The following is a 72,089-nucleotide window of genomic DNA, read 5'->3' as shown; positions in this document are numbered from 1 at the left end:
TCTTAACGAGTCGAATTGAGCTGAGGCGAGTTCGACTCAACTCGACTCATTTCCAGCCCTAGTAGGGGGTCTTTAAAGAAATTCTCATTTAATACACATTTATGTCTTCTTTAGAGATTTTTGGCAAAAATACTAAAATACTCTCAGATGTGCACATCCGAATGTATATTTTATTGAAAAAAATTGTGATTTCGAATGTGCACTTTTGAAGAGACTTTTTTTTAAGAAAAGGTAACTTCACATGTGCACTTCTAAATACATTTTTTTTTCAATTAAATGTGTTTTCGCATGTGCGCTTCCGGAGACACTTTTTTTCAAGAAAATGTGACTTCGGATGTGGATATCTGAAAACATGTCTGGGATAGTAAAAACAAAATCCTTAAAACCAAAGCAACAAAGCATAGATTCATCATAAATTATCAAAATTACGTAGTTAGTTCAACAGAGATTTAACATTACATATTGTTATAAACAGGTAGTTGAGGACGTCGTAACATTTTGATGAAGCTTCACATCCAACTCGATCAGACCCTTTGAAGAATATTGTTGAAAATTTGTCCACATAACCTCTAAATCGTCGTCGTTCTTGAGCTCAAATAGGGTGAACTTTACGCTCAAATGTGGTGAACTTTACTTTTCCTTTAGTATCAAGTGAAGGTGAATGATACTCAAACTTGACCACCTTTCAATTTTCTAGATATTGCAAGAGAGTTCACTATCAAAATCAGCTCGACAAACGGGGTGTCTTGCGAGAACCTAAATTGAAGTGGTACCGTGTAACCACTGAAGTAGATAAAAGCAAGATGATGATAGGTTTGAATCATTTCTGATTGTGGTTTGTGATGTTGATGAAATACTTTAGAGACCATATTTATAGACTTTTTGGAACAATATAGACCCAAGAAATCTTATCTTGTTATCAGGGCATATTTTGGAAATGCAAATGTGAAATAAGCAGTGATGCTTTTTTTTGAAAAAAATTGAAGGTTCCTTCGGAAGTGCATATCCGAAGTGAGAATGTTTTCTTCTTCCACAAACCACCACCAATGCAAGGCAATGAGAGATGAAATGAGGTGATTTTACCTCAAATTGCAGTTTTCTATGCTCTCTTTGCTATGATCAACCACTTAAAACTTTGTTTGGAGACAAAAAATAGATTGGAAATGGTTGAAGTTTTTGAGAGGGTTTTGGTTATGGAGTGAAAGAAAATGAATGAAATAGTGGTAGTGGTAACAATGCAACAATTTTATATAGCAAGGGTATTTTCAGATGTGCATATCCGAAAATACCTCTGACATTTTAAATCCGACGTTTAAATAATAAAACGTTTGAAAAAGAAGATTTCGATGTGTATATCCGAAACATCTTAAAAATGTAAAGAAAACGTGCATTCGCATATGCACTTTTGAAGGATATTTTGGAGTTTTCAGAGGTGTTTTTCACCATATATGGGTGGCTTAAGAAATTCCCTTTTCAAATTAGACGGGCCTCAACTTCACTTTTTTGATATAAAATGGATTTTCCTCTATCCAACCTGAATGTTAAATATTTTGGCAATTTCTCATTGCACTCTTGTACAATGGAAGATACCTTTGAAAATTTCAAAATGTCCTTAGGTGAATTCGAAGATACATCTCCAAACGCAACAAATATAATTTCTTGTCTAAATTTAGTTTGGAAATGCAGCTTTGAATTTGCACTAGGGTAAATTCGTAGATACATTTCCGAACTATGTGTGGAGTTAATTCGAAGATGCATCTCCGAATTATTGCGTATATGTTTTTTCCATAATCAGTTTGCTAAGATTGTGGTGTTTTCAATCCAACTAATTTTAATTAGATTAAAATTATTGTTATTTGTTTCAATGATTAATAAAAAAGAATATTATAGAACTGAATAATGTAGTAATAAAACTGAATATTATAGAAACCAAATATAATAGCACAACAATTGTTCTCCAAGTCAATGAAAAATAAACAAAATACAATCAAAAGCATAATCTACTGAGTATGTTTAATCCTAAAACCTCGATTCCTCCTCTACCTATGGTAACCCAAAGCATTGCATGCCTCGGTAACAATAGAACATGTTAGGGGAACCGCTTCATCGCCACCTCTCTCAAATAGCCCAGACTATATGCCCTAACGTGTAATCCGCATAATGTTCTGACAAATCGCCGACATCAATGGCATGATTATCTCTGGCATGCTCATTCTCTAGGATCTCCTCATGAGCAGGCCTAGGCTGACGTCCAGGATCGTGATTGCGATACTCCACCGGTACCAAACAACTTTCAAAATACTTTTTAATGTCATCTAGCTCTCTGCGGACAATACTAATAGGAGCATCCTAAAGGGGGGCCTAGGAATGATCTGCGTGTACCTAAACTGCTGCATGCACCGCTCAGGCATATACCTGCATATGATATTAGTCTCACATGTCAACCATCCAAAGTATAAGGAAATATGGTCGTATGGAATTCTTTCCCGGCGAGTGCCATATGGCATCCTGACGATGTCATCATGCTGAGTTCGGTCAATACATAAACGGAACGAAAAGATAGCATTATTTCCTCTGTTAGGGATAAAATGGCAAGCAAATGGATAATCATCATATAGAACGGGTCACATATAAACCCATGAATGCGGTGATAGTGGGTAGGGATTCATCCCTAAAAAAGAATAAGAAAAAAAAAATACTAGTAACAAGTGTCAAAAAAAAGTTGATTCTAACTTAATAATGGGACTTGGAAATGATCGTAAGTAGGGTGCATGAGCCTGTCATTTGCTTTGTCGTCCATTTTAATCTTCGCTCAGATTGGAGTACATGTAAACCAAGCATCTGGCACCCTAATTCCATTCTTGAATGGACTCCAAGTCGATGAAATATTTGAAGAAACACCTCAGGCCACACTTCTCGTGGTAGTAAACCCAAAAATCATCGACGTCTGGGTGTTCGGCTATCTCCAAGTTTTGCCATACAAATCCGTTAACCAAACAAAGTTGGGATGTGCACCCCTAGTGCTTCTACACAGCTCAAATGCTTCCGCAGGGTCAGCTCCCAAATAAGCCATCATCATATCCACTGTATCGGACCTGTTGATCGTAGAATGATCAAGCAACTTCCGCTGATGGGAAGGTGTTGGAGGCAAGTCACATCATCTAATGTAATAGTCATCTCACAGAAAATGCAGCCTGTATGCCATGGTTGATAAGCACAAAAACTTGTAAGCCCGGAGTTTTGAAGTGAATTTTAGAACCACTCTTCCTCGGGGTGATAAAGATTGTGAGTCTTGTTAGAACAAGATTTGTTCTGATCAATTATCTTAGTTTTGATGATAACAATAATATGAATTTTGCTTAAGATAATATGGTACTCTAATCCAATGCAATTTCCTTTTCAGGAAATATATAAAGAGTACGCATAATTCAGCGCTCAGAAGCTTTGTCTCAAAGGGTTCAGCATGCAACATCAGAACATGGTCTGGCAAGACATCAGAAGATGGTCGAAGCAGAATCAGAACATGGGTCTATGGAAGCATCAGAAGAACAAGAGAACAGAAGCACTGAAGTTCTGATGGTATCACGCTCAGAAGCACTTCAAGGTCAGAAGATCAGAAGATGCTATGCACCAAGCTGTTTGACTCTGATGATATTCAAACGTTGTATTCACAAACATCAGATCAGAAGGAAGTACAAGTGGCAAGCTACGCTGACTGACAAAAGGAACGTTAAAAGCTATTCTAGGCTACGTCAGTAGACACAGCGTGAACAAGGCTCGAGGTAGTTGACAAAAGCGTATAACATTAAATGCGATGCTGTACGGAACACGCAAAGCATTAAATGCACTCAACGGTCATCTTCTCCAAATGCCTATAAATATGAAGTTCTGAAGTGAAGCAAGGTTAACGATTCCGCACCAAAAACAACTCAAATCAACTTGCTTAAACTCTGTTCAAATCTAAACTCAGAATCTTCATCTTCATCAAAGCTCACTACATTGCTGTTGTAATATATTAGTGAGATTAAGCTTAAACGATTAAGAGAAATATCACAGTTGTGATTATCGCTTGTAAGAAGCATTTTTAAACTCTTAGAATTGATTACATTAAGTTGTAAGGAACTAGAGTGATCGTGTTGATCAGAATACTCTAGGAAAGTCTTAGGAGTGAACTAAGCAGTTGTAACTAGAGTGATCGTGTTGATCAGTAGACTCTAGAAAAGTCTTAGAGGGTATCTAAGCAGTGTTCCTGGAGTGATCAGTGTGTGATCAGAAGACTCTGGAAGACTTAGTTGCTGACTAAGTGGAAAACCATTGTAATCCGTGCGATTAGTGGATTAAATCCTCAGTTGAGGTAAATCATCTCTGCGAGGGGTGGACTGGAGTAGTTTAGTTAACAACGAACCAGGATAAAAATAACTGTGCAATTTATTTTTATCTGTCTAGTTTTTAAAGCTACACTTATTCAAACCCCCCCTTTCTAAGTGTTTTTCTATCCTTCAATTGGCATCAGAGCGCCGGTTCTAAGGTGCAAGCACTTAACCGTGTTTAGAAAAGATTCAGGAAGAGAAAAACGCTTCAGTAAAAGATGGTTGATGAAAGTGAAAAGTCTACACCTGTATCTACATCTGGCTCTGCTGAGCAATACAACGGTAACAATGGTTATACTAGACCGCCGGTATTTGATGGTGAAAACTTTGAATACTGGAAAGATAAACTGGAAAGTTACTTTCTTGGTCTAGATGGTGATCTATGGGATCTTCTGATGGATGGTTACAAACATCCAGTAAATGCCAGAGGCGTAAAGCTGACAAGGCAAGAAATGAATGATGATCAGAAAAAGCTTTTCAGGAATCATCATAAATGCAGAACTGTTTTGCTGAATGCTATCTCTCATGCTGAGTATGAGAAGATATCTAACAGGGAAACGGCCTATGACATATATGAGTCCTTGAAAATGACTCATGAAGGAAATGCTCAAGTCAAGGAGACTAAAGCTCTAGCTTTAATCCAGAAGTATGAAGCCTTCAAGATGGAGGATGATGAAGACATTGAAAAGATGTTTTCAAGATTTCAAACTCTTACTGCTGGATTGAGAGTTCTTGACAAGGGATACACCAAGGCTGATCACGTAAAGAAGATCATCAGAAGCTTACCCAGAAGATGGGGTCCTATGGTGACTGCATTCAAGATTGCAAAGAATCTGAATGAAGTTTCTCCAATAATGTTGGATCTCCTTCTGATTCAGAAAAATCCACTCCTAGTCTAAACCATATTCTGAAAGAATATGATTTAAGTTTCAGGAAGTTCTTATCTAGAAGTATTGGCAGAAGTCAGCTAGCTTCTATGATATATGCTGTGTCTGGAAACAAAAGAGTTGGCATTGGTTTTGAGGGTGAAACCCCATACAAACTTGAATCTGTTGATGAAATGAAACTCACATACAAGCCATTGTATGATCAGTTCAAGTATGGCCACTCCCATGATATTAGGCACACTTCACATGCTCAAAGTTTTCACATAACACACACCAAAAAGCATGTGACACAACCTAGGAAATATCATGGAACTCACATTAAGAATTATCATGCTGTTCCTCCTATTGCTTACAATGTTAAACCCAAGTTCAATCAGAACTTGAGAAAATCTAACAAGAAAGGACCCAAAAAGATGTGGGTACCTAAGGATAAGATTATTCCTATTGCAGATATCCTTGACTGCAAAAAGGACAAAGCACAACATGTCATGGTACCTGGACTCTGGATGCTCACGACACATGACAGGAAGAAGGTCTATGTTCCAAGACCTGGTGCTTAAGTCTGGTGGAGAAGTCAAGTTTGGAGGAGATCAGAAGGGCAAGATAATTGGCTCTGGAACTATAAAGTCTGGTAACTCTCCTTCCATTTCTAATGTACTTCTTGTAGAAGGATTAACACATAACCTCTTATCTATCAGTCAATTGAGTGACAATGGTTATGATATAATCTTTAATCAAGAGTCTTGCAAGGCTGTAAATCAGAAGGATGGCTCAATCCTATTTACAGGCAAGAGGAAGAACAACATTTATAAGACAGATCTGCAAGATCTTATGAGTCAGAAGGTGACTTGTCTTATGTCTGTTTCTGAAGAGCAGTGGGTCTGGCACAGAAGATTAGGTCATGCTAGTTTGAGAAAGATTTCTCAGATTAACAAACTGAATCTGGTCAGAGGACTCCCTAATCTGAAATTCAAATCAGATGCTCTTTGTGAAGCATGTCAGAAGGGCAAGTTCTCCAAACCTGCATTCAAGTCCAAGAATATTGTTTCTACCTCAAGGCCATTAGAACTCTTGCACATTGATCTGTTTGGCCCAGTCAAAACAGCATCTGTCAGAGGGAAGAAATATGGATTAGTCATCGTAGATGATTATAGCCGCTGGACATGGGTAAAATTCTTGAAACACAAGGATGAGACTCATTCAGTGTTCTTTGATTTCTGCATTCAGATTCAATCTGAAAAAGAGTGTAAAATCATAAAGGTCAGAAGTGATCATGGTGGTGAATTTGAGAACAGATCCTTTGAAGAATTCTTCAAAGAAAATGGTATTGCCCATGATTTCTCTTGTCCTAGAACTCCACAGCAAAATGGGGTTGTAGAACGAAAGAATAGGACTCTGCAAGAAATGGCCAGAACCATGATCAATGAAACCAATATGGCTAAGCATTTCTGGGCAGAAGCAATAAACACTGCATGCTATATTCAGAATAGAATCTCTATCAGACCTATTCTAAATAAGACTCCTTATGAATTGTGGAAGAATAGAAAGCCCAACATTTCATATTTCCATCCTTTTGGATGTGTATGCTTTATTCTGAACACTAAAGATCATCTTGGTAAGTTTGATTCCAAAGCACAAAAGTGTTTCCTTCTTGGATATTCTGAACGCTCAAAAGGCTACAGGGTATACAATACTGAAACATTGGTTGTAGAAGAATCAATCAATATCAGGTTTGATGATAAGCTTGGTTCTGAAAAACCAAAGCAGTTTGATAATTTTGCAGATTGTGATATTGATATATCAGAAGTTGTTGAGCCAAGAAGCAACGCATCAGAAGCAGAACCTCTCAGAAGCAAAGAATCGGAAGATCAAGTATCAGCTTCTCTGGAGAATCTAAGCATTTCTGAAGAACCATCTGTCAGGAGATCATCCAGACTCATCTCTGGTCATTCAGAAGATGTCATTCTTGGAAAGAAGGATGATCCAATCAGAACAAGAGCATTCCTTAAGAACAATGCAGATTGTCAATTAGGTCTTATATCTTTGATCGAGCCAACTTCTGTTGATCATGCTCTAGAAGATCCAGACTGGATAAATGCTATGCAAGAAGAACTGAATCAGTTTACAAGGAATGATGTTTGGGATCTTGTTCCTAGACCAGATGGATTCAATATAATCGGTACAAAATAAGTCTTCAGAAACAAGCTCAGAATTAGAAGACGAGAAGTTCTTATATAAGGGTATCTTCTGAAATGAAATCTTTTCTTAAGAAGTTCTGATTAAAATCAATTAGAAATTTTGATTCAGTTACTACTAACGTTTCATTGTCTAAGTTGATTCAGAATCTCTTTAGAAGCAAAACAGCTGTAACTGGCTATCCAGATGGTAAACACGTGTTCACTATTCCTGGACAAGCGTGCGTGCAGTTGAGGGGACGTCTACTTAGGTAACTGTGCAAATCACGTCTTTTGTCTTTATTATCTCTCCTCATGTCACGTAACATTAAATGCTTTTCATCATTAACTCCCTTTCAGTTTTCTTTTTATATTCTTCAAACGTTTCTTTTCCCTCTTATATTTCTCTCACTTTGCATACAGTTTCTTTTTCGTTCTCTCTCTTTGCATTCATATCATAAACCCTAGCAGTCTCCAATATCTGCAAATCCATCATGAATCCATCGTCAAGCTCTGGGAATCAAGAAAATGATCGGAAACAAAAGAGAAAGGCAACTGCTGAACCAGAGACCAAACCAAAAAGAGTAAGGATCACCTATGACCCTCTCAAAGTGTATCAACCCCTTGACGGTACCCCTCAATCACCTCCCTCTTCAAAGACCTCCACCACCTCCTCCTCCTCATTCATCCTCTCGGAACCACCTTCTTCACCATCTGATATCTCCTCTCCTTCAACCCTTCCATTAGATATTTCTTCATCTCTCTCACACCCTTTTCCCACCAGAACACCTAATCCCTATAGTGTTGTTCTTCCCGACTCCAGGTTCACCGTCAACCCTCCAACCCCTACCACTCAATCATATCTGGAGCTTTTACATTCTGATGTAAATGGCTGGCTGGAGATTCTAGGTGCTGCTCACCTTAACCATCTGGATGAGTATGCTACAAACAACCTTTGGAATACCTTTCGTCAGGATTTTCTGGATAAGGCTACAGACACTCAGAGAAGGATCATGTCTGAAGCTCCTGGTATTCGTGGTCTTCGGCTGGAAGCTGGTGAAAGCAGCCGTCACCATCTCATCGGGAACAGAAGTGTTCTTGAGAAGAAGATACCTGCAGATGAGTTGGAAGAAGAAAATCTCTGCAGAGACATCGTGGTGTGGAAACCATGGTTTCCTGTGCTGACTGGAGATTTTCAGTGGCTGTTCAACTGGTTCAGAATGAACCCTTCTGAAAAAGCACCTCACATGGTCTTTCCAGTAGTGGTTTATCGTGCTGAAGTTGCTGGTTCTACTCCTCCAACAAACCTAGCAGCTATTCTTCAAGCGTTGGAAGCTGGAACTTCTGAGCTGCCTGAACCAGAATATGCTAAGGCTACTTCTGAGTCAGACTCAGATGAGGAAATGGTAGATGCACAAGCTGTAGATCTCCCAGAAGATCACCCTGCTGAGATTGCTGTCCCTCTTGGCAGAAATACTGGTGCCTCTTCTTCTGGTGAAACCTCAGCTCTGATGGAGACCTTGGAAACTCTTCATCAGAATCAAGCTTTGCTGGCTTCTCTCTTGGACGCGCAAGAAGCAGCCAATGCTGAGTTTCGCTCCTTCATGACAAGGCAAGCTACAAGCACTGACGGGATTCATGATGTTCTGGCACGGATTTTGCGTAGGCTAGGATCTTAGTCTTTTGGTCTTTGTAGTTTTCTTTCCTTGTTGCATCTGTTTTCCTGCATTCCTCTCCTGTAATCCTTCGTTTGATTATCAATAAAATGTTTCTTTGCATTTACATTCCAGTGATTTTATTTGTCGTTTTATTTCATCTGAATCTTTTGGAATATTCTTTTTGATGTTATGACAAAAAGGGGGAGAAGATAAATGATAAATGATTTGATTAATCTATCAGTTGATGGGTAAAGCTCCCACACATTTACTAACAAGAACTGCAAGTTCTATATGGTTTAAGTGTTTTGCAGGTATAAAGAAGTGAAGAGAATCTTCAAAGCAAACACAAGAAGCAAAACCATGGAAACTGAAGCAAGCTGAGTGCTGTCAAGCTTCAGAAATCAGAAGCAAGAAAGAAGATAGAATTTGATCCATATTTGTCTATTTGATCTGACAAAATTCTATTTGCTCTGATACATTATTTTAGCCTATATGGCTCTGATACATATCATGTGTTCCAATATACATTTTATGTTCTGACTCGTTCATGCTGACTTTTGTCGTTTAGTTTTTGTTCTGTAACATTTCAGGATGTAGAGATGCTCAGATGATGCTCTGGTACATTCAACAATGTTCTGATACAAATCTAGCATGAAGTGATGTTGGTAGAAATTCAAAGCTCTGAAGCTATCCGAGGGAAGCAGAAATCAGAAGCTGCGAATGTTCTAAAGATCCAGAAATCAGAAGCTGCGAATGTTCTGAAGCTGTCCTAAATGGAAGCAGAAATCAGAAGCTGTGAATGTTCAGAAGATCAAAGAAATTCAAGTTCTGAAGCTGTCCTAGATGGAAGCAGAAGTCAGAAGCTGTGAATGTTCAGAAGATCAAAGAAATTCAAGTTCTGAAGCTGTCCTAGATGGAAGTAGGAATCAGAAGCTGTGAGTGTTCTAGGGATCTAAGGAAATTCTAGTTCTGAAGCTGTCCAATGGAAGCAGAAGTCAGAAGCTAGGAATTCTCTGAAGACAAAAGCTTATATGATCGTCTCTACCGAAATAATCAGGGAAGTCTTTTATTAAAGTTCTTCGAGTATTTATTTCAGGGGGAGATTATTTATCTCAGGGGGAGATTGTTAATCTCAGGGGGAGACATATTCATATGCTTATGCTATAGCTGTGTAATTTGTCTTTTGCCGTCTGTTCTTTCTGATCGCAAATTCATATCATTTATATATGTTTTTGTCATCATCAAAAAGGGGGAGATTGCTAGAACAAGATTTGTTCTGATCAATTATCTTAGTTTTGATGATAACAATAATATGAATTTTGCTTAAGATAATATGGTACTCTAATCCAATGCAATTTCCTTTTCAGGAAATATATAAAGAGTACGCATAATTCAGCGCTCAGAAGCTTTGTCTCAAAGGGTTCAGCATGCAACATCAGAACATGGTCTGGCAAGACATCAGAAGATGGTCGAAGCAGAATCAGAACATGGGTCTATGGAAGCATCAGAAGAACAAGAGAACAGAAGCACTGAAGTTCTGATGGTATCACGCTCAGAAGCACTTCAAGGTCAGAAGATCAGAAGATGCTATGCACCAAGCTGTTTGACTCTGATGATATTCAAACGTTGTATTCACAAACATCAGATCAGAAGGAAGTACAAGTGGCAAGCTACGCTGACTGACAAAAGGAACGTTAAAAGCTATTCTAGGCTACGTCAGTAGACACAGCGTGAACAAGGCTCGAGGTAGTTGACAAAAGCGTATAACATTAAATGCGATGCTGTACGGAACACGCAAAGCATTAAATGCACTCAACGGTCATCTTCTCCAAATGCCTATAAATATGAAGTTCTGAAGTGAAGCTAGGTTAACGATTCCGCACCAAAAACAACTCAAATCAACTTGCTTAAACTCTGTTCAAATCAAAGCTCAGAATCTTCATCTTCATCAAAGCTCACTACATTGCTGTTGTAATATATTAGTGAGATTAAGCTTAAACGTTAAGAGAAATATCACAGTTGTGATTATCGCTTTTAAGAAGCATTTGTAATACTCTTAGAATTGATTACATTAAGTTGTAAGGAACTAGAGTGATCGTGTGGATCAGAATACTCTAGGAAAGTCTTAGAAGTGAACTAAGCAGTTGTAACTAGAGTGATCGTATGGATCAGTAGACTCTAGAAAAGTCTTAGAGGGTATCTAAGCAGTTGTTCCTGGAGTGATCAGTGTGTGATCAGAAGACTCTGGAAGACTTAGTTGCTGACTAAGTGGAGAACCATTGTAATCCGTGCGATTAGTGGATTAAATCCTCAGTTGAGGTAAATCATCTCTGCGGGGGTGGACTGGAGTAGTTTAGTTAACAACGAACTAGGATAAAAATAACTGTGCAATTTATTTTTATCTGTCTAGTTTTTAAAGCTACACTTATTCAAACCCCCCCTTTCTAAGTGTTTTTCTATCCTTCAAGTCTTTCTTGCATTGTTCACAGGTATTAGACATTCACGTTCCTATTGAAAAATATATATAATCTTCTCAATCGAGTTGAATTTGATTACAAAATTAAAAAATAACACCATTCAGAAATATACCTCTTCGTCCTAGGCATGTGGAGCCACATTTAGGATCTTGTCCCTTGTGATATTTGACTCTTAGAGGTCGACGCCTCCCTATCATGAGGTAGAAGGGGGGACGGCTCTAGTCTAATCATGCTAACGATCCCTATCGTGATGAGCAGACGTGATTAGGGTGGGTTGCCTGAGTCTCAACCTTTCGTTGTTTTTAGCAACAACCCTTGAAAAAACATATGAAACGAGATTACTACATAAGGAAGGAAAAATTTCAAAGATGTAACTATGAAAACCTAAAACAGAACTGATCTTACTTTTGACCAGAAAGTGGCCAGCAACATGCTCGAAGGCTAAGGTCAATGAAGGAGGGGGTGTACCTGCAGATACTCTGATGCCTAAGTCAGTTTGGGTGAAAAGGTAAGTGAGAAAGGGTAAAGAATTGAATACCTGACCCTCCTGCAGAGGAGGGTATTTATAATGAGTCCCCAACGCTTGGCCAATGGTCTCCGTTATGGGTCGAGTGTCCAGGCCCATAATGGATGACGTCAAGATTCCTACGTGAAAGTAGGGATGAGTAGCACATGCTCATCGTCCTGGGTCAACAAACCCGTAATTCCTGAATCATGGATGGACTTTCTTGTCACGAAGGGTAAGACAAATTCACCAATCACACGAAGCGTGGGGGTGCAGTTGGTGACGTGTCCTCGGGTGAAGAGCACGTGGGAAATGCGTTCTCCACCGATCCCAATGGATTAAGCCAGCACTTTGGTCCGTCCTCGACGTATAAGTGGGTTGGGTTGTGCTCGATGGTGGGTCAGCCACAAGCCCAGTCCAAAATAAAAACAGTTTGGAGATACATCTCTAAAAAAAAGCTTCGTTCAGCTTCAATGACAAAAAAAAATTGCAACTGCCCTAGTCATCCAAGTATCATCCAAATCATATAAACAGAGTCTACACATAATCTATTTCAAATGCTAATGTTATCTAATATATTAAAACTAACCTATTTGAGCTTGTTGGAACAAAATGTATTCATACTCCTTAGATTTTGATGATAACGAAGTACTTTAAGAATAATTGGGTATACTAACATTTTTTTTTAAGTGTGAAGGATCATTAAGCTAGTAATTAACTATGTTCTAACCCAATTAAATGGTTTGTAAAGAAGAAGCATATAATTCAATTCTAGTGGATCAAAATTTGATTTTCAATTAGAATAGCACCATATTGACTCAACCTTTGATAAGTTAGAAATATAGTATAATGCCTTTTGGTCTTTACTCTGTGCAAAAACAGCTTCATCTTATCAACTTCCAGAATTATGGAGAAAGTCAACTAGAGGTTCTAACGTAAGGCTCAAGGCTGTGTGACACAATTTCTTCAGTCTACTATAGCATTCCTATGTACTCCTTACTTGAGAAATACACAATGGATAAAAAGATTATTCAGAAGATGAAAATCCTAATCGTACCTACTCCAACGTCTCTCTCTTGGAAACCGCTTCTTCAATAAAGATACTTGTGCAAGAAAGCTTCCAACATCTCTTTTATTCCCTCTGTATAAGGAGCTGAAGATTCAAAAGTAACAGGAAGAATACGTACAACAAGATATAACAAGAGCTATTTTGCTCTCTAAGCTTTCGTACATAGTTGTTGTATTGCACATAGACTTGAGAGTTTCTTACATTTGTATATCCTAAAAATCTCAAGTAACAAGAACTTTTCTTGAGTTGTATTATTTGTACCTCTGATTGCTTATCAGGTACATCTTGTTGTAATCCTAAACAATTTTTTAAAATTTGTAAAACTCTCAAACAACATGTTTGTGCAAGAAATTTTCAGACCGAGTGTTTAAGCAAGGAAGTTTATTTCTAGTTTGATTGAGCAAGGAATTCCTGAACTGTGAGTTTCGGCAAGAAAGTCTCTTTCTGGGTTGATTGAGCAAGGAAGTCTTTAACGGGTGTGTTTACGCAAGGAAGTCTCTTTCAGGTGTGATTGAGTAGCAAATCTTGGACTGGTGTGTCTAAGCAAGTTGTAACCAGATTTTGATTATAGTGAAAAACTCTAGTGTGACAAGGGGACTGGACTACTCTCGTTATAGAGGAACCAAAATAATTTTTGTGTGTGATTTACTTATTGCTTTTTCACTTTAAATTATTCCGCTACTGCTTACTCTAGCTTAGTATCTGAATTTGTCCAGATTCAGAACCTGTTGATTCTAGAAAAGCAAAAGTTATCCGATACACAAATCAACTCCCCTTCTTGTGTATTTTTCTCACCTTCAGAGCTAATACATTAATCAAAAAATCAAAATAAGCTAAATTAGAAACTTACTAAAAAATGTGTTGATGAGGGTGTAAAGTGATGTGGTGTTGAATGTAGTTGTTAGATGGAGTTGGGAGTGGCAAGATACAAGTAAATGTTTCTTTAAAACTTGACCTTGAGCAAGAACTGGAAATGGGTAGAGTGGGGTATAGAGAAGAGATAGTTTTGAGTTTCTGAAAAATGAAGAAGGAGAAGAGGGAAAGTCTGGTGCGAGCTTTAAATATGTTCACCTAGTTCGGAGATGCATCTCCAAAATAGTTTTTTGAACTTAAAAAAAGGTTTATTCAGAGATGTATCTCTGAGCACATCCTACAAATCCCTTCGAAGATACATCTCTGAATTAACCCGTGGTTAAAATGTTGATTTGGTGCGTCCGGAGATACATCTCCAAAAACAGGAGCACTTTAGAAATTTCGCACATGGCTTGGGAGAATGTACAAGGGTGCAATGACAAATTGCCAATATTTTTGCTTATTTTGCTAGAATGTGAGCTACTACGTTTGACATTCTTGGTGTAAAAGAAACCCTGGTCTTCTTAAACTTCAATATCTTCTTTTTCAAGTTACTAATGATACAACAGTAGCCGTTCTTTGATCTTCCCCTTCCTTAAACATGTTTGTACTCCCTAGATTGTCGATTTTGAAAATCACTTATCTGAAATAACAATCTAAAGCTACAACCTACCATGGTTTCTCCTTGGTAGTTTTATAAGACAACTCCTAGACCCCATTTGCCTCACACATCTAAACATCCATCCATGTTGCCCTTAATCGAACCTTGTGCAAGGATTCCCATTGTTGATTCTTCAGAAGCTTGGTATGAAAATGATGACAATTGTTGTTATCCTAGGGTAAGTTAATACTCTTAGGGTTTTTATTTTTATGTTTTCTTCTATCCTCCATATTTTTGTTTAATTATAGTTACCATTCAATGGTGTTCCTGCAAGTTAATATATGAAGAAGAATAGTGAAATTAAATTGTATTTGAAACTTGTTACCTGATTTTGGCACCTTCTCTATGTATAGTAGAGATGGAATAACTAACTTACTATTAGTTAGGAGCGAATTACAGAGAGCCGTTGGATGTTTTACGTTTTAGATCTTAGATGATCGCTTGAAGGATAATCTTCGTGAATTAGGAAGATTCTTGAATGTAAACAAGTTTTGTTTAAGATTCTTCAAGAAAGCTTCATCTTTTAACCTTTAGCCAAAAACGATTATTGTGGTTGCTCAACTCTTAGTGTGAGTGGTACTTGTAAGGTACATTAGGGGATTATGATGTGTCTGTGAAGTTTGGTTGTGCTTTCAGATTGCAAAATTGGATTGTATTTTTGAATTATGGTGATAGACATCCAGTGAAGAAAAATAAAGTTTCTTTTCCAAGAATTTTTTGGTAGGGTCAAGTGAAGACCGTTACTAGCAAAATTTTAGAGTTTCTAGCTCCTTCATTAGATCAAAGTCCCAAACAAAGGAATTTCGATATGATCGATTGAAGATCATTGTGGAGGAAAATTTGGAGTCTTTTGGTTCTCAGAAGGTGGCTGGCTGGCTCAAGATTGAGTGGAGATTTTGAAGGATTTGCAGTTTACTACGTTGTGTACAATAAAAGGAAAATTAAGATTCAGATATGTGTTGCTAATTAGTTGACATTACATTTTTAGTTTGTCTATGATTATCTTTTTGTATCAAGAAACACTTGTAATAATTTCAAATTAGTGGAAGATCGATGAATTTCTAATGAGTCACAATTGGAGACTGAATTAGGTGCAAGCGAAGACGAATTCGAATAAAAATAATTTTTTAAGAATCTAAATTTATATACAGAAAAGGTAAAAAATCGTCTATGTTCTACCTCGTTACCCTGCAAACAAGACCCCTACATGTCATTTGCCATTAACATGATTTTATACTACTTTCACATTATTTGTTATCCTATCATATCTATCTTTTCTCCTAATTTATGCTGGAGAAAAATCATTTCACTTTGAGATTTTTCGAGTTTATGATGGAGAAGAAAATTTAGAATCTCGATAAATGTTGAATTTTTTTATTTTTTTTTGGATTTGTTGAAGAAAATCACATTAAATAACAAAAATCAAATTTGATTAATTTTATTCTCAAAGCTGGTTAATTATGATGATAGATTTGTTGTTTTTTTAATAAACAATTTGTGTCTAGTAGGAGTTCAATATGAGACGTTGAAGGGAGCACCCTCAAGATCCAAACTTTTACCACTAGGCCATATACACGCACGCCAGATTTGACTTTATTGACGAATTTAAAAAAAGACAATAGCTCAATCCACCCTATAATACTCTTATGCACCTCGCGAAATTCATTTTTGCCTCAGCTTTCGGAGGTGTATCTCCGAAAGTAATTTTTTATATCTACAGAACCGTTTACACAACATTAAAAAAGGTTTTGTAGATACATCTATAGAACAATTCAACTTTAAATAAAAAAAATATTTCTATAGATACGTTTCTGAAAACTAAAGTTATTTTTGAAAAAGCACTCGTGACTAACCCATTGGATGGGGGCGAGAGATTCACTAGAAAAAAAAAGTAGTTTTTGAATTTTAAAATACTGAAAACTATTATTTAAAAATACATTAAATAAAATAAATAATAATTGATGATAGGTTTTGATGTTTTTTTTAAGTGAAGTTTTTACTTTTTTTGTATAGGATTTGATTCAAAAGAATAAGGAGTGAACGATTGATTTTTAAATCCTTTTAATTATTTTATTATTAAAAAATAAATGCTGATTTCACTAATTTAAATTGCAATTTTTTATAGTATAGTAACAAATTATAATTTAAAAAATAATTATCTTCTTAGTAACAATTGTAATTAAAAAAAAAAGAAAAAAAAGAGAGTTATTGAATAGTGGATGATGGTGTATAAAGTATATAATACAACTCCATTGAGTGCAGAAGCAAGACCTTAACAACACAGACACTCACACAGATATACCAGACGATAAAACTCAAAGGTATACTCTTTCAATTTTATCGTCCTTTTCGTGCTTTCACCATTATAATATTTATGCTTTCTGAAGAAAAGATTAGGAACGGTTTCAGCGACATAAACAAATAATTGCTTAACCCTGTGTTCCTTTTTTTGCAGCTTGCTTTGTATAAACTTGAATCATGTCTTGGTGTACCATTGAATCCGATCCCGGTAAACCTACTGATTGAATTTTATTTATTTTTTTGGTTTTTGGAATTGAGTTTATGTTTAAAAGTGTGCCTAGGGTTTTTACTTTTTAGGGTTTTTGATTCATCTTGATTTTGATTGGTACATTGCTTTAAACTTTGTGTTTTTTGTTTTCACTAGGTGTATTTACAGAACTTATTCAGCAAATGCAAGTGAAAGGAGTACAGGTAATTTTGCTCTATTTTTGACTTTTTTATTTTTATTTTTCATAATAGTTCTTAGCTTGTGTGTGGTGGAGTGTTTTATTTTGTTTCCTCTTTAGGATATTGAATTTGCTTGTTATGCCCTAAACCCATTAAGCTACCATTTATATTTAACATTAGAGGGATATTAAGCTATGTAGCACGGACATCTCTGAAAAAGGTGTGTCTGTGTCAGACACCAGCACTTACAGTTGTGATTATGTTCAATTTATTTATTTTTTCAAGTTATCGCCACTGTTGTTGATAGGATACTGGTTTTGGGCCTTAGCCCAATAGAAAGGAGAATCAATTATAACTGCCTATGTCAGAAGGGGGAAGGGTAGTTATATAAGGACGCCAATAGCAAGGGAGAATTCATTATGTGTATTTTCGTATTGAAACCTTTTGGGTTGGGCAGAGTGAGAATATCTCTCTGATGAGCACTTTGCTCTGGGATTATAGGGAATTCCTCTTTGTAATAGTTTTCATTTCAATCAGTAATACATTTTCCATTTATCTAAATTTTGAGTTTCTATCGGTTGCCGTGTCAGTATCGATGTCGTGTTTGGGGTGTTTGTTCTTCATAGATATTAAGCCTCCATGATGCAACCATGATTGATATTTAAGAACACTGGACATAACACAGTACACATACACACAAAGTCCTATAAGATTGTGTTGTTGTATTGAATTTAAATAAGAGTAAATCTTCAATTTGGTAATAAATTATCATTCTCCCTCATTTTCATGGACTTAATTGATAGATTGAAAATAGTTTAGGACTATTTATTAAATTTCTATATCCCAGGGACCAAGTGAGAGAGTAATAGTTTATGGACCAAATTTAAGGTTTACTCTTAACGAAAAAAGGATGCATGCCGGTGTATTATTGTAATAGATTCAAAAAGTGATTGAGTGAAGGAACCTGTTACACCTTACTTAAATTTTTAACTAAAGGGATGGAGGAAGTGAAATTATATAGAATGAGATTTCTCATAGCAATGCTATACACCGGTGGTTTCCTCTTCAGATAAGTAAGCGTGGACCAGGGATAAAAACAGGGCAACTTTGTGCTATAAAACTTAGTCCAGAGGAAGGGTTGGATCCGTTATGGATATATTGTATGTAGACAGCTTTACCTGCAATTGCAAAAGGTTCCCATGGCCTTTTTCTCACATAGTTGCAACTATTAATGTTGTGCCAAAGCTCCCCTTCAAGCATGAACCATAGATAGAGAATGAAAATTAAGAACCTGTTTGATTTATTTTAGACAATGTTTTCAGTTTATTTTTTGTTTTGAAAGAATCGTCAATAGCACGCCATAGCAGTGCTATAGCGGAATAGTGTAGCAGTGGCACTGTTCGGCGTGACACTATTGGTCTGTAGAGAATAACAGTTGTAGCATCTACTAATTGCGGCCCCAAACCGCTATCGCGGCCTCTTCCTCACATGGTTGCAACTATTATTCTTGTACCATAGCTCTCCTTCAAGCATGAACCATAGATAGAAAGTGAAAATCAAGGACGTGTTTGATTTATTTCAGGAAATGTTTTTCGGTTTATTTTTTGTTTTGAAAGAAGAACTGCATAAGAAATAGTTAAAACAATAGGAAATTGTTTTCATTGTTGTTATAAATGTATGGAAATAGGAATGAAAGGTGACACTTTCGTAAATAAGAGAGACCATTTGAGACAAAAATGTACACATATTTTCTTTCTGTAAACGAGTCCTAAAATATTGACATGGCATTCCTTCCGTCTACATTCCTTCTAGCTTCCAGAAAATCTTGTGCTATCCTGCTCTGTCTTAGATAATTGGAATTGAATTGGTAAGGTTCGCTAGCTCTTTCTTTTGAGACGAATGGCAGTTCTTGGGCACGAGTTACGCACATTGTTGATTGCTCTTTCTTGCTGTTTCAGAATACAGCTCATTGGATCCAATCTGGGACTGTCTCAACCAAATCTAAAAAATATCAGAAAATTATTGATTTGAACTGTTCAACTGACATTTATTTTTACTTTTCAATTTAATTAATGACCTACGAAATATTTCAATTTGTCATCCAGAATGCCTCTGTAAAAACCAGGGTTCTGTGAATTTAGTTTTCCCTTATCTAATTCCAGTTAGAATTTCTTTTATATGCTATCCTCATGCTAAATATGTCTTGGCAGGTTGAGGAACTGTATTCACTCGACCACGACTCTCTCAATAGCCTTAGGTAAGTGTACTTCTCAATCTGTCTTGAACTTTAATGATGGTTATTAATTGTGATATTTAATTAGTGAACATTTGTCTGATCTCTCTATCTATGGGGATTCCATACTCGATTACAGGCCTGTATACGGGTTGGTTTTTCTTTTCAAATGGCGTCCAGGAGAAAAGGATGAACGTGCTGTAATCAAAGATCCCAACCCCAACTTATTTTTTGCTAGCCAGGTTATTTTTCTTTTAAAAGTTAAAACCAAGATCACTTTTGCCGTGTACTTTTACGGTCTAACTAATCTTATCGATTCATTTGTAGGTAATTAATAATGCTTGTGCAACCCAGGCAATCTTGTCTATTCTTATTAATTCACCAGATATTGATATCGGTCCAGAGTTGACAAAACTGAAAGAATTTACCAAGAACTTTCCTCCTGAACTCAAAGGTTTGGCCATCAATAATAGCGAGGCCATACGTACAGCCCATAATAGCTTTGCAAGGCCAGAACCTTTTGTCCCAGACGAGCAAAAGTCTGCTGGTAAAGATGATGATGTTTACCACTTTATAAGCTATCTACCTGTTGATGGAGTACTTTATGAGCTTGATGGATTGAAGGAGGGTCCTATCAGCCTTGGTCAGTGTGCTGGCGGGCAAGGTGACATGGAATGGCTTAAGTTGGTGCAACCTGTGATCCAGGAACGCATTGAAAGGTATTCTCAAAATGAGATAAGGTTTAACCTCCTAGCAATCGTCAAGAACAGGAAAGAAGTGTATACTTCCGAGCTGAAGGAACTTCAGAAGAGAAGGGAGCGGATTTTGCAGCAGCTGGCTGCATCAAAGTCAGAGCGACTGGTGGACAATAGCAGTTTCGATGTATTGAACAATTCTCTCTCTGAAGTGAATGCTGGGATTGAAGCTGCTACTGAGAAGATCTTAATGGAGGAAGAAAAATTCAAGAAATGGAGGACAGAAAACATCCGTAGGAAACACAATTACATACCCTTTTTGTTTAACTTTCTAAAGATTCTTGCTGAGAAGAAGCAGTTGAAGCCCCTCATTGAGAAGGCCAAGCAGAAAACAAGCAGTTCTCGGTGAAACATTGGTGTCAATTTTAAGAAGAGGGTCACCATAGATATCATGTTGAACTTATTTATATATTTAGCACTCTGTTGTGTTGAGCACTGATTCTCAAGCTTTTTTCTATCAAAGGTTACTCTCCCATGTTTAATATAGATTCATGTGTTAACCTTGCTAGTGAATCATATGTCTGGATTTAATAATATACTTTGTCAGGATATTAATTTAATCTCTCCTTGTTAGTGGTATCCTAGGGACATATGATGAACCTCGATTTTTAATTGCATCACACCAAATATTGAGATAGGAAGCCTCTCCTGGTAAGTTTGGCACACTACTAATTTCTCTCTCTGTTGGTTAATACGTAAAGCAATGCACAATACTGATCCTACCTTATGGATTCAAGTTATATAAAAACAAAGATTGTAGCAAATGTAGTGTATGAGATTTATGGTAATCTGTTGCTCCCTATGAACCTTGTCAGGAGCTTCATGTGTTTCAATAACACAATCAGGGAGAAGAGTACAGGTTGTGTTTATTTAAATGCTATGCAAAACATGCAGTACTAGCTTCATGGCTTTCCTATCCTTTCAAGGACTTTGCTATTTGTATATATGCATAAATTTGTTAGAAATTAGAGTATATATCAATGAGCTATTGATTTATTGAATGCTTACTATATTTATTATTTATATATGAGCTTGATCAACTAACTAACCAACATGATAGTTAAATCCTAACCAACTAACTAATGATCAAACTACACATAACACTCCCATTCAATTCAAGGATTTCAACTGTGCACAAGACCTAACATTCTCCTTATCTCCTCGTCTTTAATGGCTTAGTAAAGATGTCTGCAACTTATTGATGTCTTGTAATACTTCAATTCTAACTTCTCTTTACTTACTTGATCCTTAAGAAGATGAAATTTGGTTTCCCATTTGCAACGAGGTTTCTTGTCAAGCTTATGATTATCAACATTCAATTGCATTTTGTCTTGTTTGTTTGATCATCAACTCTTCCAATAGCGGTTCCAACCAAACTATTTGACAAGCGGCTTGTGCAACTAGACATAGCAACTATGTTTTGCTTCTTAAATGACTATGAAATTGGTAAGTTTTTTAACCTGGACGCCTGATGTACTCCTTAAGTCAATTCTGTCATCACACTAAATCTGAATAAGAGAATCCTTCTGATTCCATGTACTCATTATTCTTGCTTGCTGTGGAACTATAGGCCACACTGCTTAATACCCTCTAGATATTTTAGAATTCTGTTTGCTGCTATTCGGTGAGATGTCTTTGAATTTGCTCATGAATCTACGCATTGCACTAACTGATGTCCAGTCTTGTAATGCACACAAATATCAAACTTCCCACAACCTGCTTAAACAAGGTAGCGTCAACTGGTTTCTCTTTTCATTGGAGTCTCAACTACATTACAATTCTTCATGCGAAACATTTAAAACTCATCATCAATGTACTTCTTTTGATGCTTGATAAGGGTTACTCCATTTTAACTAGTTAAATGGATAAACTATAACCTTATTTGAATTTGGTTATAAAAAATTCAGATAAATACAAAGGAATTATTCACTACACCCCATATCTCAGTCAGAGATTCTAGAATTTCTAAAATACGTTTAAAATCTAGAATTGCACCAAAAATCACATCAACTACAGGTAAAAAATTTACGGATTTTGAAATCCGGAGGCACCTTAACATACAACAACTCAGTCAGTCTCAGAATCACGTCCAAATCAAAGTAAAATAAAGTTATATTAAAGTAAAATCAAAGTAAAAACACATGTTAATTAAAGCAAAATTAAAATGTATCGATCATACATAACTTGTTTCATAAACATTAAAAATAATACAACCAAATATAACCTACTAAGTATGTCTAACCCCGACTTTTCTGCATGTACAGTAAGGCATTTTGTGCCTCAGTAATAATGTCTTCTACGAGGGCGAACTGGGGACTTCCTTCTTCAAACATTTTTGCCTCAATGCCCAATCTCACCATATCCGCAATACGCCGACAAATGCTACTTACCTCCTGGGTGTGGTCATCACTAACCTCAAGTACCTCCTGATTAGATGTCCTTAGTGATCTTCCAAGAACATATGATGTCATGATAGGGTGTGACACCTTATAGAATCATGTCACATAGCCTTCTACACAAGCCCAACGTACAGGAGCTGGCACCCTACGGTACTTGTGTGGTACCTAATGACTCTCGAAATCCTCAAGTATTGCATCAAGATCTCTTCTGACGATGGTGGAATGAACGAAATCTAAGGGGTGTCTCAGAATATCCTGCAAATACCCAAACCATCACATCACTCGCTCGGGCAGATACAAATACATCAGACCTGACCCACATGTCAGCCATCCAGAGTATAACAAAATGAGGTTCAGCTGACGCATCTGGTGGTGGCCGCCATATGAGCATAAGACAATGTCATCTGCTACATGACGATCAAGATCAAGATACACCCGAAATGAATCAATCGCCTAATTCCCTCTGAGCGGGGCAAATGTAACAACATGTAACCTATCCCTGAAAAAGGTTCAGATGAAATATTATTAACAAGTTAACAAAAGAGTTATTAATATATTAGTAACAGTAAATTTCCATAAGTAGCGTGAAGCTTCCTATCATCTTCTTTGTCTTCCAAAGACAACCTTCACCCAACTTTGAGTATACATAGACCAAACAGGCGGGCCCCAGTTGTACTTGTGAATCATTGTCAAGTCGATGAAGTATTTAAGGTAGTTCACATCGACGTAGGATGAACTTCTATCCACAAACATGGATGTGTCAACCATGAATAAGAGGTAACACCTCAATGCACTCTAACGGTGGTACTCAACCTGCATATCTTCACCTTTGGCATCCAGAGCCACATGTAGGTGGTCTTTATAAAGTTATTCCAAAAATTTAAATCTAGCATAAGCACCTTTGGTGTCATTAACCACATTTGAGGCCTCAGTTGGGTCAGCCCCAAATATGTAACCAATCACTTACTGACTTTCTCTTGATCGAGCCTTCCGCAGTCTAGTAATTTCCCCTAATTGGAAGATGCAAGAGGCATGAGACGTCATCCAGGGTGATTGTCATATCACCAATAGAAATTTGGAAAGATGATGTATCTGAATGCCACCTCTCTGCAAATGTCTTATGCATACCATGGTTTATGGTAATGTACGTAACATCACATAAACCGGCAAGACCAAAGTAGCAGATAACATTCTTGAACCAATTTGCGCCGAGCTGTTCTAAATCCAAAATCTTCTTTCTGTGGTTTACGAATTTTAAACATTGACGCTCATGTAAAAAACACCATCAGTCGTGATTAAATTAGTTTAAACCTGAAGTAATACAAAGTTAAATAAATATACCTCTCCTTCCCATACATGCCTAGCAACATGGTCTCCATAGAGATGAAGTAAGGAGGTGTTAAATGGGCTTCCTGGATAACTATTTACACGGGCATCCACATCAGCAGTGGGTTCCACTTGATTGGCCTCATAGACTTCAAAGGCTTCTTAAGCAGGGGACATATGGCCCGTGAAATAGATGCCTAAGACAAACCACTATGGAAAGTAGAACCTGATGGTTATGAATGTCGACCTTGTGAACCATCAAACGAGGTATCATCGCCTAGTGGCCTCGTGGCTCTGCCTCTAGCCCTCTCACGTCGTAAAGACGCGTGTAGGGACACACGACTGAGCCTAATTTTGTATGAGTTGTTTTCAGCCATTGCACATGTAATAAAACTATAAACACACATCAAAGATTCAACCAAAATGCAACAGGTCACAAATTCGGGGATACGTCTCCAAAAATAGTCCAAACATATTATGGAGTTACATCTCCAGAAGAACTCGCAATTTTTCAGCAATGACAGATACCCCATTGCTTCCCTAACCTCAAACCAAATTTTAATGCATGTATATATCTGTTACCGATTTGGATTTTACTACTATCTAATGCAGCTTCAACAACATATGTTACATAAAACATCATTTAAAACACAAAAAAGGGAAGGAAATGATAAACTTACAAAAATAGAGTTGTGATTGAGAACCTTGAATTGAGTGAGTAACTTTGCAGCAAATGAAGCAGAATGGAGTGATTGAACTTGATGAAACTTGCTCAAATATGATTTGGAATTGAATTGCAGCAAAAGAGCTCAAATGAAATTTTTTGAGTGAGTATGCAAAAAATGAAGGAGGAAGAGGGAAGGGTCTGACGCAGGTTAATATATAAAATGCGTACGGAGATGCATCTCCGGATCACCCAATGAATTTTGAATTAGCGGTGTTTACGAAGATGTATCTTCTGACTCATTTTTATGGTGTACGGAGATACATCTCTAGATTAAATTTTGGCAAAATAAGGGTGGCTCGTCCATTTACATTGAATGAGTGTGTAAAAAAATGTGTTTAAAGATGCATCTCCGAATGATAGGAGCAATTTTGGCTTTTTATTGTGGTTGTGGAGAACCCCTAAGGGTGAAAAAAGTAACTCCCTTTGCTAAAAGGAAAGAAGCGTAAACAAAAACAAGGGTTGGGCCTGTGTAAAATTTGACTTTAATAATGGATTTAATAGAAGACTAAGTGAGTAACTATAGTCATTGGCTTGGTTCAACTGCTCTTAAAAATTAAAATCGAGAACCAAATTAAACCACCTTGATTTTCATCAATTTGGTTTTTGCACCAAAATTAGAAAAAATGTTTTTTTATTTGATTTGTCAGTTTAATCAATTTTTTCTTATGTGGTTACACCCCTAATTGTAATCTCATGAACAATTCCATACTTGACCAAAAAAAAAAAATTAGCGTATATTTGGTTCAACAGTGAAGAAAATTAATTCAATGAGTTGATTCTATAAAATTAATATGGTTAAAAATGAGTCGAAGGTAAAATAATTTATGTTTTGATGGATTCCTACAAAAGTGAGTTGAACAATAAATTTAAGGGTAAAAATCATGTTTAGATTCATAAACTACAATTCATATTTTCAAATTGAATCAATTCTAAAAAACATAATCAATTATATTCGACTCGACAACGATCAAACATGTCTAAATCAATTCTACACATCTAAACTCATTTCTAAATGCTTCAAACATAAAACCAAATCTCCATAATGACTTTTAAGAATCTTCAACTTGTATCTTAACCAAATTTTGATACCACTATCTTAATCAAAGAGCTATTGATTCTATTGAATGTTTGTTATATTTATACACGAGTTTGATTAACTAACTAATCATTTGATAGTTATATCTTAACCAACTAACAGTTACTATATAGTTAGTTAATATGTGATTAATTGTTAAACTAGTGCAACTAACTAATAATCCCACATCAGACACTATATAACAATCAACTATAAACAATCAACATGTATTTATAAATAAAAACAATCTTTATAAATGGAGATGAGTCAAATAATTAGAGAAAAAAAAAACCTAGAAAATCTATAATGAGATCAATTAATTAATAAGATAAAATTGAAAATGATAACAAAATAAACATACTATAAAATCAAAAAATAATATTAATATACACAAACATTATTTGTATTTTGAAAAGAAATGCCAACCAAAATGGTGATGGGAATTTGGAAGTATAAATTTTACATTTAAATACCCAGGAGCACAAGCATCAACCCCATAACTTAAGAGACTCAGCATCAAATATAACTAGCAACTATTACTTTGCATTCCCAGGTTTGTACTTTATACTACAAGCCCTCTGTTTCATCATATCTAGCAAACCCAGCATCCTGCTAGCCCATGAGCCCTCAGGGACTGTTGCAAAAACAGGTGTGTATTTAAGAATAGTTTAATATAAAAATAAACACCGACTTGCTTGACCGATGTTGTCCATTACATCTCAATGTCCTCAAGATCAGGGAGAGGAAACCGAAGAATTGCAGCAATGCCACTTATCTGTTCTAGTTCTGTTCATCAATGTAAAATCGGTAAATTAAATTTAAAACAAATAAAAATCTCAATCGCAAATTTCTCCAAGTACTAAAACTTACGTTCTCCAGAGACATGCATGGATGAAAAAACATGGACAGAACCTCCAGAATCCTTAACTGAATTGACCAAGTTGACAAACTTTTTCCTCGTTGGTATATCTGCATTCCTATAACCAAAAGCATGCAGATCTATTTATATTTACGGCACCATAACAAAGAAAGAACAACCTCAGATTGCTGATTTGATTCAGAATATTTTACAAACCTGAAAAGAGAATCTGCAATGAGAAGCGTTTGTACAGCTAGTCTTTCATGCGCAACCTCAACATGTTTTGCTCCATAACAAGCACGTGCTGAATCCTGTTCCACCCCAAAAATATTCAATCAAGATTTCCGAGATATATAAAAATGCAACATTTATGTTGACATTTCCATGAGTTTGATGTGACATTTAGTGTAAGGGAAAAACACAGGATAAATAATAAAAACATTTGGATCTGACATCTTTCATGACATTTCAACCATAAATATAGGCAAGGAAAACAAGAGCATTTCAAGTATAGAACCTGACATTTGAAAGCATGTCGTAAAAATCCTTCAGAATTCGAACCTGGAGAAAAGGAAAGAATAACTCTTGTTTTAGACTCAACTAAACAGGATAAGGAAATAACTCAGCAAAAAAGTCTAGTACTTCAGTTTTGATGGTACCTCTTGAGCTGCCTTAGTATCTTTTATCATACTCATGACATTTGGAGCATCCAAAACCTCTTTTAAGCTATGCCTACAGAAAAGAAAAGAAAATGTGAAGAGTCAAGTCAAATACTACTGTATCCACCAGCAAAGTTCATCCTTAAACAACAGTGTGTGAATCTATGATTGCCGACATTTTTTTCTAAATTTTAAGGATGAAGGCGCGAGATTTGGCATTCAATTAAAATCTTATATATGGAGCAGATACAATACAACAACAAAACATAATTCAATCACCAGAAGCCTGAAAACAACTATACAACTTGAGTAGAAGCAAGTGTTAAAATACTGAAAAATATGGGTTACATTAAAATAATTAAAAGTCACAGCTGTCTTCACAAACCTCAAACAATACTTTTTAGCATATCTCATCAGGGAAATTATGTAAATAAACCTACATCTATCTAATGGAGAAAGAAACCATACTTGTATCCTGAGCTTGTGTGTGCAAGAATGATACGTGACTTGTTTTCAATAATAGGTCGCAGTTGTTTTCTTTCTGCCTCCAAAAATAAGTGACGATGAAACTGATCCTGTAACAGAAATAGAGACATAAAATATAAAATATAAGTACAATAAACATGATATACAAAATTATGTCAAAGCCTATGCATGTATAGTGCTATCAATGGCGGATGGCGCGGTCCAGGGGGAGAGCCAAAATCCCGCCATACCGGCTGCTTTGTGACGCCGTCATAGCAGATAATGGTGGAAAACCTGCACTATCGGCCGATATTTACCATTTCGGTCAGCCCAAAAAACGCCATTGATATCCGCCATATCGCTACCATGGCGGATATTCGATAGCACTATCATTATTAATAAATGTGGTATAAATTTGTAAATAGTCGACAAGAATGAAGAAGCCCAAATAGAAAGAACAGGGAAATATTACATACTTTTGTAAATCCAGGACTTGCAATCACAGCACAACGAACCACGCTGAAATCTATAATTCTCAAGAATGCCTAAAACAAATTAGTAGAATCCGTTAAACTTTTGCACGCTCTTTACCAATTTTGTTATAAATATATTATTAGAGAGATTGAATAGAAGAATGCAGAAAAAGATGAGGATAAGGTATCCTCTTAATCAAGGAACAAAGAAACATAGCAAAAACAAAGTCATCAATATAATAGAAAGATGGTTGAGACACGACAACTTCATCCAGACATATCATGCTACTGGATATATTGTAGTCATTTACAAGACACATATGCCTCATACATGGGCATAATATTAGCATAGACATCTTAGGCTACATGGGTATGTGGCTGTACCGCTGGGAGTACATAAAGAATGAGCAGGCAACTTAGGTCTAGAGCCACTCAAATCCGGTGATGAAGATCTGAGGGGTAAATGAATTCGCAGCATATTATTAACACTGGTGAATAAAGAATGAGCAGGCAACTTAGATCTACGGCAACACAAATCAGGTTATACATACTTGAGCTATATATGACTTCACATCATATCATTAGCACCAACTCTATAAATTAAAGAAATCCCTTCGTATTGAAAATAAGTTCTATAAATCATAATAAACCCATTTTCTATAAATCCCTTCGTATCACAAATGAGATAAATGCTAAGCATGAGAAATAAAAGTCCTTAGGAAGAATTTTACCTGCAAAACATTATCAAAGAACTTGTTCAAGGCCTACAAAAAAGGAGGACAGTGCTTTAGAATTAGAACGGTCGTGTTATAGGATTCATTTACAAATGTATGTATCATTGTAATTTGTAATAGAGAGGGAGGAGATAAAGAGACCATACTCTCTCATAACCAGCAATAGCAGGCCCATGCTTGCGAGGAATTGAAGCTTCAATTCGTGAACGAGTAACAGTCATACTGTAATATCAGTCAAAATATGATGAATAAATTCATTGTAATAATATATTTACATGTCAAAATTCAACTCGAACATCAACAAGAAAAAAAGTATTTAATATCCAAGGTTCTTTGTTCCCCATAGAAATCAAACACATCTAAAACCAAAAATCCTACTAGTCTATCGAGTTCTGACCAGAAATAAAGTTTTAAGTATCTTCTTAATATTATAAACGATAAATGAAACTTATTTAATGAATATTTCTAATACCTTCTACCAACAAGGAGGATATGGGCTAATCCTTCTTGCATCAACACTACAGCTAGATCAGCACTTGCACCAGGATCTGCAAAATTAACATGGAATTTTGATCACCATCAGTGCTGTCAATTGAAGATTGCATAAAATAGTAATTTGTTCAAATATCGCTACGCAACAGTGCAGCGCAGTTATAGTAAATATTTGACATTTTGTACTTAACAGAATAACGTGTAACAATAGCGATTTGTTCAAATTCCGCCATAACGTCACATCACTATAGCTGCTATTTAACACTAATAACCATATTAACATTATTTACACTAACAACTATATTACAAGCTGAACAGATGAGGATTATGATTTTCAGTTCATACTAAATACAAATGTTATTCTAATGTTGTCGATGGCGAAGAGCCAAAATCCTGCCATATCAGCCACTTTATGGAGCCGTTATAGCAGATTATGGCGGAAAAACCCGCAATATCGGCTGATATTTACCATTGCGGCGAGCCCAAAAAATGCCATCTATATCCGCCAAAGCGGTCATAGCGCCGCTATTTGATAACACTGGATTCTACATGAAGCATTTACTTCATTTTTCCTACTTAAATAAATAGATCAATAAATGTGTGCAAGATTGAAGATATCACATAAAATAGCAGTTCCATGATTTCATGTGCTTTCCATGAACACATATTAGTATTGTCTATTATAAAATTGGTAGATTTATCAGGTAACCAATAACATACCAGAGGCCTGCTGGAGCACCTCCAAAGCATAAGAATCCCAGACATCCTACAAAAAGCAAAACCCAATATTCAGTATTCACAATTCTTCAAAAAGGAAAAAGAAATTGTCATAAACCTCCCCAAATTTCAATATCATTTTCTAAAACAACTTCTATATTTCTAACCAAAACGATATATCCAAGTAAAATATCTATTTTACATATACGCAAAGCAAAGACATAAGAAACAATAATAACAGGAATCATAACAATCACCTTCCTGAGCACAAAGGGTCGCTGTAGCTCAATTTCCAAAGTATGAAATGCCCCAATCTGCAGAAAGCAATTAGTATAACAAGTCAAACTTATCAGTTCAGTTGAAAACGACACTGACAGTACCCGTTAACTAACTATACCTTAACATGTTCATTCTCTAGAATATTCTTCCCGCGAACACGTAAAACAGCACCTTCTTTATCATAATCCACACCCTGTAACCAAAAAAATAAAAATAAATACAAAACAAAACAAACCTTAAGAAATAAACTCAAAACCCTATTATCACTATTATCATTGCACGGCAATGTAATTTACCTATCCATCCAATTAAATCACACTAGAGAGTCCCTTTCATTAACATGATAAATATAATTGGATGCATTATAAATATCAATAACTTGTTTACATTAATACATAAATATAAATAAATGTTATCGCCAGAGATTGAACCCTAGACCGACACTCATTTAACTCATCTAGCATCATCTACCAGATACAAATTCAAGTAGCATTATTACATTATAAATGCATAAAAAAAATTAAAAGCTAATATTCGACCGTGATAATATATACTTACATCTTCAACTTTAATTTCCAATTTGAGCTTAACACGTTCTGCATCTCTTCCACCATTAGCTGCTTCTCTAAGAACCTTCCTGTCACAGCAACACAAGTAATACTAATAAGTATAAGAACATGAAAAATTCAATTTTTTTCCAAACATAATCAACAAAGTAACAACAAACACATGGCTAACCTAATAGTAACGGCCATGACAGAATCTCCAGGAGCTATCAAGTTATATACATACCATAGATCATCAGAATCCACTGGCACCATCTGAGTATATAAAAAAAACGCGTGTTAAAGAGGAATTTTAGAAATTGAATTGAATTGTTGTGTGAAAATTGAGAATTGGGAATTGAACCTTGACGCTTCCAGGGCCATTGCGTACGAAGTCTTTGCGAACGATTCTCATATCTATTGCTTTCTACTACTCTTCGTTTACTTGTGTTTTTTCTTCTTATATATTTTCGATTCTCTATTTTTTTTATTTGGTGGAATATTCTTATATATTCAATTCAAAGTTGAAACTAAACGTTAAGCTTTCGAAAACAAGAGTTTCTAGGCCCAATATCTGTTTTGCTTCATGGGCTAGAATCCCCAAATTTAATCCGGCATTTTCACAAGCAATGTTTTTACCGTTATGTCCTTTCTTAATGATTTCGGCTTTTAAAAATATAGGCAATTATTAGATTTTTCAAAAGAGTATCAAATTTTTTGCGTTTATATGAAGAAATAGCGGATATTGTAAAAAATATTAGATATTTTGAGATTATTTGAAAAACAATACTAGAAATCTCTTAAATATCTGATAGAAAAGCATTATTTTCTAATAATTGTATGAAGAAATACAAAATTTTCAAATATTTGGTGCATGTATACCAAATATCTTAAAAAAAACCGGTAACCTATAATATATACCGAATATTTTGAAAAATCAGGTACATGCTAAAATTTCCAAATATTTGAAATTTTGGTAGGCAGTGATGAGTTTTGAAAAATTCAAAAGTTTTGATATTTTTAACAAAATATACTCAATAAAATATATACATATAATGTAAAATGTGCTACAATATCAATACAAAACAAATCATGTTGATTTTCTAACTTCTTCTTCCCAGTTTCTTATACGTCTCGCGTATGCTGTTTTCCCATATGCTCTTGCACCTTCACTACAATTTTGTCTATTTCAGTCAGTGACGGGATGCAATGGATAATCGGGTTTCAACTTCATTTGAATCGAATGATTGTTGTTAACAAAACCAACCGCAACAATTTTGTGTCTACTCGTAGTTATGTGTGGAGATAACACTAATGGAAAGAAAGTGATATTAAGATTTTTGGACAACGACACCAATATGACATTGTATGTATAAGCAATAGGATAACCTATATCAGGAATCATCATCCACTTCCCACGACCCTACACACCCAAGCTAGCTACTTGCAACAAACTCCAAATTTCAGATACCATGTGACATGTCATATAGAACATCAAAATATATTTGATGATGTTGATAAACTTCAGCATTTAACTATGCCCGAACTAAAAGCCATGACTATTTGTCCCCTCCAAATAAATTTGCAATATCACGGAAACCACAATTTCCATCTTGAACCACATCAGCAAAGCCACCAATGTATTGATGTAAGAAAACAAGAAACTGAGACAAGTAAATAAGTCTTGAAGACTAGCTAGATGATTGACTTCTAGTTGGTTTTGTATATGATCTCTCCGTAGTCTGACTTCCCTGCGAGCCCTCAACATACTTCCACTAAGAAGAATCACGATGCGCATCAATCTCTTGACCCTTTTTACTCTTCTTAATTCTCCTATTTGGCTTGTACTCCACTGGTGGTGGACACATGGAAGTTGTGGATGGATGTGTTAGTTCCTGAACTATTTTTTTCATCACCCTCTAACCTATAATATCTAGTGTACTTAAATACCTCTTCAACTCTTCACACTTTTTCTAAATCCATTTGTATCCCACTAGCTTCTTGAGTGACCTCATGCTTTTCAATGTACAATTTCTTCCAAGACACATGAATCAATTCTAACGAAACATGCTCACATTGTATTAGAAGACCTGCAATTTGACATGCACAAGGTAACCCATGTGTTATTCTATTAAAGAAACCACATGCATCTTTGTGAGAACCAACTAATTTTACCATTTTCAGCTCATTTCTAGAGTCATGTATACATTGTCTTGAAACGACATCGTGCAATCTGGCGTAAAATGGAGTGTTATACTAATGCTCAATGTTGGCAATACTTTTTTTAAACTGATACTACGATTGAACCTAGTTACAACTTTAACATGGTGTTCACATCATCCTAACTTATGCATAAATTTCCCCTGCTGGTAATCAACATGTTTTTTTAGTCTTCAGTGAGCAGACTCAACCTTAAAAAACATAAACAGAAAAGGATGTTATTATCTTATAATTAGTAATTCAATGCATTCAAAGTTAAATCGATGTACATGTTCGTTGTCGTGTTCCCTAAACGAGTTACTCAATTAGTCGATGTAGCAACAAATCTATAAATTATAGTGTGTCGACCATGTTTCATGCACATATTGAACAAATAAAGGAATGTTAGCACATACTACCTTAAAATAATTCAGGTGTTCCACAAACTCAGACTCCTTGTTTAAATACATGATGTTGTTCCATAGATCCATAACATATTATTGTCTATGTGATTGGACATACTCATTACTCTTCATACTAACATCTTTTTAAATATGGAACATACACAACATATGAGTTGACTTTGGGAACACAACTTCCATGACATTCATCAATGCTTGTTCATGGACCGTAACCAAAACCTTCGATAGCAACTCCTCTGAACCAAACATCTCTTTTAGCTTTTCTAGTGGCTATGTGAAATTTTCCTCCCTTTCATGTTCCATATAAGCAAATCCAATAAAAAAAATTCAACTTCGTTGATGTAACACCATTAATCTCAAGTGGTGGTAGTCGTACCTATTTATTTTGTATGTACAATAAATAATAAACAACTTCCAATCTAAAATCAAATAAATGAAATTTTACATTATTGGGGGATGCAATGCATGTTTTTTATACGTAGAATAAAAAATCAACACCAAATGAAACATGTTTAACAACTTCATTAAATTAGGATGCGTTCAAAAGATATCAACAACATCTGAATCGTCCCTGTTTCTGGTTATGTATGTGTATTTCTCTTCATGAATAAGACTCATCCAATGTTGCATTTCAGTCAATGGACCTCTCTTGCTCGTCTTGTATGTATATCTTGCCTTGTACACTTCGGTAACGCTCTTTAGCTTTTCTAAATCTCTATCTTTCAAAGCAGCAATTATGTACCTAAGAGTCATATTTTATTTTGTCAAGTGATTCACAAACTGTCTTTCATCATTTTTTAAACGACCTAATATGTCATGGTCATTTAAGTCCTTAGCTAGTTTATGATTGTGGAATCCACATCTAACCATAACCCTCCAATTGTTACCACTTGACACAGATCTTAGCATAAATGGACATTTAACTTCATATTATAACTATCATCTGAAGAATTTTTCTTTTTGTAGTTTCCTCCTCTCTTACAACCCAGAATCAATTTATCCCTCCCCCTGATCTCATTTGTGATATCATAACAAATAGTAACAACAATAATACTATGTTGTTTACCGATGAATTGTGCCCATGCTAACACGTCAGCCCGGGAGAAAAATATTTGTCATTTAGAACATATATAAAATAAATTATCAAGGTCAGAGATACTGAAAGCATATTAAGTATTGAACAAGTTTAAAACAAAACATAGATATAAAACATCAGTGGTGAAAAACTGTGTAAAATCTGCTGGGGAACCATCAGGATATGGACAAAACAAATGAAGCATTTTGAACTACCTGGGTTTTAACACTAGGCTAAAAATCCAGTATAACAGAATTTTCAAAGTATCCGGAAGTTTTTCATCTTTCCTGAATTTTTTTTGAAATATTTGGTAAAAAATATAGGATTCCCCCTAAATACCGAATTTTTAGAAATAAATATGGTATAAATGTATTGAATTTTAAAAAAATGAAATAAAAAATCCCTAGAAATTCCGGATTTTTCAAAAAAATGCGGTATAAATGCACAAGATTTTAAAAAGGTACAATAAAAATGCAAATTTTTTCTAGGAAATACTTGATTTTTTTAAAAAAATCGATAAAAACTCTTATCAGTTTTTAAAATATCTAGTAAAATTGCATAAATTCCACCTTTTCTGAACTTTTTTGTACTAGATTTTTCGTCCTAACTCCCAGATTTTTCTTTTTTTACTAGTTCTTCAAAGTGATTTTTTTGGACCAAATGTAAAATTTTGATAGATAAATAATGGGAAGAGCATTTTTTCCTAACATGTAAATACGGTAGGATGCCAGGTTAAATTTGGAGGATGGCAGAATAAATTCTTAAGTTTATATATTCAACCGGAAAAAATAAAATAAATGTTTTGCGGGCTTGGCATCTAAATTATTATATATATTTGATCGAGAAATCAACAAAGACTAAAGGGGGGTGTTAATAAATTGGACATTAATGTTGAAAGTGGTGTTCTTTCTGTTCTCGAGGTTAAGGAGCATAGAGGATTATCATCTCAACTTTTTTTCTCAATCTCAAATAAATTGTAGTATCCAATGCCAATGATTTAGGATAAGATAGTTGAAGGAAGGTGATGTTAATACTAATTTTTTAAGAATAATTTCAAGTTGGCAAAGTGGTAACTTGATTTATAGTGTTGATTGGGTGGGGAGCTTGTAGAATGGGTACGAGGGTGATAATTGTTTTTGTCGATTCCTGTTGGCTAAATTTGTGAAACAAAATCGACAAAGTTACATACCTTATTGAGAGGCCGTCGAGTTGTGACTCCCTTGAATATATCTCCAATAACATTTTGGATTGGATGGTCTTTTGTTAATCTCCATTCTTTTGGGAGATCTGAATGTTCTTGCGGAGTTTTTGGGATTTGATTCTGAATTGGTTCTTCTGTTGTGACTTGAATTTCATTTTGTTCTTGATCTGGTTCTTGATCATCCTTCAGACTTGTCTTTTCCAATATACTTACATAATTAATAATTTCTACTTCTACAAGTTTGGGATTAGATTCATCAAGGTTAACATGAATTTATTCTTTGGTTGTTCTAGATCTTTTATTATAGATTCTAAAAGTTTTTCTATAAGTGGAATATCCTATGAATACGCCTTCATTAGCTTCTGCGTCAAATTTTCCAAGGTAATATTTCCCGTATAGTTTATAGGGCCTCCACTTTAGAATTGGTCTTATCAAGACATGATTCATAATATAGCAAGCAGTGTTTACAACATCAACCTAGAGATATTTAAGAATATTGGTCTCATTGAGCACCGTCCTTGCAGGCTCTGTTAGAGTTCAGTTTTTCCTCTCAAATACCCCGTTTTATTAGGAAGTTCGTATAATGGAAAAGGTTTGTCTAATACCATTCTCGTTATAAATTTTTTTCAAACTCTTCATTTTGGAAATATCTGCCATGGTCACTTCTTATAGATGCAATGCTTACAACTTTTTGGCTTTGGATAACCTTGGCTAATTTTCGAAAGGCAGCAAATGCATGCGTTCCTTTTTTGAGATAAGAATAATGTCTAATTATAGCGAGTATAGTCATACACAATTACAAGGGTGTAGACATATTCACATAGACTTGCGGTTTTATATGGGCCAAAAAGGTCCATGTGAAGCAGTTGCAAAAGCCGATTAGTAGAAACTATTTTTTTAGATTTAAAAGAGGCATTCACTTGCTTCCTTTTTGGCATGCATCACATAATATGTTCTTTTCAAAATGTATTTCTGACAGGCCGTCCATGAGATCCTTATGGACCAATTTGTTTAAGTGATCCATGTGGATGTGAGCTATTCTCCTATGCCATAGCCAGGATTCATCCTCATTACTTAGGAGACGTACGTCGCTTGAAGGAATCTTATTTAAATTCACTGTGTATGTATTTTCACTTCTTGAACTAGTAAATAGAGTTTTATTTTATTTTGATTTTATGACCCTGCAACTAGAAGAATAAAATATTACATTGTTACCTTTGTCACATAGTTAACTTATACTTAATAGATTATGCTTAAGTTCTTTTACCAGGGGAACTTCCTCAATCGCTGAATTTAGGGACTTACCAATGGTACTAAAACCTAGAATTTTTCCCTTATTGTTATCCCCATAGGAGAAAAATCCTCTTTCTTTGGGATAGAAGGTGAAGAATAAAGTTTTGTCACCTGTCATATGCTTTGAACAACCGCTAACAAGATACAATTTGGTGTTTGAGATTGTAAAACATTCCTGCAAAGAAAAAGTCAGTTATTAACTTTAAGTACCCATTTCATCTTCTGTCCTTGTTTGTTAATTTCATAAACATTTTTCTTCCTTGTTTTGGAATTATAAGCATTTTTAGGGTTAGATAATTTTTTTGCATCTAAACCCTTAGATTCCCAAATTGCATTGACTTTAGATTACCAACTACAATTTAGGCATCTAAAATTTTCTTATGACTAATTCCTCATATGACTCACGATATGGGTGAATCGTGTTTGCATTGGCTTATATTCTCTTTAGGTTTCATTCTTAAGAGTTCATACTACTGGGTTAATGTAACCAACCTTGCTCTCTTTATCTCAGTAGTTTCTTCATTGGTAATTTGGTGGATGTCACATATTTTTTTAGCAGATCCGCGGTGAGAAACTTACAAAAATTCATCAAGACCAAGGGCGGTAATGATGATATTTTTGCTTTCAAACTGAATTGCACATTCTCGTTGTTATCTTTGGACCAATTCTTTTTTGGTTTGTCTACTACAACACCATCAACATTGTGTGTAGAGACAAATGGTATTTCTTTCACAACCTTCCAAATACCACGATTTGTCCCTTCTATGAAAAAATTTATTTTCTCTTTCCACAAACTATAACATATCCATTAAAAGATGGGGGTTTGTTTAGTGAATAGTTTGAAGTCATTTTTCCTTTTGAGACGATTAGTCCTTAAAAAAAGTTAGACTATGATGCCACTTGTTGTACAAATGACTTCAAGTACAAGAATGGCGAGGGTGAACTGTGGTATTTAAAATTCGTGATTAATTTTATACTTTTCTCGATTAAGATCATGTTAGTAGTTTCTTGAGAGTAAATCACAGCGGAAATTGAACAAATAGTAAACAGTAGAAAAATAAAGAGAGTAAGGATTAGAAAGATAACACTAGAGAGTTATCTAGGTTTGGCAGAATATTGACCTAGTAATGTCCCTAAGAGATCTTCTTGAGATCTAGACTATAAACGTTTAAGCTTTTACAGGTTATGCCCATGAACCTTAATATAATCTGATATTGAGCTTTTTACAGGCTTATCCCCAACCAAATATAGCTTTTATCATAAGCTAAGCTAACAAATACTCTTAGAGATTTTCAAGCTGATCTCAATAACCAAAGCAAAAAAATTTCCGGCAAAGCTCAGTAAACCAAAATAGATATTTTATGACTGGTTTATCACACGAACCAAACTCAATCTTCTTAAGAGTATCACACTCTCAAGAATTATACAAACAACATGACCAGTTACAAACAACAACGTGAAATGAAGAGGAAGCGAGCCTGCTTTATATAGGAGTTGGAAAAACCAAAAAGAAAATAGTCCATAAGTTAAATTAATCATCCAATTGATTGGCATAATGCTCCAATCGATTAGTTAGCTCATTTTTAATCGATTAGTATGCCCAAATAGAAAATATTGGATATAAAGTCGTTGCAAGTCATTAATGTGTTGTCCGAATTGCTTAGTTAATGAATTAGCTCTTCTCCAATAGATTGAATTAATGCTCCTATCGATTGACTCAATGCTCCAATTGATTTAATATCTCATAAACAAATTTCCAATCGATTTGTACAATTTCCCAATCGATTGGTTAGATCAAAAGTAGTTTGGAAAAATTTTAGACAACTTTTTAATCACTTGGCTTGGCTTAGAAAATAATTTTTCAAGATAAAATCATTTGAAAAGATATATTTAGGTGTGTGTGTGTGTGAGAGAGAGAGAGAGAGAGAGAGAGAGAGAGATAGAGAGAGAGAGAGAGAGAGAGAGAGTTTCCTTAGTACTTCTAAGCTACTTCTTTACTTTTACAATACTCGGGCCACTCAGACATTCAAACATGACATGGTGAACTTTCGCACCTTTGTCCAAGACTTCAAGATTCTTTGCTAGATAGCTTCTGATTATACAAACACTTTGATCTTGAGTCTCCTTTTATTGATGAGGCATAATATTCTTTCTTTGGTTTAGATGGCCATCATCGAGGTTGAAAGTTATTGCCATGCATTACCGTCATCAAAGCTTCTAATGGATCTTCTGCGAGACTTTCAACTTCATACCTGCATGCACATAGATCCACAAAACCAATGATAAAAACCAACCGTTTTTCGAGTTATAACTTCCGTTCCTTGCTTCAATCTAGCATAATCCAAAGAGTTTTTCTTCCACTTTCTATATACTCAATCTTATCTCAATCTTACTATTTACTCTTATTTAAACAATATGGTAAACACTCATTCACATACAATTGACATCAAGCACATGAATTTTCTAGATTTCTAAAAATTCGTCACTTTCTATTCGAAAACATGCATTTGAGGTCTTTCACATGTTGCAACGTGGCTTGTGTCAAGGTGGGATATATTTAGTCAGTAGGTTTAATTCCTTGGAATAAGTACACACTACCTTCCTAATTTGACACCATCTTACATATTCTTTGTTTGCTTTCACTTATAGGTACCAGAATTTCGACTTTTTTTTTTCTCTTTTTTCTAGAAGTTCTAAATTTTTATCATTATAACAATTTTTCTAACTATTATTCATTTTTTTATTGACATTTTTGCTACCGGAAGCGAAGATCCACCGTTATCTCGATCCTTCTCCATTTCTAGTTTCAATATAAAACATTATCATTTCTAATCTTATCATGTCTAGTCTTACCACACATCCAACACAACATCCTCATCTTTGTTACACTTACTTTATTCTCGTGTTGACTCTTGACCGCCCAACATTCTGTCACGTACAACATCGTAGGTCTTACCACAATCCGATAAAACCTCCTCTTTAGATTGAGCGGTATCTTTGTGTCACATAAAACCCCTAAGGCTCTTCTCCATTTTAGCCGACCATCTTGTATTTGATGATTTACATCCTTTTCTATTTCTCTATCCTTTTATATTACAAACCCAAGATATTTAAACTACATGACTTGTGGGATGATATGATCTCTAACTTTCATCTTTAGGTTAGAAACGCTTCTCCTTTCATTGAACTTACATGCCACATATTTTGTCTTACTTCTGCTTAGGCGAAGACCATGCGTTTCTAAAACTCATCTCCAAATCTTCAACTTATCATTTAGTTCTTCATTTGAATTTTTAAATAAGACTATATCATATGCAAAAAGCATGTATTCCGATGCTACCTCTTGGATGTTTTTTTGAAAACATATCTAATTTTAAAATGAATTTTCATAAAAAGTTGCTAGTGTTGGCATATATCACTATTTGTAAGAAAATCAAATTGATTCTCAATAAATTTAATCTCAATTGTTTTGCTTTGCAGGTGGACGTAGAAGATAGCTGGATTTGGAGTTTACATCCCTCTTCTTACTACATAGTCAGTAGTGCTTATAAAAATTTGTCCAAAATTGACGACAACAACAATCAAGCTAATTCCTAAATTTTGTGGTCGAAGTGCCGCATAAAATTTCTATTTGTGTATGATGATTATTTTTTAATTGTATATCGACGAAAGATAATTTGACAAAACGGGAGATTCTTACTAAGAACAATCAAAGATGTGTGGCGAATTATGTGTAGAAGACAACAATCATTTTTGTAAAATTTTTAATAGAGTGTGGTCTATTATTTCGAATTCGCTATATATAAACGGCCTTAAAAAAATTATTGAATACTATTAATGTGAAATTTTGAAAAATGTTCCATTGTTTTTTAATACTATTAATGCTTCCGGATACATACATACTAGTACATACATGGCACACACATCTAAATATTACAATTGCATGCAAAAAATGCGTGGCACTCTCCTTCCCCAACACCTGTCATCCCTGTCTTCATAGCACGTTTCAATGACAAACATAAATGAATCATGAATCAGAACACACTTTCTTTCCTCCACTGAGTTTAGCCATAGAACTAAGGGTGAAAAACTGAAGAAGCACAGTACAACATAGCTATCTTTGAAATTTTGAAACTTACTATTAATCCTATATACAGTTAAGGTAAATCTCTATCTTGCTTCTTATTCTTCTTTCATTCAGCTTATTTTCTGTTCCCTAGGATAAGCACTTTACGTGAATGAAGTTTGACTATTTTATTTTTAGTTAGAAAGACTAAATTTTAGATAATCACTTATATGTTAGCACTGAATTAAGTTGTTTATTCAAATAGGCAGAATATGATGGATTTGGAAGAAACAGAAGATGAAGAGAGGGATACTATTATTACTAGTACAAGTCAACAACATTGTATGTTGGAGAAGGGACTCAATGTAGGAAGGAAGATGTTAGTTTTTGGTTTTGTAGCAAGTTCTGTTCCTCTTGTTGTTCCAGGTTTTTTAGTTGCTTCTGCTATTGGTCTGGTAGTTTCTGTGCCTTGTTGTTTCTTCTTGGTTAGTCATAGGTGCACTCAGAATTTGATGAGTAAGTTGTTACCTATGCCTAGGCTTTCTCCTCAAGATATTGATGTTACATCTATAGATGAAGAGGATGAAGCAAACAGCGATAGCGAAATAGTTGATGTTAATGAGGAAACTATGATATTGGATAATGATTATGGACAAGGGGTTGTGAAAGATGAGTTAGAGCCTGAATTGTCGCAGCATCATTCAGGTGATGCTAACAATGTCATTCATGATGATGAAAAGATGGAAGGATACCTAAGTGGAGAAAGTTGTGAGGAGAGACTATTGAGTAGAGGCACAATTATGGAGGGTTTTGATGAAATTGAAGAACTTAAAGCACCCTTTGAATTTGGGGATGCAACGGTTGTTTTAGAAGAATGTGACGATGAGGTGAAAGAGGGCGGTATAGAAGAAGAAGAGATGCAAAAAGAAACAAAAGGGCTATTAGAAAAAATTAGAGACGAGGGTAAGAATGATATGAGAGGAATTTCTAGTGGATTAAGTGAAAATGATCAAGATATTGGTCAAGTTGTTGAAAACATGGAAGAGAAACAGGATTTGGGGACGGATGGAGAAATGTGGAACCAAGAAGATTCAAAGGTATACAAGGAGACGGTTCAGTCAAGAAACGACGATAGTACGGATAGTGTTTGCATTGATGTTGAATCATGTGAACCTACAAGGGGTATATTAGAGTTTGAGGATGATGGCTTGAATGATTCAAAGAAACCGGTGGATGAAACTTCTGAGTTGCTCAAAGAAATGCATGTTCTTCATGTTTTGGTAGCTGAGGACTCATCTAAGGTTGAGGAACTTGAGCCTGCTATATCGGACCTTGTGAATCAAGAAACAGAATTGCGAGAATATAACAAAAGAATTAACTCATCAGGAGATGCAAGAGAAATTGCTGATGCAATTGAGTTTCACTTGTGTGACGAAAACAAAATAGATGAAAACAGAATAGATGCGGAAGCGTACACATGTACACTTGATTTGCATGAAGGTTAGGCCATAGTATATATTTATAAATATGTATGCTGTTTCCATTCTGGATTCCATTTATTTTTAAGCCAATATCTAAATTAATTTATTTGCTTGCAGAACCTTCAAATGTGAAAGAGGAGTTTGAGCCTGAATTGTCACATCGTTCAAGTGATGTCGATAATGTTGTCCAGCACAATGGTTCTGAAGAAGACAACAATGACTATTTCGCTAAGGAGGAAGAGGAGGTGGAGGAGGAGCCTTCATCACAAAATCATGATGATGAGAAGATGGATGGACACCTAAGTGGAGAAATTAGTGAGGAGAGGCTAATGAGTAGAGGCACAATTATGGAGGGCTTTGATGAGACTGAAGAACTTAAAGCACCCTTTGAATTTGGGGATGCAACGGTTGTTTTAGAGGAATGTGAAGATGAGGTGAAAGATGGTGATATAGAGGAAGAAGAGATGCAAAAAGAAACAAAAGGGCTATTAGAAAAAATTCGAGACGAGGGTAGGAATGATATGAGAGGAGAATATGCAACAAGAGTTTCTAGTGAAACAAGTGAAAATGATCAAGATATTGGTCAAGTTGCTGAAAACATGGAAGTAGGACGGGAAGAGAAACAGGATTTGAGGACGGACGGAGATATGAGGAACCAAGAAGATTCAAAAGTTTACGATGAGACGGTTCATGATGATAATACGGTTAGTGTTTGCAATGAGGTGGAATCATGTGAACCTACAAGCGGTATATTAAAGTTAGAGGATGATGGTTTGAATTATTCAAAGAAGCCGGTGGATGAAACAGCTGATGAACCAATTGGCGATTTGCTGATAGAAACGCAGGTTCTTCATGTTATGGTAGCTGAAGACTCGTCTGAGGTTAAGCAACTTGAGCCTGCTATATCGAAGAAAGGGGAATTAGATGAGAACATATCCAACCTTGTGAATCAAGAAACAGAATTGCGCGAATATAACAAAAGAACGAACTCGTCTGACGCAGATACAGATGCTAGAGAAATCGCTGATGGAATTGAGTATCACTCGTGTGACGAAAATAGAATAGACGCGGAAGCGCATTCATATACAATTGATTTGCATGAAGGTCAGGCCATAGGCATAGTATATATTTATATATGTATGCCATTTCCTTTCTGGACTCCATTTATTTTGTAGGCCAATATCTAAATTAATTTCTTTACTTGCAGAACCTTCAAAAGTTACCGTTGACATGCATACAGAATCGATGGAGGTTCTTGTTTCGTCCGAAGAACTGGAGTCCACATCATCTAAATGTTCTTCTGAAAAAAACATTGTTTGCCCTTCTGATGAGGTAGAGGCCTAATTTGTGTGCATTTTCATACTATCATCTTGTAACTAGATGATGAACATACTCTACGGACCAAATATCGTGCACTAACGGTTTGAGCTTTTGCAGGTTCTATTCAATGAGGAGAACATATGGAAACAGATTCATGCCGTCCGAAAGGTAATAGGATATGAAGGTACAATCCAAGCATCATTAGCAGATGAATTGAAGGCTCTCTACATCTTTACTGGAGTTGAACCTCCTACTTTCAGCAAGGAGAATCCCTCCGACCCGGCCGAAATCAATGAAAAGCTTCATTTTCTCATGTCCATAGTTGGAATTAAGATGACGGATTTGCCTAGTGTTGGTGTGTGAGACATGAGTAAATTTCTTTTCTGATTTGTATAATAAGCTTCATTGTGTTTTCTTTCTAATTAACTATGTCTCTAGGGGTTCTTTTTATGTTTGTAATAATGCAAGTGGAAGAGTATGTTGGAGTGTTTTTAGTTTTTCTTCATGCTTCAATGTTGGCCATGTTTTGAGAAATAAACTTGAAGTAAGTGGAACCTAGTTGGTGTTGTACAGAATCATAATTTCAATTTTAGTATCTATGGTGAAGAAAAATAATCTCAAAAGCTCAAAAATTATTCGCCCAAACTGTCTCGCCTTTTTTTTTCTCAAACGCCTCTTTTCTGATGCATAATAGAAATAGAGGAATTCTTGATGTTTTTGAGTTTTCTTATGCATACTTCACAAATCTCCACCATTTGAAAATGATGGTGATGTCGATTTCTCGGGGGCAAGGCTTTCTCTAGTTTCTTTTCTCATGTTGTCCATTCTGCATTGATTTAGGTATGTTTGGATTGATGGAACTTAATGGAGGGGAATAGAACGTAACGAAGCGGGGCGGAATGAAATATATATTCCACTCAATTGTTTGGTTATTTTTTAAAATTATTTCATTCCATCTCATACACCTTAAATTGGATGGAACAAAAAATGGAGAAATTGGATGGAATGGGAGAAAATGTATTCCATCATGTTTCATTCCATCCATTATTAGCTAATCCAAACAATGGAACCTCATTAGTTACCATTCCACTTCATTCCATCATATACCACCAATCCAAACATAAAATAAGCAAGATCAAATTGTTAGATTAAATTGATGATGACAAAAAAAAGAGATAAAAATCTGCATTATAAAATAAGTAAGATCAAATTAGATTAAATCCAATGGCCAAAGATTGCACAATAGAGATGGCAACATAAGAAATACAAAAGATGATCCATTTTGTTAGAACATAAAACTTGAATTGGTGAATCAACAAGGTTTTGATGTTTGTAGAGAAGAAGAAGTGAGAGAATAAGAGAATATTAGAGGGAATTTTTTAGGGTGAGAGATCAAAAGTGCTTATTTGATCATGTAACCTTTAAACTTCCATTGATACTCTATGACACAGTCGTGGTGACCTTAGTCCGCGGTGGAAAGTAGCACAATTACTACCACACCTTTCGTTACTACGGGCAACCATCTGAGATGGAATCATTTGCCCAACTGTGGTGATATATAATTTTTGTAGTAGTGATGGACTTGCTAAAATTCTTAGCAAGCATTGCAATAGAATCCGTAAAATTTTTATTAGTGTCATGGGATTCTTGGTCTTCATTATCAATAATATTGTCTTTAAAGGCTACTCATTTATCCTTCTTCTAAGATTTGTCATCAATGGTCATCTCAAAGGTGAACAAAGTGGCAATCAATTCATAAATTTTTACTGTAGAGAAATTTTGTGCTTCCTTAGTGGCGGTAATTACTCTCATGTCAAACCTCTTTGGCAGAGATCTTAGAATCTTTCTCATGAGCTTCTGGTCTGAGATCTTTTCACCAAGAGCAAAAGATTTATAGACTATGTCATAGAGTATCGATGGACTTCATCCAATGTAGAAGAAATCTTGGTCTTATCCATCATTTTAGTCTCTCCCTCTTGTGTTAGGCTTCTTGACATTAATGCCTCATCTTTTAACATGTATGCACATTTTTGTTGAGTAAAGACTGCTTGAATATTTACTTTTCACAATTTAAAGTTGTTGTCTCCAAAAAATCTCAATAATCTATTTAGAACTCATGGTGTTCACTTGTAAATTTAGACACTTTTTCCTACAATGGACGCCCCTGGTTATGAAATTTAAGATCAAACATACCAAAAAATATGATGTGTACGGGATGAAGAATAAAAAGACCATACTAAATATTCTCAAAAAATAAGAATCTATCAACTAATGTGAAAGCAAAACCACAATATCAAAAGTAAGATAAAACATGAGAATCAACACGCATAAAATTGTTTACCATGTTTGATCCAAAATAATATACTAGGAGTGGAGACATCAACTCTCTGACCCATTTCCAATCATAGCAAGATCTTACAAATTAATTTACACGAAAATAACTCTCTAAATTCATAAAACATCTCATATTTTATATCCAATCTATGACAAAATCTCTCATACTCTCGATACATGAATTACACAATCCTAAAGATTATAAGTATTTCCCAACCACTAGACAGCCTCCAAAGATCACCATAATTTTAAAACAGTAAAATATAATAATTTCTATCTTTGTATCCCTGGAGTTATCTCATTAGAAAACTACCATTCTCTTAAAAAATGGCAACAATACCTTTAATATGGCATAGGTTTTGAGACAAAACGCCTCACATTTCTTCCAAATGCCTCATGTCTTCATATAAACGCACCACATTTATCCTCAAACGCCTTGCCACATTTGAGGCATAGTAAAAATCCTACAAAAATGCCCCGCCTAAATACCTCGTGTTTCATATTAAACGCCTCGTGTTCGGAAAAATGAAAAAGGACGAATTATTGATTTGACGAACTAGATTTGAGAGCTTCGAGTATAATCCACATGTCTTTGGCTTAGAATATTATTACAAATTCTCCATGTATCTCACCACCCATAGATCTTTATGGAAAACTTGAAGGGCTATATCAGAGACATGATATTTCAAATCGGTTGTTGTTGAAGGAGCAATTTGATAGCTTGTGTATGGGTGAAAATATAAAAAGTATGTGATTATCTAAGTGTCCTCAATGGTATTTTTTAATTAGAAAATATTAAAGTAAATATTGATGATGAAGATAAAACTTTGTGACTCATATGGTCTCTTTCATCTTACTATGATCATATTAAGCCTGCTTAGATAATTGGGAATGAACTTTGTATTTTGAAAAATTTTCCATTAAAATTATTTTTGAAGAAAAAATATTGAAGAGTGAGAATAATACTTCATTAGACTCATTTTTGGTTGCTAGAGGAAGATCTTATGGGAACAATGAAATGAGTGTGAGAGGTTGGAAATATGGATAATTTGGGCATGCAAATAATAAGTATCCTGATGGTGTAAGGTCTTAAAAGAGCTCTAATTCAAATGCTAGCAATGTCTCCCTCGCTTTGGGAGATTATGATATTTTCTAAAAATCAAAAGAGTGTTTTCAAGATATTTTGTTGTCATGAAAAAGGACGAACTATTGCTAGTGAATTCGCTCATGGGCATTAGTTGTCACTGATGCAAAATGTGTTGTTAGATTATGTTAGTAGTTGAAGAGATTTCTTCCAACATAAAAATTGCACCATAGGGTTTCAACCTGATTTTCAACATATGAAAATTCTTAGAGTGGTTTAACTTCAAGTGAATCATACTTTTCTTTAGGTGGAATGTGGTAGTTCTTTTTTGGACTACGGTTGTCGGTGAAGACAATGTGAAAAATCTTGAACTGGTGTAACTTCCGGTAAATATTTTCTTGATGGTTGAGTATGGTTGGTGTATCTTTTTCAATCAAGGTGGATAGTGTTGGTGTTGCTTTAAAGTATACATGTTGAAATAGTCCCACATCGCTTAATTTTTTAAAGTAAGAGGCAGTCCAAGACTGTATAGTGGACTCAAGTTCTTCATTACAAAATACATCGGTCAAAACTTTAAATTTGTATTTGACTTTTATTATACTCTTGTGTTAGCATGTTGTGAGAGATAGTTAAATATCCGCTTTGAAGAATATGGATGTATTGGGGCCTTTAAGGTGGTTGAGGATAGTTTAGGTGTTGTAATAATTTATATAGTATTATTCTCTTGTTAATATTTGAGAGCGGTCATGGTTTTTCTCTAGTTTGGAGCTTCCATGTTATATTCTCGTGTTACTCATTGCTCTATCTTCAATCATTGTCAAACTTTCTGCTCGAATTCATTTCTTTATTTAGCAAAGGTTCATACAAATCTATGCAGTAATAGGTTTTTGATTTTGGACTTTCAAATGGAATAATGTGAAGAAGTTAACTTAAACATTATTGATGATGTTGTCCATCTTAAATAATAAAGTTTAAATATGTGATGAGCTAAACTCCGATACAACTTATTAGAAAAAATATACTAATTAAAATATATCTAATACAAAACCAACGAAAAATTAGTTATCTTAATATCACACTTTTCTAACATTATAAAAATAACCATAGAATAACAAAAATATCTTATTTGTAAATTAATAAAAATATTAAAAAAAAGTCATTAATACAATCTCACATATATAAAAGATGGTAAAATTATTTTTTTGAAATTTTCTTTCAATACGTTGTTCTCTCAAATGTGTTGTTATAAAATGAAACAACACATAACTTTTATAGCCAATGAATCTCTCGTACTCATCTTAATTCATTTACTATTTTATAATTTATCTATTTTTTTCTCCTAGTAAAGAAAGAAAACTCATCATCTCTAATATCATCTCATTTGTAAGCAAAAGTATTTACATTCACATTTATGTATTTATTAAAGTTAATAGTTAGTTCTATTTTGTTTTATTAGTTTCATGTAAAAAAGAAATTTATTAGTGTTCCTATAGTTACAATGATTATCTCCTCCTAATGTTAATTAATTAATAACTAAAAATAATAACAATAGATTAGATGACATATATTTATATTAAGAGAAATGTTAGAATCATACCAAAACCTACACCTACAACCACATTGTATATATCTACTTTTTAACATATCTTTTGTATTTTTTAATAATATATATTTTTCTTTAATTTTGGTGTCATAGTAAAATGGTTTGAAATAGTTATGTATATAAGGTTTAGAGATTTCAAGTGTCAATATAGCACTTCTGTTGTGGTCGGTCTTTTATATTCGGGTATTTTGGGCGAATCAAAGGAGTGATGTCTCTATAATTATTTTTTTAAACAATAAATACATAAAGGTAAAAAAAATAATTGGATATAAAAACATATTTTCATTTGACATTGTGCAAAAAGAGTACATATATGGATCTTTAAATCAATGTTATATTACATCAAAACATAAACCACTATAAAGAAAATTATTCTTCTTCTTGATCCGATCTTTTTTCCTATAAAAAAAATGACCAAACCCTTAAAATTATTTAAATATCATCCTCTTAACAATTTTTTATTGCAAAATCATTAATAATTCGCTCATAATTAAGGTTCTTCAAAAAATTATTTTCAATTGAAATCAACACAGGACTATTTAATCCATCGTGTGACATAGTAGATCTCAAATTAAATTTTAATAAGTTTAATTTAAAAAGACTTCTTTCAGCAGATACAACACTGATAAGAATAGTCAATATTATTCTAGAAGTTATGTGTGCATTAGGAAAACAATTAAAAGTCTTTAAAGAACTCAATATCATATAGTTCATTTTGATTCAATTGTTAAAATCTAATAACTTTTAATTCTTCAAACAAAATTTCACCATCCAGATCAAGAGAACTGTGGTGTTTTAAACAAGTTTCCAGATGTTCACAACATTCTTTCAAATCTCTTTCAGATAATGATCTAAGCCTTTCAATACTAAATAAGAATCCAAAAATATTTTCATAAGTGCTATACTGTTCAAATCTTCTGTCAAATGAACCAATTGTTTGATCTAGAATATATAAGAAATAATGATTTTGAAAAGACTCTTTAGCAGACCCACGATTCAATTGTGTGGGTTGAGATGAATTTTTATCATAGTGTTTTTTTTTTTACAAATTCGACGTTTTTGAATAAACACACATTCAATCTCTATTTCATTCCCAACCTTTTCAGCATTAGTCTTAGCATTTACAAATCCATATTCTTTATAGTTTTTCAAATACTTTATCAAACCTTTTACTACTTCTATAGCTACATGAATACACATGTCTTTTTTCTTCTTCAAACTCTTGCTAATTTCATTAACAATAGTTAATAATTCAAACCAAATAATCATAGCTACTGAAATTCAAAATTTCCAATTCCATGAGTTGCTAAAGATTTGACTTCACTCTTAATATTGGGATCATTATTTTGTTCCTCAAACTATCCTTGACATGTTGTGTCATAGACTTTCAAAAGTTCATAAACTAGAATAACCTTATGTGACTTTTGAGTCTTAATAAAAAGTTACAAATCTGTCTTTTCAATGATTCATATTTTCTATATTATTATTTTAATTTTATTGTCCCAATCATACTCTTTAGTTGCTAAAATTATAGATATATTAATTAATTTTATTCTAGGAGAATTAATTTATTTTATCCTACTCTATATTTTATTTAAGGAAAATTATATTTATTTATTAATTTTGATTTTGTAGTGTCCCTATCATTTTGTTAGACAACATTTTCTTTTTTAAAAAAAATTCTAACAAATATTTTTATAATAAAAAATTTTCTTTTAATATAAATAGCGACGTTAAAAAAAAGTTTTTTTTAGTGCCCTTAAAATTATGGTGTCTTGGACTACCGCTCAGGGCCACCCCTATATATATATATATATATATATATATATATATATATATATATATATATATATATATATATATATATATATATATATATATATATATATATATATATATATATATATATATATATATATATATATGGGAAGAATCAACAATTTATAATTAGAATTGCATCCCTATGAAATATATTATTGACATTATATAGTGTTGTCCCAAGATGCGACATGTACTTTGTTTCTTCAAATAATAAGCGAAGGAACCAAGATCCTTGTTTGGTGCATAAAACAACTAAACTAGAGGAACACTTTGGTATATATATTCATTGATACCAAAGTTTTTGTCCTTAATTACTAAATTATTCTCTTCAATGACGGTAATATACATAGAGATTAAAAATGACAATGTAAAATAATTTTATCTATTTTCTAATTAATCATTCAATCATATATTAATATAATTTTTTTTTGACAAAATATATTAATATAATTTTATATAATATATAATGGTGTTTGAGTGATAGTGTAAAATACGTGCATATTTTTTCTCTATAATATAACTCATGCAAGTTAAATTATTCATTCAACAAAATCAATGATACAATTCCCAATTTTATTGATTATTTCTTGTAATCTCAAAGAAGGGTACCCTACAAAGTGATTGCCATAACAAGAAACCTAAAACTTAAACCCTCATACAATGTCACTTGGTGCCACAACAATAGGACTCCTAACCTTACGTCCAAAACCACCCTCTTCAACCCAAACAATATCACCAAATGTCACATCTTTTTCCTTCTTATTCTTCCTCCTACACTTCACAACAACACTATAACTCTTTTTCTCATTCTTATACCCAAATTCCATTTTCTCAGGCAAAACACTAACATCACAACCCTTTGGTTTTCTCACCTTAACACTATAACTAGCAGCCCCATCTCCAACGTTAGTCACAGTCCTCAAAAACTTCTGCACCATCGTCCTTGTTTTCCTACCATACAAAGCTATAAATGAAGGATAATTAAGATCAGAAGAAGGGTTATCACAGTTATACTTTTTAGACCTTGTAATAGTCAATATTTGACTATGCGTGTAACCAAACTCACAAAGCAGGTTAACATAATCTTGTGGTGTAGCATCATATATTAGACCAGGATCCAATGCTTTATTAGGATCAATTTCACCTGCTCCCATAGCGAGCGGCGAAGCATATTGAGACGGATTGCCATTATCCGATATCGGGTTTTGAGTATTATCTAATGGATTAGCTGTTGTAACTATTGCTGATCTTATAGCAGCTGGACTCCAGTCAGGCCTCGCGGCTTTTAATAAAGCCGCGACGCCTGACACGTGAGGACACGACATCGATGTACCTGAAAGAAGATTGTAGTTACTTGACAAGAAAACATTTGTTCCGATACTAGCTGAGGATAGATTCGGAACATACGCGGCTAGAACGTTGGTACCGGGTGCCATTACATCAGGCTTTAGGATTCTTGGATAGCTTTTGGAAGGACCTCTTGAAGTGTAGTAAGCAGCAGCAGGTGCTGGTTTTACACCAACAAATGTTTGTTGAAAGTTGATACTAGCTATTGGAAATTCAGCACTTTTTATGTAGTGAATAAGTGCTTTTTTGTCTTTTGGATTAATCACAATACTTGGAGAAAAAAGTCTTCCTGTTTCAAGTAGTATTGGATCTTCTGAAATGAAAACAGCACCTATTACACCTGCTAAAGTAACATTATTGATTTGGCTTATCACTGAAACTGATTCAAGTGCTTCACAAACAATGATTCCTCTTCTTGAAGCTTGACTTAAGAGACTAATTGAATTGCATGATGATAGAGTTTTGTTGTAAACAAGAGGAAGATTCTCAACAATAGCATTAGTAGCAGGAAACAATGTCCAACCAATGATAGTTTCGCCGTTTCCGAGTTTCAAACTTCCGAAAGTTCGGTCGATTGTGGCCGCGGCCACGGTTATAACCAAAGGGATTCCGTTGTGTAGAGTTCCAAGATGTGGACCTTCATTTCCAGCAGAAGATGAAACAACAACATTTTTCTCCATGGCTGCAAATGAAGCTATTGCAACTGGATCTTCATAGAGTGGAACATTATCAAAACCTAAAGAGATTGAAATAACATCAACGTTATCAGCAATTGCTTGGTCCATTCCTGCGAGAACATCGGAAGCTTGTCGTCCTTCGTCCCAGAGGACTTTATACATTGCAATTCTAGCTTTTGGTGCAATGCCTCTAGCTACACCTTTGGCATAACCAAAGAAAGATGCATCTTCGACATAGTTTCCGGCGACAGTCGAGGATGTGTGACTACCATGTCCTTGTGAGTCTCTAGCTGAGTTCATACTGATTTTGACATTTGGTTTTGAAGCAATGACACCTTTGTTGAAGTATCTTGCTCCAATGAGTTTTGAATTGCACATTGAAGTGTTGAAATCTTGTCCTATTTCGCATTTTCCTTTCCATTTTGTTGGGATGTTTTTCGACATGCCGTTGTCTCGAAAGCTTTCACTTTCAGGCCAAATACCAGAGTCAATAAGGCCAACAATAACATTTTCACCTAAGTTTGATGCATTCCATAGCCCTTTTGAAGGGTCTAATGAGACAAACTCAAAGGTGTGTGTTGTGTCTATTGTTGCTGTTCTGTCAGGGTAAGCTGTGACAAAACCATGAGATTTTTTGAGGTTGTTTAACTCTTCTTTTGATAGTACTGCACTGAATCCATGCATGGCATGATTGTAAGTGTACACTAAATTTTTTGATGATTTTGTGGAATCAAGAGTGGATTCATACCAATTATGATGGCTTGTGAAGACTTGAGGCATGAGGGATTTGTCCATGTGGATTATGTAGGTGGAGGAGGTTTCAGCTTTGGCATGGAGAGAAAGTAAAAGAAAAGGAGTGATAATTAGCAACATTAATGGAAGGGAGACATTAAAGTGAGGCTCCATTATGCTGCTAAACAAGAATGATTGTTTTTGCTTTGAAATATAAGCAGCTTGTTATTTATAGGCATAATTATAGCATGATGTTTAAATTATTTTATTGTAATAAATTGGTCTCAAGATTGGATTGATGGAATACAATGGAGCGGAATAGAACTGAGCAAAATGAAATATAAATTCTATTCTATCAGTTGGTTATTTTATTTAAAATAAATGAAATAAAAAATAAGGAATCGAATGGAATAAGATGAAATGCATTTCATCTTGTTCCGCTCAATTCCATCATTTTTTACCAATTCAAACAATGAAACATAATATTATTTCATTTTATTTCGCTCGGCTCCGTTGTATTCCATCAATCCAAACATAGTCTTAAATCTTTTTTAAATAATTGTTTGGTTTTTTTTTTGGACCAATTGTTTGGTCTTTTTAAGTTAACAAATGTGTGCATAGTTACCTTCTTTATCCTTTTATTAAATTTAAACCAATCACTCAAAATATATATTATAATAAAATGCATATATTAGCATCTTTAATACATAAATCTTTAATACATAAAGTAACCTCAAAAAAATATAAAGTCAGATGTTAATTAAAAAAAACTAAATTATTAAAAAAATATTTAAAGAACCAATCTATTACAAAAAATAACTTAAAATTCTCTGATGTAATTTTACTGAAGATTTTATTTTATTATTTTTATATTAATAGTTAAAACTAATTTAAGATTTAAATAGTTAAAAATAAATAAATAATATGTTACAAAAGTGAGCTGATATTTATTTTGTTAAATAAGATGTCAATCGAATTAGAAAGAGTTAAATATGATTAATTCTAATTACGTTTAGACAAAATTATTTTTTGAAAGTTATGGTGTGTCAAAACTTTATCAAGGACGCATAGAACTGACAAAAATTCTGGCTTGATGTAATTTGTCATCGTATTCCTTCTATTATAATCACACGAGTAGTTACAACAATTAATTACAAATATTTTTTATTTGATTTTCTATTATGTTCTAAGAATAGAAAATATATACATTTAAGAGAATCAAATCATATTAAATCAATCCATATTAAAATTCCCTCAAAATGATGCGGCTGCTCAATGATCATCAATTTGTTAAAAAAACTAATGACATGGATGAGGAACTGTCTTCGTAAAAATTTCGCTATTTGAAATTGAGTATTAAAATGAGGAAGTGATATTCATAGATCATCATAGGTATCACAGATTGAATGACAATCAACTTCGATATGTATCGTGCGTTCATGAAAAGTTGGATTTGCAATAATTTGGATCGAACTTGTATTGTCAGCATAAAGTGAAGTCGGCACTACTTGAGGAAATTCAAATTCAGCCAAAAGACCATGAAGCCAAAGTATTTTTGAACAAGCAGTAAACATGACACAATACTCAGATTTAGTAGAGGATTTAGAAAATCTTAATTCTTTCTTCCTTTTTCAAGATATCAATGAAGAACTAAGAAACATGCACCAACAAGTGATAGATCGACGAGTATTAGGACACCCTGCCCAATCAGTATCCCTATAAGCACTCAATTGAAGAGAAATTCCAACGGAAAAGAATAATCCACGGCGAGAGGCTCTGTCCAAGTATTGAATTATACGATGAACTGTAACTAAGTGAAGATGGTGAGGAGAATCTACATAAGCTTATGAAATATTTTCTTCCTCAGGTTTATAACTCTTACATTGAATGGCGGAGTTTTCATTTTTAAGAATAAAATTTTCTTCATTCAGAGTGAAGAATTCTTTCTTAAGCTTACTATGTGCTTCAGATTCAGATACATTGACTGGTTTCATATCCTTGTATTTGTTCTGAAGCTTCTAATACTTTTCCATAATTTCAAATAAGCATGATTCTAATTCATAACGAAATAGATCAAGAAATACCTCTTCAGAGTCTAACTTAGATTCTAATTCTGATTGTGTCTTATCATTAGATGCTTTTGTGCATGCCATCAGTGCCATGTTTGCTTGCTCTTCCTCTGAGTCATCTTCTGAGGATTCAGAGTCATCCAAAGTAGTCATCATACCTTTCTTCTTCTCTCTAAAGATTTTCTTCTCTGGTCTGTCTTTTCTTAGCTTGGAACATTCATTTTTGTGGTGACCTTGCTCCTTGCACTCAAAACAGATAATGTCTTTTCTAGCACATGACTTCTTCAATCCAAATGTAGACTCGATGCGACCACCTGTCCTTATCGATCCTTTTAACTTCCTTTGTCTATTCTTTCAAAGTTGGTTAACTCTTTTGGAAATAAGATACAACTCATCATCATCATCATCTTCTTCTTCCTTAGATTCCTCTTCAGCTTGAAAGGATTTAGTCTTTTCAGACTTTTCCATAAATTTCAAAGTCACGTATTTAACTTTTCTTTGAGGCTCATCCTCTTCAATTTCTATCTCGTGACTTCTCAAAGTGCTTACAAGTTCTTCAAGAGTGATGTTGTTTAGATCTTTAGACATCTTCAACGCAATTACCATAAGCCTCCATCTCTTGGGTAAGTTTTTGATAATCTTCTTAACATGATCTACAATAGAGTAACCTTTGTTCAGAATCTTCAATATTGAAACTAGAATCTGAAACCTTGAGAACATGTTCTCAACTGTTTCATCATCCTCCATTTTGAATGCTTCATATTTTTGTATCAAGGCAAGTGTAACGCCCGTTTTTAGTTTGCGTTTTATTTAATTATGTCGTGCTATGATATGTGTTTTGTTTTACTAAATTATGTGTTAATTGTGTGCTTGTGCGATATTGGCGTTATTTGTGGGGTTTTATGGTAAATAATTTAAGTTAATAAATTAGGAGAGTTATTGGGCTTAAGGTAGCATTAGTAAGTGCAGGGTATGATTTAAGGCCCATTAGTAATGAGAAATATAGTAAGTTAAACAAAACAAGGGTTTTAGACTTAGAAGCTCATTCTGACAATGTTGTGAAAGAAGAGAAGAGTAGAGTGAAGAGAAAGAGGGTGTCGCTACCGCAAAAATTAACAGAGTCGCCACGAACATATTTATCCTGAAAAGGAAGGGAATGCCAGGAAACCACAAAACAAAACAACGGTCTCACGACCAGAGAAAAAGGGTAAGGGAGTCGGTTACGGGAGGGGAAGGTATTAGCACCCCTCGCGCCCATCGTACTCGATGGTATCCACGCCTGTGTCTAAATCTATGGGTGTGTAGGCAAACTGCGCTAACCTGGACTAAAATGAATACAAAATGTAGGGAAAAGAAAGGATTGTGCTCGCACGGGCCCTACCCTGCTGCCTACGTATCTGTTTTGCAGAATCAGAGCTACCGTAGCTCGGCTAACTAGTTTCTGTTTGTTTTGTGTTTTTTAGGTGAACGAGTTACATTCACACTCCGCTGCTCGACCTTTGGAGACTTGTGCTTGGGAATGGAGCGGAAATAACAAGCTCTTAAGAAAAGAAAATGAAAGAGTGTGGTTTGTGTTTTAAAGAATGCATGAGGAAAACCTAAGCTAAGGGGGAAAGCTTGCTACCTAATGTTATCATACAAAGGGTACCAGTCTAAACTAAACTATCAACCTACGGGGAGAAGCGGAAGCAAACAAGAATATCACACAAACGAGCTCCGCTCGTAAAGCAAACAAACCAACGACACTGGTCGAATGGTAGAAAAGTGGTCCCGCCATAGCCAAGGGGAGCAACTCAACCCAAGTCAACCAAGCATTAGACCTCGCGAAAATGATCGGGCCATAGACAAGAGGGCGGACCCCTCTCAGCAACCAAGCCGTCATGGATCGTAAAGGAAAACGGTGCGTGCGTACACCGAGCGTCAACGTCGAGCTACGTGAGCTATAGGAAAGGCGGGGGTCCGGCTGCATGAACCCTTTTCCTGACATACTCGATAACAAGATCTTGTGCAGGTTCAAAAGCAAGCGACGCGAAGCGTGCGCATAATGAACAGACTCGATGAGACTAGGCGGGGGTTGATTGCTAACCTTTTCCACATGCCTTCCATGAGGACTTAACGGAGTTCCATATAGGACTTATTACACCGTGACTCCTTGCCGCAAAGCACAAATATAAACACACCAACAAAAATAGAGCCTCTTTCGAGGGCTTGGCCAGATGCATGTCTAAGTCCTACTTCTCATGTTAAAGGATGATGCGAGAAAGCGATAAAGTGCAATAGAAATAAAATGAAACGGGATCAATACCAAACGGATGATGATCCGTAAACTAAAGCGAAGAAACTAAGGATCCCGCGAGCGAGCTAGCAAAGCAAAAGCAAATAGTCAGCACACCGATTAGCCATGAAAGCACACAAAGGTTGACACGCGCGTCGAACACAATCACAATACACCTGCAAGAGGAACAAGCAAACCAAACAAGCAGATATAGAGTAATAGAGATGTGTCTCCAGGATGAGAACACAAAGCAAGCGAATGAAATCGTGTCCCGCAAGTAAAGCGGAACACTCATAGAATGAGCATCGATCGGTGACCGTCCAAAAGCTTCGCGCACTAGCACACACGTTAGAGATGACAAGACACCGCAATCGGAATTGCGTTATTGCTATTCTAAAATAAACCGGACAAAGCAAACGTGGGAAAAGGTACGGTAATACGCGAATAAGCATGCAAAAATCACACCGGAAGCCGACAAAATTACCATCATGGAAAACATAAAATTCAGCAATACAAATCATTCCACAAAATAGTACATCTCACAAGCTTTCCAACGATATAAAGAACATGCGAATCGGAATTACGAGTCAAAAGATATGAACATTCAAAGTTGGAAAAAAACTAAAAAAAACATGTAACCGGTTACATGAATCAGGTAACCGGTTACATCACTGGCAGAGGCTATTTTTTTTGGAAAACAGGGTCATGTAACCGGTTACATGAATCAGGTAACCGGTTACATCACTGGCAGTGGCGAAAAAAGTTAAAAACAAGTCATGTAACCGGTTACATCAATCAGGTAACCGATTACATCACTGGCAGTGACGAAAAATGACCAAAAACAAGTCAGGTAACCGGTTACATCATTCAGGTAACCGGTTACATCAGCACCAGAAGTGAAAAATCAGCAAAATCAACATTCAAAAGCACTTCAATCATGCATCCAATAAGAGATGTAACCAAGCACGAATTTGCCTTAATTTGTACAGCATTATGAGCATCAAACAAACACAATTAGTCATCAATCCACATAGATTTCAAGGCATCATCAATAATCATCAAGCAACAAGTTCATGCAAGCATTATAATAAACACATAGTGCACCAAACTTGTATCCACATGCAATTGCAAGCAAAGATATCAATGGATCCAACATTTAATCATCATCAACATCAATTACGCATAATCAACCACTAGATCTAGCATTCGAATCATGTTAACATCAATAATTGAGCACTTAATTCAAGTTTCAAAGGCTTACCGGATGAAGATCTTTAACCGACGCGCGAACACGAACACGACACGAACGCGAACACGACACGAACGCGACACGAACGCGAAAGCAAGATCCAAGGGGAGAGAGGATGAGGCGCGCGAGCTAATGAGGAGAGAGAGCGAATCCGAACTCGAGATCTTGAACTTCAATCCATATTGCTCTTGATTCTTGAAGAAAATTGATGAATATTGATGAAAGTTTTATGTAATTTGTGGTTTTGATTCAAGAGAATTGAGAGAGAATTGAGAGAAAGTGTTTTTGATCTTTTTTGTGAATTGAAATTATGAGAGTCCTCTTTTTATTTGTGAAGTGCAAAATGTTTATATATTGTCAACGCGAAATGTCCAAATTGCCCTCGGTGCGTCTTATTTTGGCTTGTTTTTAAGGAAACTCGGTTCGGCTCTGAATTTCGGAACGAAACCAATGCCATTGTGAAGATGACCAAGTTCTTGACTTGTCGCCGCGAGAATCGCCTCAATCCGATAAGCGACGCAGAAATTACGCGCGTTTGAATGACGAGAAACGTCGATTCATCTGGCGCGACTGTGCCGAATTTTATGAGTACCGCTCAAAGAACTCGATAAAACTCCAACTTCGGCTAAGAATCTGAACAAGCATGTGTGACGAAGAATCAAAGCTAACGAAATTTCCAAGAAAATTCCGCCAGAATGGACTTCATACGATAAAAATCGAAGGAGTTATGAATTTTCGAACTCGGCGCGACATACTCGAAAACACACTTTTTACCGGAACAACGCGACGATCCTTAAAATTCTGGGAATTTTCCGTGCAGAATTGGCCTTCGGTCCGAACATATGAAATCTTGGTAATGATGGTACGGAGCTCCAATTAAATTTTCAAGTGAATCCGGCGAGCGGATTAGGAGATACGAATTTTCCGAGGTCCGAAACCCTACATTCAGCGCTGTTTTTCACCACGAAACCACAGGTAAATTGCAAATATGACGACCTTCCTCAAAGAATTGGCTTCCGAGCCGAACACGAAAGTTGTAGATATCGTCGAAACGGTCAGGACTACCCGGGAACTTAGCTCATATCACCTTCCAAATATGACTTGCGAATTTTCTCGTATTTCCACTGTTTAAACCATTTTTCACGTCTTTCTTCTTAAACCCATGAAAACTCTTTATTATTTTTCTTCAATTTTGGAATGACGAAATAAACGTCATTAATAACTTATAGCTCAAATAAAGAGGGCAAATTTTGGGGTGCAACAGAGGGGAATCTCAATATTGAAGCTAGAGTTGTCTTCAATCCAAACCTAAGGTAAGGGTGGGATTCTTTCATGCTAAAGGGATGTATGATGATGTTTTGGGTGGGATTTGATTGTATGTTTGTATCCATGGAAGTTGTGTGTAGAGATGTTAGGGTTTATGAACAAATGTATGAATTTATGATTTGAAATGTGTTTTAATTGATGTTTGATGATGTTATGATGTTAGAAGATCCATAATATGTGTTATATTTGTGTTTATAACATGTATTCTATTGTTGTTCGTGATGGTTGGTGTTTTCCAACTTGATTGGGTTGAGTTTAGGGGATTTGGGATGGGATTCGTATGTTGTTTTCTGTGTTTGGGATTTTCTGAAAATTGCCAGTTCGCACCGCGAACTTTGTTGGCGCCGCGAACTGCTTGGCAGAAACTTAGGAATATTTGATTCACTTAGTTTGCACCGCGAACTTTGTTGGCGCCACGAACCCTGTTTTGCAGAACTTTTCTAAACTTTGAAATGACGTAACTTTTGAACCGTAACTCCTTTTTAAGTGTCGTTTGGACCTACGTGAAGCCCTAATTGATGTTTTTCCATTGAATATGCTTGGTATAACTTTGAAAACTCTTGGAATCTTTCTTGAATTGGATTTTATTGACATTGAAGATCCGAAATTGATTATGTCGTTTAAGTTGATCATGTCGTTTACGTAGAATATGTTGTTCGAGTCGATTATGTCGCTAAGTGTGATTGTGATTGTGCATCATTGAGTCACATTCATTGCATTGTTTGAGACGGCCCTTGTGGCAAATGTTTGAGACGGCCCTTGTGGCGGATGTTTGAGACGACCCAATGGCAAATGTTTGAGACGGGAGTTTTACTCCAATGATACCACATGCATTTGCATTGTTCGAGTTGCATAAGTAAAGTCGTATGACGAGTCATAGTTGAATATTTGTGTGTTCATAACATGAATGTTATCTTGTGTCGATTCGATGGTTGTTTCGTTGATCATATGTGATAATTGGCTAGGTATGCCTTAATTGAGATTGATATTATTGTTGTCGGTAAGATGTTGAATGATGTGAATAGTAGTAAGTGATATACGTTGAGAAGTGGTGACCAATGTATGATTATTTCTCCACTTTGAATATTATCATACACTTCTTTATAATGAATGATATCTCACCCCTTCTGTTTGAATGTTACCCTTCGTTGGTAACGTGCAGGTAATGACGCGGAGTAGTCGTGTACCTATAGCTCGAGTCGGTGTGTGTCGATGCTCTGATACGTAGCACTCGGGGAACGTTGGATTACTTGTTTACGTTTTGTTTCTTGTGTTTATCCTTGTTAACTTTATCCTTATGATATGCTGAGACTTGTTAGATGTATCGTGCCGTGTTTGGCCATGATATTATGAGTTGTATTGTTGACATATGATTTTCCGCTGCGATGCAAGTACTTGATTGGCTGACAACGATTAATGATTTCGATATCGTTCTCCTACATGTGTGTTATGTATCTGAGTAATTGAGCATGATATACGTATGTGATTTTGTTGTTTAAAATGTGACGCTCCGAATCGTTATGTTCTATTCGCTTGAAATTTTGTACTCTGATATTCATGTTGATTGAGGGGTAGATTTGGGGTGTTACAGCAAGCGCATTGGTTTCTTTCACTTGAGAATTTCCTTCATGAGTCATCTTTAAGGATTCAAATATAGACTTAGTTGTATCTCTATTTGTGATTTTCTGATACTCAAAATATGATATAGCATTCAGCAGAATGGTTATAGCTTTTTGATGATTTCTATAGTCTTTCTTTTGTTGGTCATTCATCACTCTTCTTTCTAACTTGTTACCATTAGCATTAACATGATGGGTGTATCCATCAATTAATATATCCCATAGATCCATATTATGACCAAGAAAGAAACTTTATGTCTTTCCAATAGTCAAATTTTTCTCCATAAAAAACTAGGGGTTTGGCACTATAACGATCTTTGTCATTGTTACCAACGGGTGTAGCTGGTGGAGGGAGTCTCGCCATTGTGTTTCAAAAATATGGATCTTTATCTGACACAGTTAAGTGTTTAATTAACAATCAATACCAGAACCGGATCTTTGATGCAAATTCAAGGTTAAGGAAACACAAGAAAGGAGGGTTTGAATTGAGTTTCTAAAATGAAAATCTTTTTCTACCCAAAACAACAAGGAGAAAACTTGGAATAAAAATAATGAAAACTAATATTTTATCATGGTTTACTATTAACAAAGCTACATCCAGTCCACCGGCTAAGGTTATTTTGCCTTATCACAAGGACTTAATCCGCTATAGCCAAACTTGATTACAGCCACAAAGACAAACTGTCAATGTCTTCTTGAGAAATTCTGACTATATCCCAGTCTCTCAAGGAAATGCAACTCAAAAGATGAGAAACAAATTGTGTTACAAAGATTCTTCTATGAAAGAAGATTACATAAATTTATTACAAAGATTTACATACAAAAATATTTTATATGAAAGTGTATGAACAAAAGTTCCTTGCGTGTATGCTATACTATCACTTAAAGTTTCACAGTATTACAATGTTCTAGTTAAATTTCTTGCTATTCCATTCTTCGAAGACACCTTTGTATAGGCAATAAAAAGATCTCTTGGATTGTATAAGTTTACAGAAAATGGGAGACAAAATGATACAATATTACAATCCTTTTCCCAAGAAATCAGTGTAGTGGAAGGATTATTGATTTTGTATTGTGTACTATTTTCTCATGTAAAATCTTTTGATCTTATCTTCTAATATTCATAGGATTTAAAAGGAGAGTTGATGAAGCATGCAAATAAGAATCAAAGCCTGTATGAGAGAGTCTTCAGAACTTGGTTTTTAGAGTCTTGATCGAGAGTCTAGTTACACAGTTCTTCAGAGTTTATTGAGCATAATAATTTAGAGCTTGATAACATCAGAGGCTTCTCCATTAGAGTCATAAACCAAATCTTTCTAAATGAGCGATGTTCATAAGCATTGAGTAGAGTGATCCAGAGTTTGATTATCTTTGTAGAAAGCACTTTGTATTTCTCCTTTGAGTCAGAGTGTGCTGAGTTTAGATTCTAATGACATCATAAGTCAATTTCTCATATTCAAAACATGTTTGCTAGGAGTTTCATACTTAACAAAATCATTTGGGTACAAAATTGTTCTTTATGAAACTGTGTATTGTTATCATCAAAACTAAATGTTAGATGCAAAACCAAATCTAATTCGTACAACTAAAGCATGTGTGTGTGTGTGTATATATATATATATATATATATATATATATATATATATATATATATATATATATATATATATATATATATATATATATATATATATATATATATATATATATATATATATATATATATATATATATATATATATATATATATATATTCTTACTATCATTTAATGCAACGACTCAGGTTTCTTATCCTGAGATGTTTGTTTGAGGTAATTTTCGAGGACACAAATCTTTTGAGTGGGAGGGGGAGTTGTAACAACCCGTTTTTAGTAGTAATTATTTTATTAGTTATTTTATTATTTTTTTGTTTTATTAATTATTATGTGATATGATCATTGATTAAATTGTGTGTTTTGTGATATAAGTGACATATATGTGTTTTAGGTTAGGAGTGTGAAAATGATAAAATACTTAATTGGGCCTAATGTTGGTTAGAATGATAAATAGTGGAAGTGTTAATTAGTAAGCTCATTTGAAAAAAAATAAGATATTTAAGAGTTTTTAACAAAAACAAAGATAATTAGAAAGTTAGAGAAGGAAGTGAAGAAAAGAGGAAAATAAGAGAGAAGAGAATAGAAAGGGAGAAGAGAATAGGAGACAACCCTAGAAGAGAAGAATCTAAAGTAAGGGTGGAGATTTGCTATTATTATGGGTTTGTATAATGGTATGTAATGGTTACTAACATGAGATTAGGTTTTGTTCTTCATTTTCATAGAATTGCATGTTAGGGTTTTTACCATGAAGTGATGAAATTGATGTATGGAAATCTTGTTTTTATGTTACCATATGATGTTATATGTTATATAAATTCTAGAATACATTGAATCCATGATTAATTGCTTTTTGAAATGGGTTTTGGAGTGGAATTTCGCATGAGATGCAATGTTGTCTGTAGCAGATTTTTCTGCAGAATCGCAAGCGGACTTAGCACGGTCCATCGCGCTTAGCGCAGTCTATTCTCAAAATTTTATATTTTTGGAAATTGGGACTGGGTCTTGTACGTTTATGATTTATCATGAATTATGGTGAGTTTTCCATAATTTTTTGGAATTTTTTGGATGGGTTTTGAAGCGATTCTTTGTGATAACATGATACTTGAATTTTCCATGTATGTTGTGAATTGTCATTGGTTGAGGATAACATTGTTGAACTATGTTTGCTACTTTTTATTGGTGATGTGTTGATTTGGTGAGTGTTATGAAGATTTTTTCATGGGTGATTGATAACATGAAATATGTGTAGGTTTGTACATTGATGTGAAATTCATATGTGATGAATGGTGAGATATATGTTTGCATGATTAAGATTGTGAGATGGTCTTAATTGCATATGGTTGTTGATATTGCACATGCATTCATTTGGTGAGAAAGAGGCAATGATTGGTTGTTCCGTTGGAGCTATTGACTTATCCCAAACCTAAAGGATTGGTTTGAAGCTTAGAGGACGAGCTTATTGGTAGTTATCTGTCTGAGAGATGGACGCGGGGAATCCACTAAGGATAACATTGGTACCACATGCATTTGCATTGAGTCACATTGGAGTCACATGGGTCGACGTGAATTTTATTTAGTGTATTGGTGTGCTAATTGTGAGAATTGGTACTTTGTTGATAATTGTGACTGGATTACTTGATATCTTGAAATGATCGAGATATGTCGTGTTTGTAAACATATGATATGTATTTATAATTTTTTTAATACATATTGTTGGAAGTGATGAACTTGTCATTGTATGTTGTTACACATTTAATTATTATTATTATATATTTCCTATAATGATATGAATTCTCGTTCTTCTGTTTAAATGATGTTTTGTACGACATCGCTCAGGTACCAAGGAGTAGAGGTGCTCGCTTACGGGGATTTAGCGTTTCCTTCGTTTTATCATTTTCTTAGGTAGAGGAAACTCATGCTCTGGTTATGTAACACATTGGGGTTTTGTTTGATTTCATGTTTATGGTTATGATTGAGAGATGTTGTATCACTCTCTTTTGATTTTGAATATTTTAGATATGTTGGATTATGTGTTGTGGCCTTAGTGCCCAATGCTTGTATGCATGATATATTATGTTGAGATATTGCTCATGATATCATTTATAGTATTTCACTATGATATGCATATGAAACATGATATTCAAATGTGTGTTATGAACATGACCAGAGGCTCTTTATATCGTTTTATTTTGTTGAATTGTATTTTAATACATGTGACGTCTTCTTGATATGCATGTTTTATTTAGATTATGTAATATATTTACCGTGGGGTTTATAGGGTGTTACACCTTGGACGCATCTGCTCTGTGCTGACTAAAGACCCTATAAGAAAAAGTCGCACATCTTATCCAAAGCCTTAAACACCTCAACCAACTTTCAAATGTAAGGTATCCCACATGAAGAAAAATATATGATTTATCCTAACCCTTATCCACCGAACCAAAAGCATAAATCCACCACAAAAAGGCATTACCTCATTACGCGACTAATAATTTATAGTTCTGAAGCAGACAAAAATTAATAAAGAAACAATGAAAATAAAAAGATAGTTATTTTTTCTTATCAAAATGAATAAAAATATAAGGATAGTAAAATATGGAAAAAAATATAATAAAAAAATTATTTACGGATATATTTGTGATTTTGTCATATTTATTTTTATTAAGTAATATGATTCTTATAAATTTTGGGGTTAAATATATTTTTAGTCCTTATAAATATTTCAAATTTTATTTTTAGTCTCTATTAAAAAATGACATATTTTAGTCTATACAAAAATTTTATGCATGCAGTTTTAGTCCCTGTTATTTTCTAAAATTTTGAAAGTTGTTTAATTATCCTTTAACTTTAAAATTTTTGAATAACCTTTTTCATTCATATTTAGAATACTGTAAAATATTTATTTATCAAAATTTAGAATTTTTTTAAAATGAGAAAATTTAAATATGAATTTTTAAATTTTAAAAGATAATGATAAAAGTAATGAAAGTCTCGACTTAAAAATAAAATTTTAAGTTTTTTTTAAGGAATTTTTTATAAAGTTCAAAAGATATCTGCAAAATAATAATTTAAAAATACACCTTACTTTAACAACAGAAACTAAAATTATGTGTAAAATAATTTTTGTAAAATTAAAACATGTCACTTTTTTTTATAGGGACCGAAAACATATTTAAGTTTGTTTTACATTTTACATTTTAAACTCAAATAACATTATAAATTTGTCATTGATGTAAATTGTACCACTTCTCGTTGTTTATTTTTTTAATTTTTAATTTTCAAAATTAAAAAATGAAAACCTCTAAAATCAATTTTAGCTTTTTTATTTTTTAAACACATAAATAGGAGTTAATTTTTAAAAATAGTTTTATAAAACTAAATTACGAAATACATTTTACTTTTTCTTACAAATTACAAATTTTATAAGAAAGAAAAGATAGATTAATTATTATGTATTATGAGTTTAAAATATTTTATATGGTTAGTGCATCACACCCTTAAAAAAGTATGAGACTCTAACAAAATACCATTTTAAAATAGATTTGAAGTTTATCTTAAAAGTTAGTTCAAAATTGAAGTTACGATCATTCATCACATATTTAAATTTTTAACCGTATGCGAATTTAAATAATGTGTGACTCTAGCACAACTTTTAAAAAGTTGTTTAACATGTATTTTTAGTCACAAGTTAGCATGCATGACTCGTTTTAAAAAAAAAATTAACACAGAATTTTCGTTTTTAGAATATTTGAATTTCTTAATTAGTATTGTTTGAGGCATAATAGTATGATGCTTAAAATCAAAATGCATATTAACTGGCATTTGTTACTGCAACTTCGTAAATGTCAAATTTAGAATACTGTGTAGTATATCCATTGATTTATATATTTTAATTTTTAACTTTGTATTTGAGGGACAACAAGAGAGTAATTTCATTTTATATAGTTGGCCGACATTCAACTTTATATTTGAAGAGTTACACCACGAGTTACATTTGTTTATAATTTTATGTCGGATAAATATATTTTGAAATCAACCGTTGGATTGAAATATACTATCATATCGATCATACCTAAAAAGTTTGAGATTAATCTATAATGATTTATTATAACCATCAAGATATCCAAAGATGAACGTCAAAATGAACTTTCATATAACGTTAATTTTGATATAATTCAATGACATTAAATCATTATAGATTAATCTCAACATTTATAGATATGATCTATATGATAGTATGTTACGATACAACATTTGATTTTAAAAAATATTTATCCGATGCATGAAATTATAAGCGAGTGTAACTCTGCTGTAACTCTTGGGTGTAATTTGATCTCTCCTCATATATGTATAACAAAATTCACCGTTGGATTGAAGCTAACATTATATAGATCATGTCCATAAAATTTAACATCAATAAAAAATCATTTGATATGTTATAATTACTAAAATTAACGGTTTTCTTGAAGTTTTGCAAGACGTTAGTTTTGTGCATCTTGTTGACAGATCAAATAATTTCTGATTAATGTTAAAGTTTATAGATATGATTTATATAATAATAGTTTTCAATCTAACGATGGATTATGTTATATGGATATGTGGTAACGAGTTATCATAACTTTTCATTACGACTTAATCACAACTCCTTAAAGTTAGGATAACACCAGTTTAAATGGAGGATTGTTTAAAAGAAAGGTTGAATTCAATAATATTAAACGGCAAGTTGTCACGACTTTTCTAAACCATTGAATACGGAGGTTGTATAACCACATGACAACAATTTTATGAGACAAGTGTGTTGGTGTTGGAATTACACTCAATCTTGGAAAATTTCTGAATCGATCTTGATGAACAAGAATCAATCAACCGATTGATTTTGCCTCTTATTCATCACTCTTCACTCGAGTGAATCAACCAAACTTAGTTGCAAAATGATTTTGCTGCATAGTCGATAATGGAGGAAGAAAGAAAAGATGAATTAGGGAAGAGATGGAGTTAGGGTTTCAGCAAAATTAGAGGAAAAAGAAGAGAATATCTATAGAGTTTCTTTCTGCTCTCAAAACTGAAACTTATCAATGATATAACTGCATTAGAATATTTTACAATGATAGTGGTTACTCCATATTTATAGGTTGAGTTTGTTTGCTTCCTAAGCAAACTCCTTAGTTATCTAATTCTGTTAACATTATAAAATATGGCTAATTCAAAACCCTTGCTGAGGCTAATCCCTTTGACATTTTAACAACTACACAACTTCAACACACTAAACTATTTCGATATTCAATATAGTTTCGACACAAAAAATTACATTCTCAATCGTTGGAAAAACTTGTAAAACCTTTGAATTTTATGAAACTTAATATAGAAACTGTTCTGGACTGGGCCAAGGTTAGGCCCACTATGATTTTCGGCCCAATAAACCTCAGAGGCCCACGTTCCTCTACGGCCCTCCTACGCAGTTAAGATGCCCGAGCATATGACACCGACATGCTCGGCACTGACGACCCCGCGAACACCTTCGTTGCCGAGGACCCTGCTCCGCGCGGGGCTCCTTCATATTCAACCCTCCGAGCAACACGTATTCCACGTGGCTCCTAAAAGACCGCGTCTCCCTTGAACTTCGGAGCGGTTAACCAGGACAGAGGGCATGCACACACCTCCGATATTTCCGCTCAGGAAACCTGGCAGTCTCCTAGTTGGGCTTGGGAATCCAACCCAATAGCGAGATCATGGCCCAGCGCTGGGGGCTATAAATACCCTCTTTAACTAGAGGGTCAGGTATTCAAGTCTTACTCACTCTTAGCTAATACTTGCGCTCCTTTGCTCGTCAACTTACTTTGGCATTGGAGTACCTTGCAGGTACACCCCCCCTCCTCCTTCCTAGAAGATCCAGTCCGAGCAGCCTACGACGATTCTTCTGATCAGGTACGATCAGTGGCGCCGTCTGTGGGAAACTTGCTTCCCCATCTTTAAAGAACAAAGATCAAAGCTAATCATCTCCGATCGTCATGGCTGACAACAACAACAACATCCCAAACGCTGACCCTTTCCTCCTTCACGAGCTGATCGAGGAATCCTCCCGCGAGCTAGCTAATCATCGTCGGGAGGATCGTCGGCGACAAAGGTCCGGGCATGAAACCCAGGACACTCAGCTGTTGCAGGTCTTACAACAGGTCCAGAATGTTGACCATGTTCCTTCAGAAGGGCACGTTCAGAACGGCGAGCAGATCCGAACGACCAACGTGCCGGAACATACCCAGAATGTGAATGAGACCGACCTCCGAGACGGGCAACATGCTTCCTCATTCATCCACACCTCCGAGAGGCGGAGAGCCCGTCATGGAGAAGAAGAGGAACCGCTCAACATTCCCGAGGATGCTGACCCCATCACCGTCCGCTTGCTCAAAGAAATACAATTGACGAACAGCCTCCTCAGAATTCAGGACGAGCGAATTCACGAACTGGAAAGACAGCGACGACGTCGCCCCTCTCCGCGGAGGCACTACAGGTCACGCTCCTATTCCTCCTCGCGCTCACCGCCGAGAAGATATCGTCGGCGTTCCCCGTCTTCTTCAAGGTCTCCCCCGAGAAGACATCGCCGCCGGAGGACTCGTTCCCGTTCTCCACCCAGAAAGAACAGGAAGAACCAGAAACCTGAAACCGCTGAACAAAGAAACCCATCCCCCGAACAGGGTCGTCGGGGCCCCTCCAAAGCTGCGTTGGGTGACGACCAAGAGGTTTCCCGACGAAACAGGCACTACCATTCACCAGGACCGAGCGACGAGGAAGACTTTCGCAGCCCCTTGTCCGCCAGTATCCGGAGAGCCCACCTCCCTCGGGGGATGGAAAAACCGCCAGTATTGGACCAATACGACGGAACCACTGACCCCGACGACCATATTCGGAGCATCGAAGCGGTCATGGACTATCACGTCGTCAGAGGCTCGATCAAGTGCCGCATTTTCCCGACCACCCTCAGAAAGGGAGCGATGAATTGGTACAGGAACCTCCCTTCGAACTCCATCCATTCCTAGACCGAGCTCAAAGAACTCTTCTTGAGCCACTTCACAGCCTCCCGACGACAACCGAAATCGGAAGCCAATCTCGAGGCCGTGGTACAAGGACCCAACGAACCTCTTCGAGATTACCTCGAGAGATTCAACAAGGAGGCCGTCCAAGTGCAGACAGAAGACTACATGAAGAGGTACATCTTGGAGCGAGGACTTCTCCCCGGCAGTGACTTCAAGAAGGCCATTAAGATTGAGAAGGTGCACTCGATGAATGCCCTCCTCCGCAAAGCAAAGGCATTCATCGATTTTGAAGAAGGCGAGGCAGCCGCGATCAAAGCCTCGAGGGGCAGTGATGCCGCTCGCAGCTCAAACCTCGAGGATCCGGGGTCACGCCGAGGACAAGACAAAAGAAGGGACGACAGGTCCCGAGATGTCAAAGAACGGCGAGGACCGGCAGGGCGTTTCAACGACTACACTCCTTTGAACACCTCCCGGGAGAAAATCCTGGCCGACTGCCAGAACGCCGAGTTCAAGAAATCCAACATCAGGCCCCCGAAGTCAAATCCTACAAGACCGGGGACGGACAAGTCCAAGTACTGCAAGTACCACAAAAGTCACGGGCATATGACCGACGAATGCATAAATCTCAAAGATGCCATAGAGACCATGATCAAAGAGGGCCACCTGGCAAGATACACTAAGAAGGGAGAACCCCCCAGAAGAGACATCCCTCGAAACTCTGACGAGGGGAACTCACCAGACAGCAGACCGCTTCAAGTCGCACTGTCCGTAACCCGACCGGAAGACTTCATCCCTTCGGTCGGCGTGACGACCGCCCTCAGCACCTGGGAACATTTCCCCACCGCAATGGTCATCTCCAACGGCGGAGACCCCGGCTCTCTCACCGTCAGTTCAGTCAAGAGAAAGTTCGACGAGATACTCAGCGCCAATGCCGATCTCGGCCCTACTCTGCGGAAATTCCGAGGAAAGTCAGAGCCAATCACTTTCTACCTCGAAGAACTGCCCGGCGGAGCTCCAAACGCCACCATTCCCCTCCTCGTCCGAGCCAGAATGGCAAACTTCGATGTTCGACGGGTCCTAGTAGATGAAGGTAGTTCAGTCGACATCATGTACTCCCACCTCTTCCAAACACTTCAGCTGGACGACTCGCACCTCACTCCCTATGTGGGTTCCGACCTCCAAGGTTTTAAC

The 72,089-nt window shown here is 35.2% G+C and overlaps 4 protein-coding genes across 5 annotated transcripts; 2 read left to right on the top strand and 2 right to left on the bottom strand.

The window, feature by feature from the left end:
• The first annotated feature begins 16,879 nt into the window (after positions 1-16,879).
• Positions 16,880-20,889, top strand: LOC131644230 (ubiquitin carboxyl-terminal hydrolase 2). Its single transcript, XM_058914672.1, has 6 exons — positions 16,880-16,974; positions 17,109-17,162; positions 17,319-17,365; positions 19,552-19,598; positions 19,714-19,816; positions 19,902-20,889. Exons 2-6 carry the CDS (start codon positions 17,132-17,134, stop codon positions 20,676-20,678), a joined length of 1,005 nt encoding a protein of 334 aa, XP_058770655.1. The 5' UTR covers positions 16,880-16,974; positions 17,109-17,131; the 3' UTR covers positions 20,679-20,889.
• Positions 20,890-26,190: 5,301 nt separating this feature from the next.
• On the bottom strand, positions 26,191-31,597 carry LOC131644229 (protein PELOTA 1). 2 transcript variants are annotated; one of them, XM_058914670.1, is made up of 16 exons: positions 31,444-31,596; positions 31,273-31,355; positions 31,093-31,171; positions 30,653-30,727; positions 30,513-30,569; positions 30,259-30,304; positions 29,519-29,594; positions 29,193-29,268; positions 29,044-29,076; positions 28,316-28,384; positions 27,843-27,949; positions 27,375-27,447; positions 27,238-27,276; positions 26,932-27,026; positions 26,727-26,833; positions 26,191-26,642 (listed from the first exon to the last, which is right to left on the bottom strand). In XM_058914670.1, exons 1-16 carry the CDS (start codon positions 31,492-31,494, stop codon positions 26,569-26,571), a joined length of 1,140 nt encoding a protein of 379 aa, XP_058770653.1. In that variant the 5' UTR covers positions 31,495-31,596; the 3' UTR covers positions 26,191-26,568. The 2 variants fall into 2 exon arrangements, with proteins under 2 accessions (XP_058770653.1, XP_058770654.1); XM_058914671.1 differs by lacking the exon at positions 26,191-26,642 and having other exon boundaries at positions 27,233-27,276; positions 31,444-31,597.
• A 9,681-nt stretch (positions 31,598-41,278) lies between these two features.
• On the top strand, positions 41,279-44,641 carry LOC131644226 (uncharacterized). The gene is made up of 5 exons (XM_058914669.1): positions 41,279-41,431; positions 41,601-42,835; positions 42,934-43,920; positions 44,024-44,148; positions 44,254-44,641. Exons 2-5 carry the CDS (start codon positions 41,608-41,610, stop codon positions 44,497-44,499), a joined length of 2,586 nt encoding a protein of 861 aa, XP_058770652.1. The 5' UTR covers positions 41,279-41,431; positions 41,601-41,607; the 3' UTR covers positions 44,500-44,641.
• A 6,990-nt stretch (positions 44,642-51,631) lies between these two features.
• Positions 51,632-53,908, bottom strand: LOC131617082 (subtilisin-like protease SBT3). The gene has a single exon (XM_058888464.1). It carries the CDS (start codon positions 53,906-53,908, stop codon positions 51,632-51,634), a length of 2,277 nt encoding a protein of 758 aa, XP_058744447.1.
• Positions 53,909-72,089: the final 18,181 nt, after the last annotated feature.

Source organism: Vicia villosa, linkage group LG1 (assembly GCF_029867415.1).
Source record: "Vicia villosa cultivar HV-30 ecotype Madison, WI linkage group LG1, Vvil1.0, whole genome shotgun sequence".
NCBI lineage: Eukaryota > Viridiplantae > Streptophyta > Magnoliopsida > Fabales > Fabaceae > Vicia > Vicia villosa.
The sequence above is the reverse complement of the archived record's forward strand: the minus strand, read 5'-3'. Positions and strand labels throughout refer to the sequence as shown.

What these genes read in the sequence shown, in the direction of transcription:
- LOC131644230 (XM_058914672.1), top strand. Translation starts at nt 17,132, where the DNA reads ATGTCTTGGTGTACCATTGAATCCGATCCCG. An exon ending in TACCATTGAATCCGATCCCG is followed by an intron (nt 17,163 to 17,318) that starts GTAAACCTACTG and finishes TGTTTTCACTAG; the next exon opens with GTGTATTTACAGAACTTATT. An exon ending in TGCAAGTGAAAGGAGTACAG is followed by an intron (nt 17,366 to 19,551) that starts GTAATTTTGCTC and finishes ATGTCTTGGCAG; the next exon opens with GTTGAGGAACTGTATTCACT.
- LOC131644229 (XM_058914670.1), bottom strand. Translation starts at nt 31,494, where the DNA reads ATGAGAATCGTTCGCAAAGACTTCGTACGCAATGGCCCTGGAAGCGTC. An exon ending in ATGGCCCTGGAAGCGTCAAG is followed by an intron (nt 31,356 to 31,443) that starts GTTCAATTCCCA and finishes TTATATACTCAG; the next exon opens with ATGGTGCCAGTGGATTCTGA. An exon ending in TTTACGACATGCTTTCAAAT is followed by an intron (nt 27,027 to 27,237) that starts GTCAGGTTCTAT and finishes GGGGTGGAACAG; the next exon opens with GATTCAGCACGTGCTTGTTA.
- LOC131644226 (XM_058914669.1), top strand. Translation starts at nt 41,608, where the DNA reads ATGATGGATTTGGAAGAAACAGAAGATGAAGAGAGGGATACTATTATT. An exon ending in TACAATTGATTTGCATGAAG is followed by an intron (nt 43,921 to 44,023) that starts GTCAGGCCATAG and finishes CTTTACTTGCAG; the next exon opens with AACCTTCAAAAGTTACCGTT. An exon ending in TTGTTTGCCCTTCTGATGAG is followed by an intron (nt 44,149 to 44,253) that starts GTAGAGGCCTAA and finishes GAGCTTTTGCAG; the next exon opens with GTTCTATTCAATGAGGAGAA.
- LOC131617082 (XM_058888464.1), bottom strand. Translation starts at nt 53,908, where the DNA reads ATGGAGCCTCACTTTAATGTCTCCCTTCCATTAATGTTGCTAATTATC.